This window comes from Eubalaena glacialis, chromosome 6, assembly GCF_028564815.1.
Source record: "Eubalaena glacialis isolate mEubGla1 chromosome 6, mEubGla1.1.hap2.+ XY, whole genome shotgun sequence".
NCBI classification, from domain to species: domain Eukaryota; kingdom Metazoa; phylum Chordata; class Mammalia; order Artiodactyla; family Balaenidae; genus Eubalaena; species Eubalaena glacialis.
The window spans coordinates 17,847,757-17,919,845 of NC_083721.1; positions in this window are offsets into that span (position 1 = coordinate 17,847,757).

Here is a 72,089-nt window from a genome sequence, read left to right on the forward strand (position 1 = left end):
CACAAAACATTAAAATAGCCTGTACATATTGTACACTTACATACAACATCCTCTCATGCCAAAAGGCCTCAGGAGTCATACTGTAGTCAGTGTGTGTAGTCGTCCCTGTCTTAAAGTTTCATAACTTCTAAATATACTCTGTTATAGAATGAAGGCTATAATTAGGATTATTGATGGAACTGAATAATGGATGTGCCAATCTAAAATGCATCATCAAATGCATCTGAGCAGAAAGATGCTTGTTAATAGAAAGAAAAGTGGTACAACTTCTTTCTTACTGAATCCTAATGAAACACGTAAGACACACGGTATTTTTGGAGGATTTATTATAAGTTAATTAGAATATGTTGAGTAGGAATTAATAAGTAACTGAAAGGGATTTGTAGTCACAGCTCTGAGACTAGCTGTGAATATTAAAGTTCAGCAACACCAATCCCAAATGAGACAGTAGCAGAAGGAATATAAATTATCACTATGATGAAATAGAATAGTTGCAATTGCAGATGGATTGTTAACTAATATTGACTCTTGCTCTAAAAGCTGTCAGAGCTTTGCTATGCAGCATGGAAACAGCTGGGAATGTTCTGTCAAGAAGGCACTGGGAGAAACGTTTTACTTGGGTTGAAATACAAAAGTTAGATATCTGCTAAAAACATAAGAGCCATATGTTTGCTCGTGAGTCAGACAAAACCAAAAGTCTTTTTTTTAGTGTATTCTAAAATGTGTGTTTCTTTTATTCATCAAACATCAATTAAGCAATTGCAAAGTGACAAACTCTACAGGTTCTAGCGCATAAGCGACATGCCAATCCTGCTGTTATAGAAATTGAAATCCAGAAAACACTGAATTGATCATTTAAATTTTTCTATAAGTATGGCCAAAAAAAAAAAAAAAAGAGGCCTCATTGGTTAAGGGAAGCTAACTGCTGTAAAAAGAGTCTAAAGTGATAGGGACTCACCTTAATGGAAGTTTAGATCCCATTCATATTTCCATTTTGGGCAAGGTGTCTGGATTGAGGGATTTGCTTTTATACATGCTGCAGTTCACGTACCTAGGCCCATTTTATTCTGTTATTCCACCTTCTCATAGGGTCTCATTGTCATCAAGAAGTAACAAGAAGAAGGGGATAGACCACACAGAAGGCACATTCATGTCTTGAAAGCCTTGGTCCCAAAGTGGCACATACCACTTCTACTCAAATTCAATTCGGTGATGACTAGTACGATGGCTCCTACAGGGAGTAATAAAGGCATGCGTAGGCTTCCCTGGTGGCGCAGTGGTTGAGAATCTGCCTGCCAATGCAGGGGACACGGGTTCGAGTCCTGGTCTGGGAAGATCCCACATGCCACGGAGCAACTAGGCCCGTGAGCCACAATTACTGAGCCTGCGCGTCTGGAGCCTGTGCTCCGCAACAAGAGAGGCCGCGATAGTGAGAGGCCCGCGCACCGCGATGAAGAGTGGCCCCCGCTTGCCGCAACTAGAGAAAGCCCTCGCACAGAAACGAAGACCCAACACAGCCAAAAATAAATAAATAAATGAACAAAAATATTGTTAAGTGTTTCATATAGCAAATTCTCTTCCAACCAGGTTTTGACATATACACACTACTGTATATAAAATAGATAACTAATAAGGACCTACTGTATAGTACAAGGAACTCTTCTCAATACTCTGTAATGAACTATATGGGAAAATAATCTAAAAAAGAGTGGATATATGTATATGTATAACTGATTCACTTTGCTATACAGCAGAAATTAGCACAACATTGTAAATCAACTATACTCCAAAAAAAATTTTTTTTTAAATAGACGTCATAAAGAATATTTTCTTTGGTAAATATCTCATTTGGAAATTGAGGTAATAAGTTGCCTTCTTCGGAGGTAATTTCAGCATTGGAATAACTGACTATTTTCAAGAAATGAATTTTGAAATGACATTAAATTATTGTATTAACATGAGCAGAAATCAAGCAATTATAAAAATTTGCAATGCCAATCTTAATCTTTATTGTAATTTTAGAATTCTCTAATTTGTTGAAGGCAAGAGTATGTTTAAAATCACAAGTACTTGGTATTAGATGTCTCTAGATTATCATTGTCATACTGTATTGTACAAATGAACTTATTTACAAAACAGAAACAGACTCACAGACATAGAAAACAAACATGGTTACCAAATGGCACAGCAGGGCGGGGACGGGGGGGATAAGTTATGAGTTTGGGATTAACATATACACACTACTATGTATAAATAAGTAAACAACAAGGACCTACTGTATAGCATGGGGAACTATATTCAATATCTTACAATAAATCATAATAGAAAGAATCTGAAAAAGAATATACATGTATATGTGTGTGTATATATATATGTATGTATGTATAACTGAATCACTTTGCTGTACACCTGAAACTAACACAGCATTGAAAATTAACTATACTTCAATTTAAAAAAATGGTTAGAAAATCAAAAGTACTTGGTATTAGATGTCCCTAGATTATCATTGTCATACTACATTTTAGTCCAATGATAAAAAAAAACAACAAAACTGTGAGATAAGTGTGTAAAATGCTTGGGAAGACCAAATTACAGAGGGTAGATAATACATCTGGAATTATGTCATAGTTGACTTACTCCAAGTTCCCTGAAGCCTATAGTAAATGCACCTCTTTGGCATCCCATCTTCTCTTTTGAACTTACACACCTTTTTAAATTACATTCTTCTTCATAAATATAGCTAGCCAAACTATCATAGAAGAGCTAGAAGTCTACATGAAATGAATGTATGTATAAGTAGTAAAATAAATTAAATCTCTATTTTGGTAGACACTGCTATCATTCCATTTCATAAGTGCTAATACAACACTATTTTTTTCAAGGACAAAATGCCCCTAGACTGATTAACTTAAAAATTGAAAAGACAAAAATCATAATAGATTGGCTATCATCCCCTGCCCTCTCTTCAGCTGCCCCTCATTTGCAGCTTGGAGTGATCACTTAACCTTATCCTGGACAATAAGACTTGAGTAGAAGTCACCTGGGAGTTTTCTAGAACAGTACTTTCTTGATAAAAACACAGGTACAGCTAGAAAAAACCAAGAGTACTCCACTTTTTCCTATCTTTTAGCTTTGTATATATACCAGTTTGCTAGGGCTGCCATAACAAAATACCACAAACAGTGTGGCTTGAGCAATAGAAATTGTCTCACAGTTCTGATTGCTTGGAATTCGAGTAGTCACAGAATGGGTTTTCTCTGAAGTTCATGAGGGAAGGATTTGTTCCAAGCCTCTCTCCTTGGCTTGTAGATAGCTGTCTTCTCCTTGTGTCTTTTCTCATTATCTTCCCTCCATGCATATCTGTCTGCGTGTCCAAATTGCCCTTTAGTATAAGAATATCAGTTGCATTGGATTAGTCCCTAATCTGTAAAGACCCTGTCTCCAAAATGTCACATTCAGAAGTGGTCGGGGTTAGGAACATACATATTTTTGGAGGACACAATTCAACCCCTGAAAGAACTCAAACATGATGTGGAGGTAAAGTAACCATCTTGCCACCAGTATGAGAATGAAATCCTACAACACAATAAGATATTAATGGTGGACAGAAAAAGCAAGACTCACTGATGGCATTAGAAATTAACAGACTCCCTTCTGCTTACTTCAGAATAACGGTTTCTCTAAATTGTATTTCCAAAGTGAGAAAACAAACCAATACTTTTTTAATAATTTAAAAATTCAGTATTTATTTCACAAATTGTTGAAAGATTTAAAAGAATCTAAGACAAGTGTTTTAAGGTATGTTTTACCTTATGTTTATTATATGTAAGTATGCTAATCTGAAAATGAATGAATCTTCTTATACTTGATTATAAGTGATTTACATTTACCTAGTTCCAAAAATGCTTTATAAAAGAAACCATTATTTGAAGGCATTTGTAAGTTTTTTTTTTTTTTTTTTTTTTAAACCAGGGCTTCTCAACCTTGGCTGCACTCTAGAATCACCTGGGGAGTTTATATTTTTTATTTTTGGCTGTGTTGGGTCTTCGTCTCTGCGTGTGGGCTTTCTCCAGCCGCGGCAAGTGGGGGCCACTCTTCATCGCGATGCGCGGGCCTCTCACTATTGCGGCCTCTCTCGTTGCGGAGCATAGGCTCCAGACGCGCAGGCTCAGTAGTTGTGGCTCACAGGCCTAGTTGCTCCGCGCCATGTGGGATCCTCCCAGACCAGGGCTCGAACCCGTGTCCCCTGCATTGGCAGGCAGACTCTCAACCACTGCGCCACCAGGGAAGCCCTGTCAGTTTTATTTGACTGCTGAAGAATCTGAACAAAGCATACAGAACAGCAATAGGTACCCTAATTTCTTTATTTACAAGTGAAACAAAAATATTTTGCATTTACATAATTGACTCTGGAAATATGACTCCCAGTGGTTTGTAAAGAATTTAATTTGACACATCAGATTAGAGTATGTCTCCAAGTGCTTTCACTCCTATTTATAGTTTTCAATGTTCTACTCCTTGATGATCTTATTTATTTTTCTCCACATCAGTATTTAGCTTGGTCCACGTAACCATGATAGACAAAACAATGTTACAGCCCAGTGATGTTGGGGTAAAAGATTTTAATTTCCACAGCCTGTCTAATGTTTTGACGTTGTTATTTATGACATTTGTGATGCTTGTATTGTAATTGCTGGTGTTAATACTTTGCATTAAACCCCCGCAATATACACTCAATAATCTGTTCCATCAGTTCTAAGACAGAACACTTGCTGTCTGTTGTTTGAATTTCCAGCTGTGTGCAGGCAACTGACCACATTCTTTTCCTGTTCGTATAAACAGACTATTACAATTATGTAAACAGCTTAACTTTTAAATGCTCATTATATTCCATTAGATCTATTTACTAGACTCACATAATCTTAAAGACATCAAAATTTGAAAGAAAGAATATTAGATTAGGGAACTATTCTAAGACTGGCCAAAAATGTATAGGCCTAGTTTTATACAAGGAAAGGAAACACAAATCATTTTTCAATAAGGAAAACCTGAGGAAGTGTAGAGATGAAAGGTTACATTTACAGTTGGAGTCATGTTTTGATAGATCAAATGAAAATTGATATAAACTAAGGTAAATGTTTAAGGACTCATGATAGAATTTACATGAATGTATCAGTTGTCTGATTTTCCAAGTTTAAACAATATCTAAACAAAGCAGTAAGAGGACATTTAGATCTTTTACTTTGGGAAGAAGTAGAAAATTCCTCTTCGTTCTCACTCTTGGCTTTGTTTTACAAAGGAACAGTGCTTTCTTTACTCATTCACTTGACTAAATTTGGGATTGATATGAAAATAATGGGATGTTTGCGAGAGAGAACAGTCAGTCAAATGAATGGAATCAAGGTGAAAGTGCTTTAGAGGAAGCAAAAGGTTGTACTAACTTTCTATTAGTTATTAGTAATGTGTGCTCAAATTTGTGATGCAGGAATAATACCTTAGAATAAGTCCTTTTTAATTCAAATGGTTAATCTATGTTATGTATATTTAATTGTATTCAAATACTTCGAAATCATCATATATTTACAGTATAAAAAATGCAAATAAGAAATTCTCTCACAATAATCGTATAATCATACTACCATATGGTTGGAAAGAATATTAGATACCATGCAAACACCTTTTCCCTCAACTCGGGGATCTATTATGTTGTGTCTTCAATACGGTATCATGCAGGTCCCTTTCAATACTCCATCCAGGAAGGATTTCATTGTGATCACAAGGTGACAAAATCTATTTCTGAACAATTCTGTTTGCAGTATAGATTTACTTAATGAAATCTGCTCTTCCTCAATTATCACTAGATTTACCTTGTTGTATCTTCCAAGAGTTTACAGAATAAATTTAATCAATCTAAAAAAATAGAGCATGTTTTTATCACCTACCTAATGCCTTCATTCCTTATTTGACTATGTCCCTGGAGGACAGAACCACTGCTTATTTACTTTTCTATTGCTATGACCAAGCAGATGATGAATTTTCAATTATTTGCAGAATTAAAATGAAACCTAGGTCTTTACATATACTCTAAAGTTATCATAACCACATAACTACATACTGTCATAATGCATGAGAGCCATTCATTGTCATTAACTGTGTTTTTCAAAATTCTGTTTTGAAGTTAGATTAAACCTCCCTCTCCTGTTCTCTCCTTTTAATTTGATGCCATTAATCTTATTTGTATTAATTTGTCTTTCTTGTTGCAAAACTATTTAAAATATTTTAGAAGTTCTTAATTTTATCTTTTATTTAACTAAAATTAAATTATCTTTGAGAAATAGAGCCGAATTCAATGTCGATAGGCGTGCTGGCTGATAGAGTAACCACTAGACACGTGGGAATACTGAGCATTTGAAATGCAGTTATTTCAAGTTGATATGTGTTGTAGGAATAAAATGCACACCAATTGTGAAGACTTAGAACACACACACACAAATGCATAATATCTCAGTAATAATTTTTACATCGACTACATGTTCAAAATAAAAATTTCTTGGATATATTATATAAATTAAGTATATTATTGAAATTATTTGCTTTTTTACTTTTTTAATGTGTTATTTAGAAAAGATAAAATTAAATATTACAAGGCTTCCCTGGTGGCACAGTGGTTGAGAAGCTGCCTGCCAATGCAGGGGACACAGGTTCGAGCCCTGGTCTGGGAAGATCCCACATGCCACGGAGCAACTAGGGCCGTGAGCCACAATTACTGAGCCTGCGTGTCTGGAGCCTGTGCTCCCAACAAGAGAGGCCACGATAGTGAGAGGCCCGCGCACCGCGATGAAGAGTAGCCCCCGCTTGCCGCAACTAGAAGAAGCCCTCGCACAGAAGCGAAGACCCAACACAGCCAAAAATAAATAAAATTAATTAATTTTTAAAAAAATTAAATATTACATTTTAATTAGATAATCCTATTCTGGAAGAATTATTGACAACGCTTTACACAAAGAAATGGTCATGATTTGCATACATGATTTTTGTTGGCTTACTATAAATAACACTGTTAAGAAATATTAGAGAACTTCCATTATACGTTAACTCAAAGAGTCTCTTTCCTCTGATAATTTAAGGTGGCTCACCAGTAGTGCTAGGATCTCTGTTAATCTTTTTTGTTGAATACTGGGCTTTCCAATTTCCTCACGGATTTTAAGCAGTCTGTTATTAAAGAAGTAGATAGCCTTTTGCAAGCCTCTTTTTCCTTCTGTTGCATTCAGCATTTTCATCAATCATTTGTTTCTCTGAGTGATATTCATGGCTACATTATCTGATAACATTGCTTTTTAAATACAAAATGCATTGCCCCTAGCATATGTCTTAATTTCTTAATTTCATAATGTGAGTATAATAAGTATCTTTTATTAGGACATGATCAGTAGGAAATAAAATATTGCCACTAGGAAGAAAATGAACATCTTTCCTGTTTTAATAGTTGCCATTTCAAGAACTATGTTGAAGGTCAATATTAAATCTGTTATTAATATAAGGGCAATGTGAAAACAGAATGTACTAATTTTCCAATATTCTGTCAGGGTTCTATTAAATGTGATTTTAAATGACTTCGCTGTGTCAACCATTTCCAGAAAATAGGCAGAAAATTTTTAATGCATTTAATATTTAGCTTCCAACTATCATTTTAAAAGTACCATATCCTCAGTTCTGAGTTTTCTGGCTCCCAAGTTAAGGGAGAGTAATAAAATATTGCTGCTAAACTGAATTCTTTCAAATTTCAACAACAGAACAAGCATTTTCTTTTAGGGAATCATGATCTGCAAGAATAAGCAAAGCCCTAAGACTTGACTCAATCATGCAATTACTGCCTGGGACAGAATTACGCTTTTGGCTAATTCATGGAGTTCTTTCTAACTCAACATAAACTATTAGATAAATACCTTCAGCAAAAATTTAAACAAAATATATTGTGAACATGTACCAAGACTATATTTATTCTAGCAAGAAACTATAATAGTTGTCAATATATTCCCCTTTAATAATGAGAACTTAGTAAATTCAGATCAAAGAAAAAGTCTTCATGTGATGACATTTTAGGACATACAATCAACATACAACATTAGCAAAGTTGAGACATATCAGATGTTTGTAGAAAAGGTTGTTTATACTTGGTGCTAACAGCAGTAGACCCTTTAAATAAGATTTCTCTCTTTTTCTCTCTTTATTCTTACTCTTTCCAAAGTAAATTTTTATTTTATTAATTATTGTGTGTCCTGGTTATTTCTCATTCCCATTACTCTTTTACTTTAGTTGAATTTTTAAAAGATTTAACTTTCAATAAGTCAAGGCTACCCCATTATTTCCCTTCACACTTAATTTACCTATTGGTGTCCACCACATTCACACACTTTTATTCCTATAATGTTTTTCTTTTCCTAGAAATCAGTATATAATTTCATATAACTTGAAAATATTGCTACAGGACTCTAAAATATAGCAGCTGAAAACAATGAAGCTTAAAAATATTGCCAGAAACCACATAGTAAAAAAATGTGGTTATATATTTATACACACACACACACAAAGCCACTGAGCACCCTTTCAATCTCTTTTCTACCAAATGTGAGATGTACAGATTTGGGGGTAAACAAGGTTATGAAAATATGGAGTGATTTACATGAATAGATGAATTTTCAAAATTGAAAATATAGCAATAGTGGAACAAGTATTATGTGAACATTCATAGGGAAGTTCAACTTTAAATATATCTCTCCTACATAATAGTATCAATTTCAATATGGGAATCAACTTCTTAAAAAGAAAAAAAAGAAAAAACCTAAGACTACTAGAGCTCATCAATGAATTCAGTAAAGTTGTAAGATACAAAATTAATACACAGAAACCTATTGCTTTCTATACACTAACAATGAACTATCAGAAAGAGAAATCAAGGAAACAATTCTATTTATAATCACATAAAAAAGATTAAAATACTCAGGAATAAACGTACCTATGGAGATTAAAAAACCTGTACTCAAAACTATAAGACATTGACGAAAGAAAGTGAAAATAACACAAACAGATGGAAAGATACACTGTGTTCTTGGATTGGAAGAATTAATATTTTTAAAATGACCGTCCTACTCAAGTCAATCTACAGATTCAATGCAATTCCTATCAAAATACCAATGGCATTTTTCACAGAAGCAGAAAAATAATTTTAAAATTTGCATGGAAATGCAAAATACACCAAATAGCCAAAACAATCTTGAAAAAGAAGAACAGAGCTGGAGGAATCACACTTCCTGACTTCAGACTATACTACAAAGTTACAGTAATCAAAACAGTATGGTACTGGAACAAAAGCACACACATAGATCAATGCAACAGAATAGAGAGCCCAGAAATAAACCCACATACTTATGGTCAATTAATCTGACAAAGGAGGCAAGACTATACATTGGAGAAAAGACAGTCTCTTCAATAAGTGGTGCTGGGAAAACAGGGCATCTACATCTAAAAGAATAAAATTAGAACATTCTCTAACACTATATACAAAAATAAACTCAAAATGGATTGAAGACTTAAATGTAAGACCGAATACTACAAAACCCCCAGAGAAAAACATAGACAGAACACTTTTTAACATAAATTGCAGCAATACTTTTTTTTGGATCTGCCTCCTCAGGCAAGGAAAACAGAAGCAAAAATAAACAAATGGGACCTAATCAAACTTAAAAGCTTTTGCACAGCATAGGAAACCAATGACAAAACAAAAAGACAACCTACTAAATGGGAGAAAATATTTGCATATGAAATGACTGACAAGGGGTTAATATCCAAAATTTATAAACAGCTCATATGACTAAAAAAAAGAACCCCTCCCCCATACACAAAACAAACAACCTGATTAAAAAATAGGCAGAAGACCTGAATAGACATTTTCCCAAAGAAGACATACAGATGGCCAATAGGCACAGGATAAGATGCTCAACATCATTAATCAGAGAAACACAGTTTAAAACTACAATGAGATATTACCTCACACCTGTCAGAATGGCTATTTTAAAAAAAAACACAGACAACAAACATTGGCAAGAACGTGGAGAAAAGGGAACCCTTGTACACTGTTGGTGGGAGTGTAAATTGGTACAGCCACTGTGGAAAACATTATGGCAGTTTCTCAAAAAAAATAAATAAATAAAAATAGAACTACCATATGACCCAGCAATTCCACTCCTGGGTATAGATCCAGGGGAAAAAAAAAAAAAAGAAAACACTAATTCAAAAAAATACATGCACCCAATGTTCATAGCAGCATTATTTACAATTGCCACCATATGAAAGCAACCTAAGTTTCCATCAACAGATGAATGGATAAAGAAGATGTGGTATATATATATATATATACACACAATGGAATATTACCCAACCATAAGAAGAATGAAATTTTGTCATTTACAACAACAAGGATGGACTTGGAGGGCATTATGCTAACTGAAGTGAGTCAGACAGAGAAGGACAAATATCATATGATATCATTTATATTAGGAATCGAAAAAATAAAACAAACTAGGGAATATTAAAAAAAAAAAAAAAAGAAGCAGACTCACAGATATAGAGAACAAACCAGTGGTTACCAGTGAGGAGAGGAAAGGGGTGGGGGGGGGGGCAAGATAGGAGTAAGGGTTTGAGAGATACAAACTATTACTATGTAGAAAATAAACTACAATGGCATATTGTACAACACAGGGAGTATGGCCAATATTTCATAATAACTATAAATGGAATATAACCTTTAAAAATTGTGAATCACTTTGTTGTATATCTGAAACATACATCATTGTACATCAACTATACCTCAATTAAAAAACTAAAACTTATGTATATTGTCCTCAAGATAACCATTTCATGCGTCTGCCAGAAGTATAGTTGCCTATGTCTTGGATGTTTCTCCATGATGTCCATATAACAGTTTTTGGTCAAACTTTCTAGCATTATGTGTGAAAAATAACTTTTACTTGTTTTAATTGTCCAACAAGCTATTGCATTATTCCAATGTTGTTTTGTTATGTTTAGAGAGCTAAAATGCAACAAAACATTTCTAAACTTTCCCCCTTAATCTCATGTTTGACTTTCCACCACCCCATTGTTTTATAAATGCTTTTCACCACACTATGAGTTGCATTTCATATCATTATCTTATAAATGCAGATGAGCAAAAAGAAAAAATCCACCATGCTGTAAGTTCTGTTTATAACTACAAATGAAAAGCAGAAGTGACTTTCTTCCAAGCCCAAAAGGCAAGCTCTTGTAAAAACTAGAGCCTTGCCCTAGGGAAAGTAGGTCACCTGCATGAAAGAATATTTTTGGGACCTGAGGATTCGACATCATTTTTTGATGCTTCCTTCATTAAAGACAACTTTAGTAGCATGGAATGTTATCCTCTAATCTTTAATTATTTTATGGGCTTCAGACATGCATTTGCAAACCATTATATAAGCGCTATTAGATATATCTAATCAAAGATGGATTCTCTAATGGAAAAGAACTTTGGTTTATATTTTTCCTGAGTTTCAACTTCTCGAGGAATTTTAGATTTTTTTTTTTTTTTTTTTTTGGTAGACAGTGGCTTTTTCTAATATGGAAGATATTCTGTCACTGGGCATGGCTTTTTAAAAATTTGTCTAGCCTTTGCATTAAATGAGGTTTCCAGTAGCTACTATATTTAACAAAGTTTTCCCCAATTTAAATCAATTACTAAGAAAGAAATAAGAAAGGCACATCCAGTATCTTTTTATTAACAGAGACTTTCTTTCTGGAAACAAGAAAATGCTACTATATTGTAAATTAGGATGAAAAATCAGGATAGACAGATAGATAGATAGGTAGAAAAATATATGTGAAACAGATATTTTTAAAATTTTATTCTTAAGGAATTCTCTCAGGATATAAGTAACAATTATACTGAAGGTAAACAGCAATCACATCAACTTACAACTAGCATATTTTGTAAAAGATTGGAATTTAGATGAGTCAAAAGAGAAAAACAGGACTTCTTTTAGTTCACTAATTGAGTTCTTAACTCATAGCCAATACTCAATCAACATTTACTAAATTGAATTAATAATAAGTGAAACTGGGCTTCCCTGGTGGCTCAGTGGTTGAGAGTCTGCCTGCCAATGCAGGGGACACGGGTTCGAGTCCTGGTCTGGGAAGATCCCACATGCCGCAGAGCAGCTGGGCCCGTGAGCCACAGTTACTGAGCCTGCGCGTCTGGAGCCGGTGGTCCTCAACAAGTGAAGCCGCGGTGGTGAGAGGCCCGCGCACCGCGATGAAGAGTGGCCCCCACTTGCCACAACTAGAGAAAGCCCTCACACAGAAACGAGGACCCAACACAGCCATAAATAAATAAATTAAATTAATTTTTTAAAAATAATGATAATAATAAGTGAAACTATGTCATGTGAAATCTAGAAAGAGGTCTTTCTTTCCTTTGTGAAATCAGTCTTATTTCCACTACAACATCACGATCTCTTTCTCTTTCTTCTTCTAAAAAGAACATCTGGATTGTTTGTTTGAATCAGAAACACACCAAAATTTTTTTTAAGTAACAGCCTACAATACATCTGACACAATGTTACAGACTGAATGTTTGTGTCCTCCCAAAATTCATATGGTGAAACCTAATTCCTAACATGATGGTATTCAAAGGTGGGGACTTGGGGAAGTCATAAGGTCATGAGGGCAGAGCCCTCACAGATGGGACTAGTGCCTTTATAGAGGAGACGCCAAAGAGCTCCCTCCACCCCGTTCCTCCAGAAATGTGAGAAACAAACTTCTGTTGCTTATAAGTCATGCAGTTTATGGTAGTTTCTTATAGCAGCAGGAATTGACTAAGACATACAATGTTGGCACAATACTTTCACATGGACGCCAGGATCTTATTGCTAATAGAGAGCAAACCCTCAAACCAAAGTTAATTGCGTTTGGCTTGTTCACTGGAATTGGACTGTTGGAGAAGATTTTAGCAACAGAAATAATTCGACTTTGGCTTTATCTTGCTTTAGTTTTCTCTTTCTGCAACATGTGGTTTTATAAAGTAAATACATTTTCTACAATAAACATGTTTTATGTTTATAAAAATATTTTTTAAACTAGACTAAATGGTTGATTATATTTAAAGTTAAGCATTATCAAGAGAGGCAGCAGTAGAGTAGAAATACATTTCAGTTCCTCTGAGAAATAATTAGGGAAGGATAAATAAATGAGATCTTAAATCTGTAACTAATTATTTCCTAATGCACTTCCATTAATTTAACATGTTGAAATGATTAAATTTAAAAAGTATTATATTGAAAAATCTATTCCTAAACTTGAATACAAATTGATCCTATATTTTTCCAATTTTTTTTTCTTAAAATTGAGGTTTTCAGTTTTCATTGTACTTATATATGCTTACTTGGTCAAATTACTTCCTTTTACTAACATATTCCTCTAATCTACCATCTAGCTGATCCAAACATCCATTCATCATTCCTTCATTCCTTCATTTATTAATTTGTTTGGTTGTCGGGGCAACTAATATTTATTGGGCTCTCAATGTGTGCCATACTATGTACTGTTGTATATCAGGTACTTGAGATAAAGCTTCTTACCCAGTTACCTCTTCCTAAACCCAGCTGTCTTTATCTTTCTAAAAAAATTGAATGGCCACTATTTTAATCAATATCCAAATCTTTCATGACTGACCATTGTAAATGGCAAGCCCTAGATTTGTATGGGTCCATCTTACACAGCATCTGGCTAACCAGGATCCTCAAGGTATTATAGACATGCTTCACTACAGCTGTAAGAAACCATACAATAAGTTATCCATCTTTTCCCACTTACTAGGGCCTGTTTCACTTGTTTGTTTTCTATTATATTAGAGACTGGTTTCAATTCTCTCTCCGCTATGTTGGAGAGAGATCCTGCAAGTGGGGGAGCTTATCTCTTACCAACTACTCCCCTTTCCAGACACAATCACTTCTGCAAAACTTTATGCTTCCCAGGTAATCTGCCTTCTTTGGTCAAAGTTGAATTTTGCCCTCTAGGATGCATTTGCATTTTTTTTAGAGACCTCTTCACCAATTTGTTGGTTTTTCACAAAGAAATGAAGTTGTTGGCAAAATTCACAAAGAAGCACAAGTTGATATGTATTTTTACGGGAAAATACATGAAAACTTAATAAAACAATTATACAGACCAGGTGGCAACATGACATGCTCTCTCCTGATAGAAGTATGCCTCAACCTTGCCCCAATTTCCAAGACTCACTCATTATGTAAAACCCTTGATGAACCTACCTCCGGTAAGGATTTGAGTAGAGTTAGAAACAGTTCTTCCATTCTAAGTTCCTCACCTCCTACCCCACTGTGCAAATATTTTGGTTACTCTGGTTCTGAATTAACCTGTTGGTTAAGTTTAAGAACTTGTGTTTAGAACTGTTCTGTATGTATCCTGATTGATTTTTATTCCAGATCTTTAGCCAGTGCCTCTCAGGATACAAAAGTTTACAAAATTGCTTCTTGTGTGTTTAACTTATTGCACTGTGAATACTTCACAAGTTGCTAAGTCAAAAATTATAATCTTTTCCCCCAAACAAGTTTCTTCTCATTTGTATAGAAGATGAATCTCTTACTCACAAGGCTCAAAACATACTAGCTTTTACTCTTCAAACCCTTGCTTCTTGTTAACTGACACTATAGGTAAAATGGTAAAGTTCTTTTTTATTCGTTGATCACACTTTTTATTCCATTACCAGGCTCTCATTTCTTTGACCTTGAAAGATTTTATAATTGTGGTTAAATGTATATGCTGTAGAGCTAGGCTCCTTGGTTTTGAACCCAAGGAGTCTGTTTGTGATCTTGGTCTAATCTTTTAATCTCTCTGCACCTATGTCGATGTCTCTAAAATGCTGATGGTAATAGTACCAATATCATATGTTTCTTGGGAGGATTAAATATGTTAATATATAAATAAATCTTTTAAAGCAATGCACGAAGTAGAGTAAGACTCAAAAAACTTAGTTATAGTGGCATCTTAAGAGATTTTCTCAATTTTAGTTTTATGTTTGTTGTTCATTTTGAATGCAACACAAATTTTTCCAAATCAAATTCCTAAAACATTTCTCCAATTATATATATTTTCTTTAAAAATTTTTCACAATTTTCACATTGACTACTGATATGACTACAAACTCCTTAATCTGAGTTTCCAAGGATTAGCCATACTCATCCTTACAAGTCTCCTGGGGTCAAGTATATATGGCAGATGTAAAATAAGTATTTGCTTAATAAATTAATATATCATTGTAAGTTTCTCTGTGTTTTTAATGATATGGTTCATAAATAAATTAACTCATACATATATGCATACACACTTTTAAATTGTAGTGATCAAAAATGCCTTCCTGAATGTAAATTTAAAGTATTTTAGAAGAAAATAACAATGACTGGTTAATTCAAGAAGCCAATAACAATAACAATTTAAAACTTACATAGCTCTTTGTAGTTTTCATTGTAATTGCATACATTGAAGACAATTGCTTACAACAAATGAAAGTATATTTGGTCGATTTTTATACCACCATGAATGGATGGTCTCCATCTAACTGTGGTGGCTTTGGTGATATAAACAAATATATGCAAATGAAGCCTCTGTAAATCATAGAATTAATGTATAAGTGATTATAGATTATATATTATTAATTTTATAGAATTAGCTAAGAAAAAAAATTTATGACAATTCTGTAAAAGCTTGTGTCATCAAAATTAACCAAATATTATTAATATTTTAAAAGTTTTAACATTATGTGCATGCTGAAGCATTTAGGGGTAAAGTATGGCTCCCCTTTTTTTCTTTTCTTTTGCTTTTTGATTTATTATTTATTTATTTATTTAATTTATTTATTTTTGGCTGCATTGGGTCTTAGTTGCAGCATGTGGGATTTTTGTTTAGGCATGTGGGATCTTTTGTTGCAGCACACGGGCTCTTCATTGCAGTGCGCGGGCTTCCCTCTAGTTGTGGCATGCAGGTTTTCTCTTCTCTAGTTGTGGCACTTGGGTTCCAGAGCACGTGGGCTCTGTAGTTTGTGGCACACGGGCTCTAGTTGAGGTGCCTGAGCTCAGTAGTTGTGGCGCATGGGCTTAGTTGCCCTGCGGCATGTCGGATCTTAGTTCCCTGAACAGAGATCGAACCCACGTCCCCTGCATTGGAAGGCAGATTCTTAACCACTGGACCACCAGGGAAATCCTCCCTTTTTTTCTTTATGCATTTCAAAGTAAGACAGTTTGATGGATATAAAGAAAGATGGATGCGTGAATAATTATACAATAAAGCAAATACAGTAAAATGTTAATTGTAGGATCTAAGTTATGTACTGTTACCTGTGAGTTTACAACAAATTTCTTCCAACTTTTCTACATTTGAACATTTTCATAATAAGATGTTAGAAAAAGCAGTACTTCTGTTATCTCTAGAACATATGAATGATTGTAATTCAGTTGTTTCAAAGAAAGAAAAACCTTCATATACACAAGAATCCATGAGACAGAAAATTTTTAGAAAAAGTTGGGTTTATATGAAATTTATCTGAATCTGGCTGTGAGTTTTAAATCTTCATCATCAAGAACAATAATGTGAGTTCTGTCTGTAGGTTTTTGGACCAGGACTGCACCCTTTAACTCCGGAATAGTCAATTCATAGGCCAGTCATGAAGTTTGGATGACGATGGAAGAGAAGAGGTAGCAGTCCGCCTCTCTCTGGTGAACTTCATTGGAAACCACAACAAAACAGCAGAAGAGAATGGCTTAGCATGTGGTAGATTTAAGGTAAAGAAAAGGCCAAAGACAATCTATGGCAGTGAACAGCCAGCCCCACCATGCGGAGCTTGCAGTTTCAACGTGGAAGGTGAATCATTAAACATACTAACAAACTATAAATATAACAACAGGTAGTGTTCAGTGAGATGAGGGAAAATTGCAGGTTTTATATGAGAGTAAAATAAGGAACATCAAATTAGATTGGGACTTCAAAAGAGGTCTCAATATGAAAATGATTTGCCCCTAGACTCTGATAGTGGGTAATTTAGGGCATTGAATTTCTACAGCTGCTCTTTTGTGCCAAAAGCAGTGGACAATTCCAAGCCTCTTCTTCTCCGCCTCCTTATCACCACCTTGTATTTTTCTCACTGGACAAAGTTTTCAACAACTAGTCCAAGTCTTCGAGTTACTTAAACATGTGCTGTACAATAAATTTACAAAGCAACTAGGCACAAAACTATTTAACAAATTGCTTTTTCCAATGCAGCCAAGAGTTTTCAACCCTTTCTGCATACAAGTTTTGCTTAAGTTCCTGTGTCCACATAGTATAAATTAATAAGAATATTGAGAAAGAAGTGTTTGTTAAAGGTAAGGAATGGAGCTGAAGAATTTTTCTGTTGACAAAGTTTTTAAAAGTTCCAAACATCTAACTACCTAAATGATACAACTTTAAGTGTTTGAAATGTTTTCTTTTGAGGAGTGGACATTCATCACAGATGCTGAGATTGAGACCTTTGCATTTGCATAATGTGCTCAAAAAAACACTCCTAAAACCACATTCACCCAAACATCATGTAATACATGCTTTGTACACAACTTTTTACAGACACATTTAATTTTTGTTACACCCTTTGGGGAGTTAACTGAAAAAGCGTTCCTGTAACACTCTCAGATGTTTGGGATGCATTTTTTAGAAATTAATATCCTATTGGCATATGTGTTCTATTACCTCATATGCTTTTTTGCCTAAAACTTCATGACATTTTCGGGGAAAAAAACAAGAAAGAGTAGCCTATCAGCTATGTAATATCAAACTGCTTAGTGTTATGAATCTAGGCAAGAACTCTCACACATATCTTAAGAGTGAATTACATGCCAAAGGAACAAAATACTTGCAGGATTCAATCAAACAAACTTGGGGGGGGGGGAGGGCGGATTGGTGGATAAAAACCAATGATTTTGTCATATTGCAAACATTGAATAAAAGTCAGAAATATAAAGACAATAAGGCGAAGGGTTTCTTGAGCTCTTTCTGTCCGTGAAATTTATGCATTCCAACTTTTTTTTTTCTGACAGCAAATATTTTTGCACTACATGTTACAGAGCCAGAGTAGAAGATAACTAACGCTTTATATCTGCAAATTCCTAAAACATGGACCAAGTCCAGTCCTTCTTTGTGAGGCTTTTGTTATCATGAAAGGATTTCAACTCACTTGTATTCCTCTTGCAACAAAAGTCACTTTGTCAACTCTCTTTCCTCTCCTCTGGAGGAATGTGCACAGTTTGGTACATCTTGCAAAATCACATGTGTGTATTGATAGATATATTTCCCTTTAAATTTGATGTATGTTCATAGCTTGCTCCCTTGGCATCAAATAAAAATAAAAACAGATTTCAATCTCAACTTCAGTATAGTTGGCTAAAAAACTGAAGAACAACTGAATTTAATTAAGCACAAAGGCAATGATTGGAAGACATTTTAGACATGGAGTTTGAATAAATCCAACTATTTTATAATTGTCAGCTCATGTGAACAATATCTATTACAATTTCAATTAATAGCTGTAAACTCAGGGACATGAATGATTCATGTTACTTTCTCTAAACATACAGTGCATGGAACCAAAATTTAGCAGTTGGAATTTTAGCAATCTCTGATGGGTAATTGATTGTTAGCAAAAGACAGACAAAACAGGGATCTAGACTTTCACAAAGACAATCAAAGAGAATCGAGACTACAGAAAAAGAATAAAAATTAATGATGCTCTTCCCATTTCCTGTTTACAAAGTATTTTTACAAGCAGAGTCTCAATTTGGGAGTGGGAATAAGAATTCATATAGTTCACTATTCCGAGTACTAAAATAGGATAGTTGTTAAATGTGTCAAGAGGTAAACAGCAAGTTCACTCTCAGATGCTGAACTTCACCAAGTCTTGGAGACTGGATCTGGTAACAATTCCCATGGCAGGATGGAGACAGGGGCCCCCAAATGAAACCAGCATTATGATTTTTACTATATGATGTTTCAACTCTGGGAGGAAAGTGGGGCTATTAGTTAGGATGCCCTAGTTTTTATGTCCAAGGGCATATTTATGTAGATTCTTTATTCCAAATGGAGTCAGAAAAACAGAGAGAAACAGGAGGGACGTGGCAATGGCTTTTGACAGTGGTCAGCCACTGACGACTTCCTGACTTGGAATGAAGGACAGCTTATAATCCTGGGACCACTCTTAGGACCCCTGCCCAGGCCAGTGATATGTTCTAACAGTCTCAAATGGTTTATGAAAGTTGGTTGTTAAACGTTGAGGAATTTTTCAAGTCGGTAGATTGAAATAAGCCATGGTAGGTGTATTTATACCATAGAAATTGTGAAATGTTACAAATCAGGGTCTTTTTTCTTTTCAGAGATCCAGTTTTGTTAGCACACCACTGCCTGTGCTTGAAGAGTAGTCTGGGCACCTCCATTATTAATTCAGGGCTAAACTATAAAAATCTACTTTTTGTGATGAGGGTGAAACTTTCCAGCAATGGCTAGTGAGCACCCCCACTGGGTTGTCAGTCACTGTTTAAGAACTCTACATAATCAATCAGCAATGAGGTTGGTTGGAAGAAACATGTTTCATACAGATGATGGGGTATTCATTTAAGATTAATTTCTCAAAAGTGGGGGGATGGAAAACTACAAGGGTAAGAGCTCACCTAGGTAGGTAGTCATCCTAGGGATAAAGGGTGGTTTGTTTACCCTTACTTGACAAAGTTCAGTTCCTAGAGCTTTGGTTGCTTGCTGCTGGTTTAAAAGGAAAGATAATCTTGTCAAAATATGCATTTCCTTTAAATCTCATAATTCAAAGAATTCATTCTAAGAAAATGATCAAATACTTGACAAAGAGAAACCTTCACAAGCATTCATTCCAGGGAAAGTAAAACAGGAATCTCTTAAACAAATTATGATACTTTTTAAAAGGGAATATTATACAGATATTGAAATGCGGATGCACATTTATTTTCCTTTGACATAGAAAGTTCTTAACACAATTTAGATGAGTTAAAAAAAAAAGGTAAAAAAATGACATTTTTATACTATGATCCTTTAAAAAATACATATATAATTAAGAAAAGTTCTAGGAAAATATACACCAAAATGTTAGCAGTGGTTATTGCAGAGTGATGAAAATTTGATTAAGTTTTGTTTTTAAATTTAGATTTCTATTTTTCATGTGTTTTCTCAACTTCTTCTGGAGTGATTATATACATATTTTATACATATATAAAACACTTTTAATACATAAATAGAAGCATATTTTGAAAATATTAAATCAATCAAACTTTCATTTCTCCCTCTGAAACTTGTTGGCCTATAGCAAGTTTTTTAGTATGGTCACAGGGAAGAGAGACTGATTTAAACACCAGAAGGAGAAGGACATGACAAAAATTTCCTGTTAGACAAGAGAGAAAGGAAAAGAAAGTCCTTGTAATTCACAGCAGATTCTATAAGTGGGAGAAAAGTAGAAAGATGGGAAGAAAGTTCCCTTAATTCATATATACCCATCCCATGCTCAGATCCAAATCCCTAACTGTTAAAGGTTATTGTATAGTGGCTGTTGCCCTATTTCCTGTTTTGGACCATGACTACATCATTGCAAAACACAAAGGCATGTGATGTCTGTCTAACGTCAATACCAGACACACATGCTGGTCTCAGGGCTAATCCTGCATGAAGTTATCTTTCCTTATTTCTGTGCTTGTTTTATGATGGGTATTCTTGGCGTTCTTTGTTTTAAATTTATCTTATCTAGTTGTAAGTGGAATCATTCTAAGGCAATGACTTATATTTTATGCCTTGTTGAAGCTGAAATAATCATCTAAGTTATATAGCTTGGGATTTTTCTTTAATTAAAGAGAAAATCTACTATGTGTCACTCCAGATATTAACCTTCAGCCTTAGAGGCAAACTATTGCCTCTAATAATGATAATACATAAAATTTTTCATACAATGATAGAGAATGTGACACAATTTAATTAATCAATTCATTAGTTAAAGGATAATTTAATATGGGGTTTGAGAGCCTTTTAAAAAAGAATTAATTGCTTTAGCTTGACTTTCATCTCTTTATAGAGTGCAATTCTTTCTAATGGGAATAAAAACAATCTATATCATGCTTTACGCACCTAGTTAGAGCTACTTAGGGCTGAGAAAAATATGGTTTAGCCATTAAAAAAATATTCACAAGCAATGGATTTTCAAAGCAATCTCCTTCCCGGAAGTTTGGAATTATTTGGTGATTACTATGGAAGTCCTGTAGAGATGGGAATTTTTTTTTTACAAATTAAATGAATGTGTTCAGGGAAATATGGGGAAAAAATAAGTTACATGAGAAGGCAGTGGACAAAAATCAGATCACTGTCACTATGCATGTAAAAGTGTCTGATATGATAGCATTATAGTGACATAGTTTATTTGACATTAAATTCAATGAAAGATTGAGTGTGAGCTTAGTTTTTCTATTTAATTCTATCAGCAAATGATACTTCAGGAATGTTATTTAGATTTAAAGATGTAGACATGAGTTTTCATTTAATTATTTCCGTATTAATCAGGATAGATCAGGCTATGCTTTAACCACAAAATCTCAGTGGCTCAAAATACACAGTTTTATTTCTCATGTTTGTAAATTCCACCGTGGGTTTGGGTGACTTATCTACTTAATACACCAGGCTGCTTCACCTTTTTGATACTGTCACCTTAACAATGGCCTCTACATTTAGTATCTTGGAGGATATGGTAGACAGAAGAATTGCTACCTGGGATTATCACTGCTGCAGCCCAGGAGTGATACACATCACTTCTTCCACTTTTTCTGGCCATCATCCTATGGCCTGCTAGGAGATGTAATTGCTCACATTCCCCTGAAAGAAAGGATAATCAGACATCGTTGAGTACTATTATTCTCTATCACTCTACTCAATAAATGCTTCTTTCCCCCCTGTGCTCACATCTCCTCATTGAGTTTTACAATATTTTTCTTATTTAGTATTCAAAAGTTTTTGGTATAGAACATTATCAGTAATCCGGGCATTGCATTGTCAAGTTCCCATACTTATGGCAGAAACGGTAACTAACTACTTTACTCCTTGTTTCTTAGGTAAGTTTTCTTCATATTGGATTGTAGCTATCTTTACAAAACAAACGGAGTTGGAAAGTGAACTAAAACTGATGAGTTATGCCTTTTGGCAAAATAATCCCATTTTGAGGTAAGAAGAGAACATTATTAAGAGTTAAGTAACCTGATTGATGATCACACATGTAGTAAATGGTAGTTCTAAAACACAAAATCCGAGCCGCGTGAATGTAAATTTAAATCATTTCCAGAAAAGCTCATGAGAAGTCTTGCCTTATGGATTTTGACAAATCCATACCAAAAATGCTTTAACGGTACATTTAGATTTGCAATGTGAAACACTGACTTCTAAAATATTGAATTTTGATAAATGTCCCCATGGACATCAATAGTCATTCAGGTTCATGCTATCCTTGCTACATTGTAATCTGAATAAACGTTATTCAGTGAATGAGTTTGATGTGATATGACTTATTTTATTCAAAAGCAACATTTTCAACTTGTAAGATATGTTATTCCTAAACCTTACCTTTTTGCCTTGACCCCATTATCCCCAAATCAGTGGCACAGTTTACATGGAAATAACTTTTATGAGCCTGAAGTCCAATCTCTAGCTTAAAAAGTTACATGGGAAAATACTTAGTTATTGAGGTTTGACTCATTTGGGAAGTCTTGGTTTTCTCACACTAAAATCTACTGAGAAAAAAATTGATAGCTTCCTACAACTTCTGGATGAAGAATGTATTAAGTTTCTCACGCTGCTGAAACTCTCTTGGCACAGACAGCTTTTTGTTCCCTACACTGCTTGATGCATGGAAGCCAGTGCTCAAAGCCAAACGATTTCTAAGACAAAGCTCAGCATTTTTTTTTAATAAACTGGGAGGTAGTACCTGGCATCACTGCTATAGACTGTTCAATTCAGCCTTTACTGGAGCTTCATTTTGATATATTCCTCTCTCTCTGCATACACTTCTTGCCCTGAAGTTATAGGTAGTTACATTTTTAAAGATAAAAAGGGGGGTAAAGTTATGGTACATAAAGAGCATTATTAATGTTTCCCAACATTGGAAGGGACTTTTAGGCTTATCTAGTTTTTGAGTAACATGCATCAAGGCCCTTACTTACCTGGGTGTAAATTATGAATTTATCAAACTTGTAGTCTTTTTTTTTCAACTACAAAGGAGATAGGGTCCTAGAAATATATATATTGGTATAAATAAATTTTGGTTCAATTGTTCTGTTAATGCTATCATAGTAATAGCCTTACTTTGCTTAGGAAATGCAGTTGAGACTGTGAAACTCTGCATATATGAATCAAGAAAATATCAAAGCTAAGCCAATGAAACCAAACACATAGGTTAGAAAGATCTGTGAATGAAAGACACAGGAGGCAGGAGGCACACCTAAAAGTATGGGGAAAGAAAAGAATAAGACAGAATCAGAAAGTACATCATGATGAAGTGAGATTGCCACACATCTAGAAGTTTGGGAAAGGCCTCTTATCCATTTCTTAGCTGGAAAATACAAACCCCTTCTCACAAAGAGGAGGGTTAATGAGTTAATTTTTGTATCCAATAGCCAAAGACACTGGATGGCTATTTCCTTTCCTCACTGAGTTTTGCTCTTTTGCTTTTTGTATATTCTGCATTCAGACTAGAGCAGATCTGTAAAATCCAACCCCAATGAGCTTAATAGGTAAGTAGAAGCCGCAGGATTTGATATTTCTGTTGTAGTCATAATTGTAAATAAATTTTCAGTTTTGAAGTGACTTAGAGGTCTCTGATTATTCTTTGCCAATACAGTGGTGGGTTCAATTAGCATATCTTAAGCTAATTTACTGGGAAGTTCCTTGTAGTCCTTGCAACCACTGGGTACACTAACATATGGAAATAGTGTGAGTGGAATCAACGATGCCACCCAGAAGAGGAAAACAAACCCAGTGCCAGATGTTGGAAGAAGAATAGAGCATGTAAGATGCAGAGATGCCAGGGAAATTTAAAAAAAGAAAGAAAAAGAAAAGCAAATGCAAATAGACCATGGCCAAAACAGAATTCCAATACTGAAAAGTGAAGAAAGGGGGATATGTCACACCCACAGTGCCCTTCCAAAAGTTTCAAACCCAGAATCTTGCTGAGGAAATTGGAAAAAGCTGATATCACATTTCTAAGCCCCACAACTCATCGGTAATTGGGCCAGGGATGAACTGAACATCTAATCTAGAACTGACAGACTCTGAGTAGATCAGAATTCTGTGAGACAGATTGATATGAAAGCTTGTTCTCACAAGTTAGATGAGCCTGACTGAATTTCATCAAATTTTTCACAAAGATTTTAAATGTCAGATACTGAGATTCCTAGCAGTTCGTAGGAGAACTCAATAAACAAGTAAAAGGTGACAGAAATAATACATGAGCAGAAACAATGACTAAACAGACATCAGGAAGCAAATAAAGATGGAATAGAATGCAAGAGTGAGTCCCTTCCGAAATATCAGATGTTGAGACTGGGAGGATATGGACACCATATTTGGGGAGCAGAGAAGTTCACATGACCAGCTCCTTCCACTCAGACGTATAAAGTCTATGCCTTAGATCAGGCAGAAAAATATGTGTTAGGTTAGGTTTTCTTTCTGTAGAAAACAAACTCTGATACACAGATTTAACTACAGTTAGATTTAACTACAGTTAGTTTGCAGTTAGTATACTGTGATCTTTGAAACAGCTCCTTCGGAGGAGTCAAGGTAATGGGATTAAATGAAGGGAAGGGTTGAAATTTGCTTTAGTCACAGCAGTCCCAACACAATTTCTGGAACCACGTGAACATTTCAAAGTTGTCCCTCCTCGACACGAGAGGCTAATCTTTTGGTTCGAGCCAAGACGGAATATCCACAGTACATTCAAATTTCTCCTTCTTACAACTTAAAAATCTTGGAAGTAAAACAACAAACAAGCATAAGAAGAGTCCTAAAGATTAAGAAGTAGGTGGACTGCCTAGGGACCTTGGGACTCACACCATGGCTGTGAGTTCCCTGGGTTTTATTATTACCTCACGTATATCCCAGAGAGGGTGCTGCAGGAGCCTCTGTTGGAACAACCAAACACCTCCGACTCAAAAAAAAAAAGCTCAAAGAAAAGTCTATTTCCCTTAGCCAAAAGAAAAGGGTAGCCTAATAACAGAAAAACATTTTGGCAATTGCTGCCCTACTCCTGCCAAATACCAACAGAAAAAACTGCAGCATACCCTCTTCCCACCCACATGTTAAGCAGGCCTAAGTGAGGAGCTGACGTAAATCCCACCTTCCTATCTTGCAAAAGCAGGTAGCAGGGCTCCAATTTTCCCATTCATTGGTGTCAGCAGGACCGAGCAACGGCTAATCTTCCATTCCTGGCTTTGTAGAAACAGGAGAAATTCCATATCCCAGCTGGATGTTATCAATGGGGCAGAGCAGGGAGCTGATCTTTCAACCCTTTCCTGATAGAAGCACATGAGAGCAATCTGATTCACCCACTGGCAAAGAGTAAGAGGGACCAAACAAGACACTGAAAAATAAATACAAAGTACAAAATAATGTATACAGAATTTTCCAAGGAACTGATGTCCGATTATCTTATCTGCAATTTACTGACATTAAGAAATCAAAGGGCCAGGACTATTAATGACTGTGTTCTAATAGATATTTGGAAAAGGCATGGAAAATATAACCTTACTTAATGGATTTGTTTGCTTATTCGAAAACTGTTTTACCACTTGCTACTTGTCCAAAAACTATCTCACCACTAAATCAATGACATTTGTCAAATGTCAGGAGAGTCAGTTAGCAATAGATTTTTATATTTGATTTTAGAGGCTTGGCAAAATGCAAGATTTCAGTGCATTGTGTAACTGTGTAAAAAAGATACTCATTTAGTTCCTTGTATAATAAGCTTAACATATGTTTCTTCATTGATATTACAGTTGTAGAAAATATGACATCTACATTTATCAAATACTTTTTCAGTACTTAGTAAGTTATAATATACATCTAGGTACATATTGTAAGTGTATAGTATATATCCATATACATATTGCAAATGTTCAGCTGTTTGAATTTTCACAGACTAAGCACATCCTTGTAACCAACATGCAGAGCAAAATCAGAGCATCACCAGCCAGCTCCACCCCTCCCACCCCTGATGAGTTCCATTGTGCTTTGCCTCTTCCCAGTATTTCACTGCTATCCTGGATTCTAACCACAAAGATTAGTTTTGCCTGTTTCTCTAATTTATGTAAATCATACAATATCTCTCTTCTTCTTCTAACTTCTTTTAGCTCACCATTATGTTTGTGGGATTCCGCCATATCATCATGTGCATTTCCTTCAACAAATCTTAACTGACCACTTACTAGGTGCCTGGTATAACTCTAGCCGCTCATCATTCACCTGTGACCTATGTCCCCATTAACTAATGATCTTTAATGACTATTCATAATTCATAGGAAATGAAAAATTGAAAACCAGTAAGAAAAGTTGATAAGATCCCTGGAATAATACAATTTGGTAAATAAACTTATATTTTGGCTGATCACTTCAGCCAGAGCTCATTTTACACTTGGCTACATTTGAATCTGTATTCACCACGAAATGGAGAACAATTCACGTGGAGTCTGCCAAGCTGAAAACAGCAAATATATACTATTTTTTTAATGGTAAAGAAAATCTTCCTTCCAGAAAATAGCTACTAGCAAGATTTATTGTGAAAGTCAACAGACTTTGGAAACTCTAACACAATGCCTGCTGACTCTTGAAGACAGTGCTGAGATTCAACAAAACAGGGAATTGTACTATGGAACACAAAACCGTGCATAAATTCATACCATCCCAATAGCCATTTGAAATAGGTAGCCAATCAAAGTGGTTGTTTATAGGGTTGTTTATAGGGAAAAGTTTTCAGTAGGTACCATAACTACAGTATCTATTAAAAACAGTGTATTTATCAAGTTTTTCAGTACTTTAAAAATTATTTAGCATGCAAGTTACTAGGGAGACTATATCAGCTTAAGTAAAGGAAAGGGTAAAGAAATGGGGTAGCTCGTTCTCCTACAAAACAAAAGTGTCTCACTGCACCCTGCAAGGGGTACATGTGTGAAGAATCCCCTGTAACCTGCATTCAATTATATTTCACCAAGATAGAGACTGGTGGGAAGCAGGGGAGACTAGGGGGTGGACCAAAACGCAAAGTGATTAAATATGAGGAGGCAATTAGATGATGTCATCTCTTCAAAATCACTTTGTAGAAACAATAAGCCAAGTAGTGATTTACATGGGTACAGAAGGACACCTACTCTAGGACTTCTAGGGATATAATGGAAATTTCAGAGGTGCAGGGAAGTGATTAACTGGAGAGCTGAAAGAAGTCAGAAAGACAGTGTTGGGAATGTAAGAATGGTAGAGATAGCTTTCTAGAAAATGTGACCTCAGTATTGGAAATCCTTGTGGTAGAAAGCCCACAATCTGAATAAAGGCCAATGTGACTAAAGTATAGACAACACTGAGAAAAGTGAAATGAGGTTGATCTGGTAGGCAGGGAAAAATACTGCAGTAACTTATGGGCCATGTAAATGACAGGCTTTGATCTTGAGAGTAATGGGAACCCAAAGACCGGCTGTAAACAGCAGTTACATGATCAGATTTGCATTGTTAAAGACTGAATACAGAGACTAGATTGAAAAAAGACAAGAGACAAACTAAAGTAGACATACTTGCTGTGCCTCCATGAAGTGGTGAAACTGTGGTAGAATATAGAAGAAATGCTAAATAGGAATTGTGAGATATGGGTTCCAGGCTTTTCTCTCTAGTGAATATTTCCATAGGCATTGAAAATTAATTTATCTGCGATTTAGGTTCTTCAAATGTAAAATGATAATAGTACCAATAATAAATAAAACTTTAAAAAAATCACACAAGTAAATGGAATGATATGAAGACCTTAATAAAAACCAAAGAACATGTATAGTTGTTATTTAATGATTATAAATTTAAACAAGTAAAATGAATAAAAACTTTCTAAGAATATGCAAGTTTACCATGAAGAGTACAGCTATAGTTAGATCAGAAAATTAATTAAAGACTGTCAATTTTCCTAAAGAAATATTTCAGCAATTCATTTAAAAATAATCAAGGAAAGTTAGCTTAAGCCTGAAAATGCCTATAGCTCATTAATTGGTGACACATGACAAGAACTGCACACTAATATACACACACACTCACACACACATACACTTTCCAGGTGTTAGAAGAGTTTAAGGTTTTGTTCTGTTATTTTCAAAGTAATAAATTAATTTACCACATTTAGGAATACTTCACATTTTCTTCAACCATAGCATAGATAATGGATGGCGTGTAGTTTGTCACATTGACTGGATGCTTAAAGAATCATGTCAAAGAAAAAAAAATCCAAATTCCATTAGGTTCAAGCAATGACAGCACCTCATTTTAGCCATTTTCTTTGGATAAAAAAAAATCTCTCAAGCATAAGTGTTGGCATTCCATGGAGTAAAATATGTTATTTGAACAGAATCTTAAGAAAATTATTTTCCTCTTAGGATGAAATGGTGATTAATCAGTGAGAACAGAAGAGAAAGTCAAAAAAAAAAAAGAAAAAAACTGTTGCTCAAATTTTTTTTTTTTTTTTTTTTTTAATAGGATGACTAGGGCACTACTGATCTAGCAGAACAAGTGTAGTTTTAGATCCTTTCAAAAAGGGGAATATTTTCCTACTGTTGTCCTGTAGAAAAAGATGTTAGGTATATTTAAATAACAAAGGAATATTTTGGTTGTTGTCAGAGATGTGTATTTGTTCATTTAAAGTGTAAACCAAAACCAGCCTTTGATTGCATAGAAGGATATGTTTATTAACACTATATTTTTAAAAGACTGAATGAATGAATGGAAGAGAAAGGCAGAGGAGGGGAAATAGGAAGGTAGAAGAGAAAGAAAGAAGAAATGAAGGATGAAGGAAGGGAGGGAGGAAGGAAGGAAGACAAGCAGGAAAGATGGAAGGAAGGAGAAAAGAAACAAAATTTTTAAAAAACCACATAAACAGGGATCATATTTCACAACTCTAGTTTTCAGTTCATGAGTTATAAGGATAACCTGGGTTTTCTGCTTTGATTCAAATGAATAAATGAACGCATAAGAGATATATACTAAAAAAAATTATAATTACCTATACTATTGTCCACTGCTATTTAGTCACTTAGGGGTAACCTAAGTAAAACTCAAAAATCTAAATATATCTGTACACCTTTTAAAGCAGAGTTGTGTTATTTTTTTGTTTTGTTTTTATTTTGAAAGTAATATATAAAGGTTCACTGAATATTTTAATTTTCTTTACAACAGATTTTTGGGGATTATCTCTGTATCTATATATGTTGATAAAATATTGAAATGCTATATAAGACAGCAGTCACCCACTGCAAAAATCTAGATACCAATACCACTGTAGTCTCAATTCTTTTTTTTTTAAATTGAGGTATAATTGACATACAACATTATATTAGTTTCAGGTGTATGACATAATGATTCAATAATTGTATATATTGCAAAATAATCACCACAATAGAACTAGTTAACATCTGTCCCCACACATAGTCTTTTAGCCTCAATTCTTCATAAATATCATTCAATTTATAATTTTGTTATAGAGGGGAAAAATTCATATTTCAGACATGCATATAAAGCAATTTCTCATGTAATTAGAGTTTGCAAGAAAGTTAAAGTATTTCTCTTAAAGTTTACCATTGTTAGTAGCTATGATAGCAAGAATACATGTTTTCCAATAATGCATTGCAGCATCTTAGTGGCAGACAAGGAAATTCCTAAAATAGTTTTTACTGTAACATAACTTGAGGCATATATAACACCTTATATATAGTGTTTGAGCCCAGCCCAAACAGATAAAATAAGAATAGGAGCACTGACAGTTTTGTTTCAAAATTGGCTTAACTTGTACTTTTAGGACATTGTAGTACTTTATGAAGCTGACTTCTGGATTCACTGTCTCTTGTGGAATTCTGCAAGATTGGTATTCTTGCAAAGATTGATTCAGACAGATCAGAGAGGTGTCAGGATTTGAAAAGTCCTCCAGGGAGATGTAAGTTATGTCACGTGATATTACCCTTAATTACAAAGAAATGGAAAATAAAATAAAAATGACAACTGAGACTCTTCCATCACCTTACAAATGTGATGAAACACAAATTCCCAAAGGTATTAAAAGTAGAGTTGAGCAATATTAAACTGGTAGGAATAAATCCCTTTATTTTATGAGAGGTAGCAAAAATATAAAAGTAATCATGAGGAACAAGTAGTTTTAGCCAGACATGGTCCTTTAAAGTATATTTCCATTAGTTATATTAGCAGGGAAACAGCAAACTACAATGTATTTCTTAACATTATTTTCAGCCTGTTCATTCTGATTTTTATACAACTGGGCTTTTTCCTGCTAGAATTACCCACATATAGCCCCTTAAGTTTCTTCACTCAGAGTTACATCATTACTCATAACAATTCCAAAACAAAAATTGAGCCACATAATTAAATTATTGTTATGTTTTAGGTAATTTTTTTACATGTGGTCTGATATTATGGATAATATCTTTTTGAAATAAAGTGAACATTCACTCCACTTTCTCTGAGCATGCTAAAGGGGCTATGTCACAGGGTAAATATATTTTGATGAATTTTTATAAAAATTCTACTTCCAATACGATACAATAAGAATATGTACATTTATGATATGAAAACAATTCTTTATCAACTGTTGAAATGTGATTTTGGAACTTGTAGCAGCATTAAGTTGTGTAAAGTTGATCTTTTCTCATCACTTAGCTCAATTATTAACAATCTAAGAGTTAAGTTAAAAACAAAGTACTGCAAACCTTCAATCATAAAACAATTAGTCCACTCACCTAAAAGTCTGTAGGCACCTTGGGACTATCAAACATATTTGTCCTGGATTCGGGAAACGTTGTAACAATTAATATTGAATATCCATAAAAATTAGATAGCAAAAATGTGAAAGAAAAGTTTAAATATATGATATAAAATATAACCAAGTAGGAGTCCTTGGTTTACTTTTAAGTGGAAGAGAAAATCAGGAAAGGGATGAAAGCTCAGCTGGAAGGTGAAAGAAATAAACACAGGTCATTCATACCCCCCAAAAACACACATGTGCACATACAATGGAGAGAGAATAGGAAAAGGAAGAGAATAGACATTTGTTGAGCATGCATAGTATGCCTATGGACATATATATGCTACATATTTTATTTTTCAAGAACCTTCATAAACTGGTTATTTTTAATGCCCATTTTCAGATAAGGAAATGTAAATCAGAAAGGTTAACTAATTTGCCCATGATCATATAATTAGTAAGCAAATTCAGGTATATCTGACTCAAAATGAGATAATTCTTCTACTACATGAGTCTCTGATTGATATACCTCCCTTCTTAAAGTCTCTGAATTTTTTTTTTTTACTTTATTTGACTTGGTATAGAGAGGGCATGTGGTTAATTCCACATGCATAATATTTTATCAGAAAATGGCTATAGTCTTTGACAACTAGATAAGCAATTGTTTAGTGAAGAATCAAAACAATACTGATAACTCCATTTCTCTTCCTTCCTTTCTTTCTCCCTTCCTTCCTTCCTTCTTTTACTTTCTTTTTTCTTTTGTTTTTTAGACTTCAAAATAGATAGAATATCCCAATAATGACTTTTCAGTGAATTCTTATAATTGAATACTAGTCTCCTTTTTTAACTTAAAAAAAAAAAAGTGAACTCTAATTGTGATTTCTTTTTCCAGTTGATGTACACATACATTGGTCCCTATGAACTCTGAAACAAACTTAAATAAGCAAACCAATCTGGATGTATTCTCTCTGCAAACCTGGTAATCTGGCTTGGGGAAATAGAGACATAAGGAAAGTGTCTCTATTCTGGGGGTGGAGAATAGAGAGAACAGATGTAGAAATGTGGAGTGGAGAGGCTGGTACCATTTTGCTAGATGTTTTTCACCTCTTCTAAACCATTCCAATACATATTTTGAAGGACTGTAGAAACTCAGTTCAAATTTGGCTCTGCTTTCCTAAAAGCATCTGCAGGCTGGTATAAAATTAGCCCTGCCTCTGGTTTGCTGGAGGGAGACTTCTGGCTGGCTCAATTGGTAGAATACATGCCCATGGTTTGCATCTTGGCTTGGGCTGTATCCAGGATGGACATTATGTCTAGCCTGGCAGGTTGATAAAATGTTCCATTATTGGCATAAGTCTGCTCTACTGGCCACAAACTGGAAGAAAAATACTTTGTCACAACTAGGAAAATCAAAGAACAAGGACAAGTTTGCAGGAAAATAGACTATCAAAAGCAAAGAGGAATTCCATGTGAATCCAGCACTCTCAAAGCCAATATGGCCCAGATAAACATTATTACAAGAAGATGGGCAGCCAGTAAGAGAGAAGTACAGGCTACAGCAATTATAAACCTGTGACTCTGTCAGGAGTGAATTATGAGTTCAGGCTGCAAAAGAGAAGATTCAAATTGAGTGATGGTAGGAACATGGCGTTAAGTGAACATGGAATTATTGAACTAGAATTGTTTGCTTACAGGAATTGTTTGATTTTTGTTTGTTTGTATATTTGACAGTGTAGGTACTTAAATGAGAATCTAATACATGTCTAGCTTACCCTCTTGCACAGAGAGCAATGTTGCGAAAATAAACATTATTTCTCTACTACTTGTCACAGCCTCCTATTACTTTTTTTCATTAGTCCCTTCAAATTACTTCAGTTATAGTTAATCTCCAAGTAGTCAAGTTTATCCTTTCAACTCAAAGACACATTCAATTTTAAAGGGTAGCCTTGGAATCTTTCTAAAATACATTGCACATTGCATATTGTTCTTCATGGTTTGGGATACTACAATGGACATCAATTATTACTTTTTTAAGCCTATAGTTATGACATTAGAGGTATTAGTCAGGACAATTTGCTCCTTTCCAAAATAACTGCAGTTAATAGAGCTTTCTGAGTTTTCAGATTTAATTTGGTTGCTTTTCTTTGTCCCCTTCTTCCTTCTAAGCTATATCCTACACACTCAATATACCTCCATCTTTTAGTCCTCTTACTATCTGATTTCCTACTGTAAGAATTACTATCATCAAGATAGTGTGTAGTTAAAGAGTTGTAAAGGCACTGAGTGCCTAGTAACTCTCAAATAATAACATGGTTTAATTGCTAATTAAAGAAGGCCCTTGACAAGCAGGACATTTAAAAGCATACACTTTAGAGTAAGACAGCTCCAAGTTCAAGTCCCAGCTCTGTCATTTCTAACCATGTGGCTTTAGGCAGGTTATTAAACTTCCTAAGATTTGCCCTACTCGCATGTAAAACAGGGATAATAACAGGGTTTAACTCATGGGATTAGTGGGAGGTTTAAACAAAACAATGCACATAGAGCTCTGAGTAAAATATCTGACAGAATAAGTCCCCCAAAATAATTCTAGTCCTGGAAGTAGTGGCATATAATGAGGACATGTGATTTTTTAAATCCTCTTTAATGTGAAGATGTTATCTAATTACAAGTATACTGAAGTCTGATTATTTTACTAACCATGGAAATCGCGTTGGGGTAACTGCTCTATAATTATTTTCCCTTTTAGTATTTAAATAATTAAATCAAGGTAAATGTATCCATGACAATTTTACTTAATATTGACTTTCAGTATATTCGAATAGTTGTAGAGCAATCCCTATCCCATTTATTCTATTTTGAAGTTCTTTTACGTACTCCATATAAAGACAAATACTTCTTAAATATATTGACAAATATATTTAAATGTAGCATATTGAAATGTAAACAATTTAAACCAATGTATTGCTTAACAATGATATAACTATGAAAACCTACATATGTTTTATACATTTATTCAAATAATATATGAAGATTGAGAACCTACATTGTACTGGGGTTTGGGAATGCAAAGGAGGAAAAACTGGTGAAAAACTCCTTCATGGAGCTTAGCATTTAGAAAAGAAAACAAAATCATAATAGAACAGATAATAAATAACCAGACATTGTTTAAATTTTGAAGAAAAAAAATAAAAGCAAGGATTTCTTTTGAGGTAGAACCTAATGTAAATAACATTTTCAGAGAAAACTTTTTAGAAGAGGTGAAATGTAAGCTTATATCTGAAGAATAAGAATGAGCAAAAGGGAAGTAAGAGTAGAAGTGTTCTGGGCAAAGAGGGCAGTCTGTGCAAAGGCCCTGTGATGAGAGAGCTTGGCAAGTACAAGGACTGAAAGAAGGACCTTGCAAAGAGGAGATAATTCTGAAAGGAAGGCAGGAGCTCAGTCATATTAGACTACAGAAAGAACGTCTTAGCTTTTAAAACAAGTGTATTGAAAAGGCATGGGAGAATTTTAGTAAGGAAACTAACGTGATCCGATATTCAAGTTCTATTTGATTATTCTGTCTGCTAATGAACAATTGACTGGACAGGTTTTGTTGAGAGTGAAATGCTGAGCCTAGTTGACAGTCTCTACTATCATCATCCAAGTAAGAGAAGAGAGTTGCTCAGGTTAGATTGGAAATATATTTTGAAGACAGTATTTAGAGGACATGATCACAAGTAACTGTGAAAATAAAAAAGACCAGCAATACCAAATTGGCAAACAATGTGAATCAATGGGAATTCACATATACTCCTGATTAGAATGCAAATTGTCACCATTACTATGGAAATTAATTTGATATCATCTTGCAAAATTGTATAAGCTCAGACTTTTGATTTAGGGATTCCTCTTTTGTGTTGTTCCCTGAAGAAACTCTTACATATGAGTTTGAAGAGATATATACATTTTTAACAGTGTGGTTATAATAGAAAAAATAAATAACTAAAATAAAATAAGCAATCCAAATTTCTACCAAGAGAATAATACATAACAATTTTGTGCTATATTTATATAATGGAAAATCACACAGAAGTGAAAAATAAATGAAGCTAAGCAACATGCATTAATATGGATTGATTGTATAGCTATAATAATATGAGGTAAAAAGTCAAATTATAGATGAATCATAGAGTCAGAAACCATTTATATAAAAAAGCAGTTCTTTAAAGTGTGATCCAAGTATATAAAATATATTTTTATGGTAATACCAAGATAGAAGGGAAAATCAGAGAGATTCAAAGTATAAAAGGAATTAGACCCATGTTGCTAAGGGCATTAGCTGGATTGCATGAGAAGGAATGATGGCAACCTCTAGAAGCAAAGGCTGGTCCCCAGCTGACAGCAAGTAAAGTAGGAAACTCAGTCCTACAACCACAAGGAACTGAATTTGGTCATCAAACTGAACGAGTTTAGAAGCAGATTCTTTCCCATAGCCTACAGTAAGGAATGCAACCCTACCAACAACTTGATTTTGTCTTGGAAGACCTTAAGCAGAAGACCCAGTCAAGCCTACCCAGGGTTCTGGACTATAGAATCTATGAGGCAATTCATTTTTGTTGTTTTAACCTGCTATGCTTGTGGTAACTTGTCATGATTATACTAGAAAAGTAACAGACTTATCTGTATTTAATTATTAATATAATTCAGTCCTCTACAGGTTATTGATAAACCCCTTAAGTATGCAAGTATGGTCCTGAAGGTCTTCAATGATTTACACTGAAACAAATTAAAATGTGATATTTAATGAGTCCTCTACCTAAAATTTGGTTATTTGGGAGAATATTTATTCTGAAGAATGTAGCCCACAGACAGATCAAAATTTCCAAGTTTTGCCTGATAGCCACAACCAATGCTAATTTTTCTCGGTCTCCAAGATTTAGGTTCATTCATTTTTGTGAAAGAGAAGGAAAATAAAGCTATGAGACATGATACAAAAGTAAAAATGTATTATAACTCCCAGATGTCAGCCCTAGGGTTACCACAACAATGGGGATGTCTAGCTGCCATACCCAAGGTGCTTATCCAAAGATTCTCCAAGGATACTGTAAAATGAGACTGTTACACAAGTCTTCTTTTGTTGAAGGTTCTTATACTCATTTTAATGTATATATATATAATAAATTCCTCCACATTGAAATGCCACTTTTTACTCTGAAAGATGAAAAAGAGGATTGTTACATCTAGCCAAATAGTTTGCAGAAAGATGTCAGGAATGCAGGCATTTTTTTTTTTTTTTTTTTTGCTGTTTTTTTTTTGCAGGGGTGGGAGATGGTACTGGCTTCTATAGCACCAACTTATCACCAAGACTTCAATTACTCTGAAACCATTTCTGAGTAGTAATATTTATAATTATTTAGATACAAAAACTGTTTAAATTTTGAGCATTATATATTTGAGGCATTGTTCTGAAGGAAGGTGAAAATATTGATTTACTTTAGATTGTTAAGAAAGCATGTTAAAATGTCAGTAACCTCTTAAAATTAAGGAAAAAACATGTTTCACTTTCAAACAAAGCCAGGAAAAAAGGTAATTTAAAACAGGGCAAAATAAATAGAAATCACAAAATATGCAGGTGGGAATAAATACAATTATGTCATTGATTAAAATAAAGTAGAATAAGCTCACCAGTTATATGACAGAGGAAGTCAGATCAGTAGAAAACTTTATACTATTCAATAAATGGTGCTGGGACAGTGTTTCATGCAATAAATTAAGCTGGATACATACCTTCAAGATACATGCACAAAAATCTAATTCAAAACACGTTAAACCTAAAAGTGTATATAAAAACTTTAAAACATTTTTATAAGAAAAACTATTAGATTTAAAAATTGTTATTAGTGAGATAACAAAGTACACTTGTATTTTCATATACCAACAATAAACAATAAAAAAAAAGATTTTAAGACTTTTAAAATAATGTGTAAAAGAATAACTCTGCTATCTTGGGGAAGGGAAACGTTTATTAAACAAGATATAAACAGATAAAACAAGAGAGATGGAGATAAAAATATTAGACATGTTTAAAATGTTCGCTTATAAAAACAGACAATATGTAAGTAAAAACGAAAGACAAATCCTGGAAAAAAATATATATGTAAAACATAATATGCAAGAGTTCCTATCCAAAATTTGTAAAGAACTCCTGTGAATCAATAAGATGAAAAATAAGCTATCACAAAGAGAGGTAAAGGTTTTGTACAGACAATTCCTAAAGGAGGGAATCCAAATGGTGCACATGTGTCTGTGTATTTATTTGAAAACATGTACAACTTTATCAAAAATCAGAGACAGGTAAATAAAAACCATCATAAGAAGAAATCATTTCATACCACCTTAAAATTGGCCAAGTTAAAAATCCTCCCTCCCCCCCACAACACACATACACACATTGTTAAGTGTGGCTGACAACAGAGAACAACAGACTATCTTAGGCATGCCTGATGAGAAAGCAACTTGGTGCATCACACACAATTGGAAATGTGCATACTCTTTGGAATTCTACTCTCTCTACACACACTCAAATCAAAATACAGGAAAAAAAGTGTTTGTTGCAGCCTTGATATAAGAGCAAAATATCCAATAAAAGATGAAGGAATAAATACACTGTAGAAGATCATGTTGAGCCCATAATTGTTTCCATGACGTTTTCTTCCTTGAGATGGGTACTGAGTGTGGGGCTGCTCACTGTATGTTCTTTATCCCTTCTAGACTATTTATAATCATTTAAAAAAATGAAAACCAGAATATTAGTGTAAGATAAAAAGGAACAGAAGTTTTAAATTTGAATCCCTTTCCCCAACTTGGAGCTGATAGGAACTTGACAAAAATCACCTAACTTCTGTATGCCTGTCTTTTCCCATTGATATACTTTGATAATACTCACACCTGTTCTACCTATTCACAGAATTTTCAACAAGATCAATGAAATAATGCATGTAAAATCCTCTGTAAGTTGGAAAAAAATCAAACAAATGTTACTTTTCTTATAATCATAGTGTTGCTATTATGATTGCAATAAAAATAATTACTCTTATAACTTGGACAAATAATTTACACTGCCTGGTATCTTTGAAAATGAGAGTTTGAAGCAAAATACTTTTAAGGAACCTCCACACCTAACATTCTAAATTGATTTATGGCTAGAATTAAATATAGAGAAAGAAGAATTATGTTTACTAGTTTGGGTAATGCAACAATAAGTGACGATCATAATAGTTTTGAGTTACAATGAAAGTTGAAACAAGTAAAAGTAATACATTTAATACTCTGTTGGGATAAAAGCATTTATTTCAATAGCTATTGTTATGAGTTTAAATCACTTCATGCTGAAAAATGAATCCAGAAAGCTTGGAATGAACTGGTCAAGTGCTTTGAAGTGAATATGAGAGAAGATATTTACAGATAATACTAAATGATATGTAAGAAGATGAACAGATTCTAACAGAACTGCTTATTTACTGATGCCAGAACTTCTGGGACTATTAAGTCACTGGGTGAGATAGTATCCTGTATCCCACTGTTAATAACTGAAAAATTAACTAGATTTTCTGTCATGATCAGAAATGGAAAATATCAGCACAGAGAAGAAAGCTTTTGACCCACTCGTGAGAAACAGTGTTCACCTTCAATGAGTTCTGGATCCTACATATAAAAGTCAATGGAAATGTGATATCTCTGAGCAATCCATCAAAGCTACTCTATAAGAAAGCCCTGCTTTGCCAAATTTGTTCAAAGCTGCCCAACTGTGGTTCTATTCACTTATGTATGATAATCATGAAATTCAAACACAACAAACAAGGAATCATAGACAAAGTGCTTAAAAGCAAGGGCTCTGGAGTAAGCCCGTCTGGATTCAAATCCTGTCTCCACCACTTCCTGGCTGTATGACTTCAGTTACTTCGTGAATGCATGTAATGTGCTTGGACATAGTACCTCTTCAACCTCTCAGGAATGTTTAACTGCTATAATCGTGTTAGAAAAATGTGTGTGGGTATCTGAGAATTGTACTATTAATGACCTTAAAAAGTCAGAATTTTCTATTATCCGTTTACATACCTTAAACTTGCCTTCTGAGGACTTTGAATCACAGAGGTTATGGGTTATAAAATCTGGCAGGTTTATTAGCTAGCTGTCTCTCTGGCCTAAAATCACAGTAACTTTGTCTTAGAATATTTGACTACAATTCATAAGTGACCTATTCTTTCTTTTTACTTTTATGTTCCTATATCCAATAATATTTTCCAGAACTTTTTCTATGATCTGGTTTGGATTATTAATTTTGTTCTTTAGATGCACAAGATTTTATTTATCTTTCTTGAACAACCAAGAGAGATGTTTCTTCTCCTAATTTCAAAGTCCTTTAGCTAATTTCTCAGTGCTTATGCCAGCATTTTTAAAGTATCATTTATTAGTAATGTTTATGTTCACAAATAAATTATGTTTTCCCTATTAAGATGTTAATGAAAATGAAACACTCTGATACAGTGTGGGAGAGGCCAAATGTAACATTATCCAACCACACCCAACCAAATTCCCCGAATTTTTGTTTATCAACATCATATGATTTCAGAGTCAGAGGCTTTAAAACTCAAAGGGACCATAGCAGTCATTTACTGCAACCTCCTCATTTTTTACATAAAAATTTCAAAGCCGGCATTCATTAGATAAATTAAAAAGTGAACTGGAATTATACACCAAATCCATTGACTGCATCTTGAGTCATTTTCTGGTAAAACACACCAGTAATTTAATCACGTGAGTAAAATGCGGCAAATAATTTAATAAATAGGAAACAGTTTAATATCAAACATATAACACATTATTCTACAGGTTTAATATTTCTAATGTTTTGGTAAGAGTTTACAAATCAGGTTGAATTTTGGACTGACAAACATGTAGAGAAGGTAAGCTGCTTCAATTATTTACTAAATGCAAAGTTGAGAGATGTTTTAGAGTCATGTTTCTAGATGAGGAAAATAAGAAATGAAAAATTCTAAAGGGAAAAAAATATTCTGAAGTCCTAATGAAGAAGCATCTTACTGGTGGCATAAATTTTCCTTTAGAGGATCAAAGACATCAATATCAGATTCCAAGATTTTAATCTCTCCTTTTCAATGTTAATAATTCATTGATACAGCGTTTGAAATATCTTGCCATTCATTTCTCAAAAAAAGTCCCCCAAAACCAGATTGTTTGAAAGTCTATGAATAGTGACAATTACTGTAATGAATAAAAGTTCCTAGCTATTTTTTTTTATTTCAACACTCTTCATATTCCTCAGGTTAGATCATTTTATTAAAAAATTCAATATGACCTTAAATATTTCTTTGTTCTATCTATTCATGCATTTTTTTACCTACGTATTATATGTGTTTATACTTAAATTTTAAAAAATAATATTAAAAAGTTTATTTTCAAATAACCTTAGATCCGATTTAGACCAAAGTTTTTTATATAGCACCAACTAAAACTCTGATCTGAAAGCCGTACACAACTCATCTGTGAGAGCTGACATGCACAAGTCACAAACAAGATAATAAATAATCATTTCTATCAGAAATCTTTGTCTTGGCTCTAAGATCTCTGGTTACAATTTAGCTTTTTTGTTTACATTTAACTGCAGGAAAAAATTCTGGTCATGGTGATATGCTCTGAGCATAACACAAATATTCCCATAAAACTTTGGCATATTGGTCATGTAGGTCATTCTCTCTGAGCTGAAAACAAAAGTCTATATTTGAATGTGGGAACGTATGTATATGTATGACTGATTCACTTTGTTATGAAGAAGAAACTAACACACCATTGTAAAGCAATTATTCTCCAATAAAGATGTTTAAAAAAAAAAAAGTCTATATTTGAGAACCTGTGAAGTTGGAACATGGTTTCTGTATTTCCATGACCTTCCAGGAGTAAGTAGTAGTTCCCCTCTCTACCTATTTCCATGTTTAATAGCACCATGAAACTAATTTTCTTAATAGAAGGTTCAGGTCGACCTTAGCCTATGTCTGATTCTCTCCCTGCTCGATATTCCCTCGGGCTGAAGGTGACTTTCATTCACCTACCCCTTTTCTTTCCAGATTTCTTTGGTTACTCTGGGTTCAATAGTTCTTACTTTGCTTGGCTTGACAACATATTGTCTATTTTCACTTCTTTCATTTTATAATTCTCTGACTTTCCATTGTACCTTTGTACATCTTACATTGATGAGAATGACAATCACCTTAGTTTCTATTTTATTTTAGTATAAAGTTTGCATTCTGGCAGACAAGCAACCAAGAAGGACCCCTCATTTAGAAATTTAAAAATGAGCTGGAAAAATACATTGTAAGCTAATATGAAGGTTATCTGCTCAAATTGTCACAAATCAGTAGTATGATCATAACATGAGCTCCACTCTCTCTTACTAGAAATTCAAATATCCACCAGGCAAAATGTAACAAGTCTGGTTTGAACTTGGAACATGGCTATACTCTATCTAAAGGACATACTATATCCTGGCTACATTCTACAATATAGACCTGGATAACACATCAACAGGAATGCCTTGTTTTACAGACAAGTCTTAGGAGCTTGATTAGGGAAAAACAAACAAACAAGCAAACATTTACTTTGCTGAGTAAGGAATTTTGGAAAAAAATACAAAAGAATTCTTTTTCAAACTCTTATGCAGATTCCATAAATGCTAATCTCACATTTTGCTTATAAATGGCGCTTGAACTATGCTACCAGACACAAAGAGAGCCAATGTTCCTGCAAGATTAGTTCATAAGTCTCATGACATTAAAGGGATATGTTTTCCTAGGAGAGGTAGTGCGGTGTAAAAGAAAGTGCCAAGTTTGTGATTGGAAATCAGACATTCTTGGGTTCCCAGTTTGTGTCTGTTACTGTCTAACCATGCAGTCTTGGGCATATTATGTAACCACTGTAGAATTTTTTTAGCTACAAATGGAGACAAAAGAGTTGATGTTCACGTGAAAGAGGAATAAAAGGTGGGAGATACATAATAGAACTCAAAAAGTGGTAATATTTTTAAGATTATACCCCCTGTAGTTGAAAAACATGATGGTGTTAAAATATCATGACAGCTGTTGAAGAGGTGGATTGACTTTAACAACCTAACATGCATTTTAGAGTTTTAACTTCTATTTCAGGCTATTAACTGATAAGTCTTAGCATGACAGAGGGACACGTCAGTGTAATACGTTGGCTCATGTCAATTCTGTCCTGGACGGAGGCATCTCTATTACCTCTTGGGAAGCCCTTGATCAGCAAATCAAATTAAAATCTCCCTTTTAACTTTGCCCATGACCACATGGATGGTGTTTCTAGAACTCTGAGGAGATTAGATAGAAGTAGAACAGTACAAGTGGATAATACCTTGTAGTGTAAACACTGACAGGTTTTTTTTTTTTTTTTCCTTTTTATAATTTAAGTGCCTGACTTGAGCTTTGACTGCGGAGGCATCCACTTCAAAGATGGTTATCTCGAATAAACATATTTCCAGGCACTTGACTAGATAAAGAGCCAGCCTGCCCCACTCCCACCCACCACCCAACCCTCCTCCACTGAGGTTTTGTTTTACAGATCTAGGTTGATTTCAGTAACTGACCGTTTGGGCTACTTGCTTTTTCCTCTTCCTGCATTTTATTCCAGCTCTTATGTTCTAAATTCACCAATAAAGAGTGAGCTTGAGAAAGTCTAAGGACCCCACTTTCGACCCCCCCAAAAAGCAGAACCTCTTTTTTCTCTACCCAGGACCTCCTTTTGTGACGCCAGGTGTGCTGTGTAATTTCCTGGTCCTGTGAGTAATAAAACTTTATCTTTTCAAAGTTTCCGGATGGTTATCGCTGAAAGGGGTTCTGCCATCATAATAAGAACCACAAGACCAGTCCAGCCACAACACTGGTTATTGATAAGCTGCAACTGGCACAAAACATATCTGCCCTTCATCTTAGTTTACTTTTTTGCCTGGCGCATTGTGATGTGATTTATGTCCAATCATTTCTCTCCCTAGCAAAGGGAAAAAAGTGCTATTAATAGAGAAAAAGACTAATAGGCCAAATTCACACGTTTTTGCTTTGCATGGTTTCATTAGCCTTCAAATAATAATGGGACGTGTCTCATCAATGGAAAATAAGTACATTTCTATGTAGTTTGTTTCATCTGCCGGAGCCACTAGGCAGGATTCCGCATATGCCTCCTACCATAACATTCGTGTGCTTTACAGGGATTGATTGTGCAAAAGTCTTTCTTCCCTTCTAGGCAGTGACTTCCACAAAGTTCTCAGCACTTATACAATACCGGATATGATAATCAATTCATAATAAAGCCAGGGATTAACAAATAAATGAACAGATACACAGCAGTGGGAGGTTGGACAGGATCATCCACATTTTCACGTTTTGAAGGCTTACTAGTGAAAGCAAGAGTATCATAAACCCTGAGAGCAGAAGAGAATCTCTAGCTGAAATACCATTGCAATAGAGGTAACACAGTTGAACATAGCTCTGGAAGGATGAATATGCTGTGGGAAAGTACATTTAACGGAAAGGATGCTCATGAAGAAGGATTCTGTGAAGAAATGTCCCTAGATGAAGTCAGCCATCAGGTGGATGGAAAGTCAGCAGCCCCAAGAAACTGGAGTTCAAGGGACACAAGGGAAAGAGAAGAAAGTGAAAAAGTCTGGAAAAGTGTATTAGTGAAAGGAGAGGACCCTGCTGCACATTCAAAAATTTGCCTAAGAAAAGAAAAAAATCACAAAAAGATGTTTCACTCCAGAGAAAATATAATTTATAAACAAACTAGAAAATGGCTTAAATTTCCAAGAACCCACATGAGTGCTAGTGGAGGAAGCAAGTTTTTAAAATTAATGTTTTGTTTCAAAACTTAAAAAAAATCTTTCCATGCTACTGACAGATTTATATTGATATTTTTTCATAGTTTCAAAGAGAAAATTGGGCTTATTTGATAAAAGAACATATAAAATGTAGAGATGTGCAGTGGGAACAGTAATGAAAAGACAGACAAGGGGGTAAGTGGTAAATTTAAAAAGCAATTAGCAGGGTTTGAGGCTATTAAACACAGGCAAAAGTAAACTGTTTTGCATCACTGTTATATTTGAGCTTCACCTATAAAAGTATTTGCAGGGACTTCCCTGGTGGCGCAGTGGTTAAGAATCCGCCTGCCAATGCAGGGGACACAGGTCCAAGCCCTGGTCTGGGAAGATGCCATATGCCGCAGAGCAATTAAACCCCTGCACCACAGCTACTGAGCCTGCACTCTAGAGCCCGTGAGCCGCAACTACTGAGCCCGCGTGCCTAGAGCCCGTGCTCTGAAACAGGAGAAGCCACTGCAATGAGAAGTCCGCGCACCACAAGGAAGAGTAGCCCCTGCTCGCCACAACAAGAGAAAGCCTGCGTGCAGCAATGGCGACCCAACACAGCCAAAAGTAAATAAATAAATTTATTTTTTAAAAAGTATTTGCAAATCTAGGAGAACCACACTTTAAGAATTTTTTAAATTTGTTGGCGTCCATAATGCAGTTGCCAGTAGACGAAAGACAGCTTGAGGCAGCAAGGCTTCAGTTAGGTTGCCGAGTATATTATTCATCACAAATAGCAAATTTTTCCCCTATTTAAAAAGGGACCCACTTTATAATAAACTCTGCCATTTTTTCCACTGTAAAAATCATGATTTCTTGCTTGTCACCACTTGCTGTAAAGCAGCTGCTTTTCTAAGTAGTGATAAAACTCCCTTTGGAATGGAGACATTGTAAATTGTGATGTACCATTGCTGACAGGAGAGATTTTTATAAAGCCCAGTCATTGTACATACACAAAACAATATCAGGGCATGAGAGAGACTTGTAAGCTCAAAGCTCTATTCATTTCCATGGGATCTGTGTCATATTTATGCTAATTAAAAATTCTTTCCATTTGGAGAGGAAAAAAATAACTCAAGGAATGTGCTTTCTGAACAAAGAATGAAAATAAAAATAATTACTGCCACAGTTTATCAATTTCTTTTCTCTGTTGATAAATGATTCACTGTCTGTTACTTTTAGCAAGCATTTAAAAGTGAATCAAGGCTTGAGTTGTCTGAAAAGGAAAATTCCACAACCTTAGACAAAGCTAAGTAATAAAAATAAGAGACCGTGAACTTGCCTGACAAATGAAGAGTCTAAAGCAAAAGCAAGACAAAAGCAAGATGGCAACAAATCTTCCTCTGTACCACCCATCACAAGAACTATTTCACTGGCCAGTTAAAATGAATCCTTAGTAAAGGAAAAAAAAATTCATAGAATAGCCCAAGACTCATCACTGAATAATCAGAAAGGGCTATGGTGCAGGTAGGAAGCAGAATGCTAGAGGAATTTTCAGATGTTATTATTTTTGTTGTTTTCAAAGCATTGTTAAAACAATATTTCAGTTGTAGCTTTCATGACGCACACAAAAATCTATTTTCAAAAAGTAGCATTTCAAAGTTCTTACTATGTAAATGAAACTTGGTGTGATGCTATATGAAAATAAGCTTACAAAGTTAAACTTCATAAGAAGAATCAAAATCCAACAGACTTTCATTTTGAGGGGCTTGAACTTTTAAAAGATAGATTTAAACCCAGGTAGGAGAGAATTACTTTTATTGTAGAATCAGAATATATGACAAAAGTCTTAGTACGGAAAGAGACTATAGCTTGCATAGCTCAACTGTCTACTCAGTGCAGGAATGTCCTCTAATGCTTTAACGTACACAGCAGTCATCTGAGGATGTTGTCAAAATGTACATAGTGAAAATTCAGGTTTGGGGTGGGGCCTGAGAGTCTGCAATTCTAATAAGCTCCCAGGCCATACCAATTATGCTCTTCTGTGGACCTCAGTATATGCATGAATTGTCTAGTCCATTGTGAATATGTTCCATAGCATGGACTGATTACTTCAAGAAGAAGCAATTTCCATTTGGGGACCCTCAAACTTTTTTACCTTTCATTAAGTTAAGATTTGACTTTCAATATCTGCCATCCATTGACCCTGGTTCCAGCCACCAGAATCACAATTACTAAATCTAATTTCTCTTTTACATGAAGATTAAACTCAAGAAATATATCCCCCTGGAGTCTTTTCTTTCTACAATATTACATCTCCGATACAATAATGGTTTTGAGTCCTTTCTGGCATTTTGTTTGCTCTATACTGGATATGTTTCAAGGTATCACGTGCATCTAAAATTGAGGTCCCAAGCCACCACCACAAGACTGCAGTCCATATTGGAGTGGTGGTCATTATGCTTCTATTTATGATCTTATGTTTCCATAAGACATATTGACTATGTCTACATTTCTATAAAACTCGTGGTCTCTGCCCAAAACTGACACTGCACGTGGTTAATAATTCCCCACAAAACAGCCCCCACTTAAATGAACATAATGAAATAGCTAACCTAATAATTAAATAACTAACCTCCTCTTTTTCTTTTTGGCATGGTGACTTCTCATGAAATTTTTTCACTGGCTTCATCACCTGGTTCACAGCATCATTCTCTCCCTTTCCCTGTCATCACTCATCCTGTGGCTTCACATGTCTTAAAACTATTGAACTCCAGTGACCTCCATCTCCACTCCAACACAACCATTTATTGGCATGTCCACACCCTAGTTGTGTCATCCCTTTAATTGTTTCTCTTCCAGTTTTCAGATTCTGACCACTGCTTTAATCCGAATACCACATGCTCCCCTAATGCACACAGAACCTAATTTATATCTGTATTGTGATCCTCATACCTTTGATCTCTCCATGCTGTAGTAGTTCATCATGCCCCTCTGATTTCACTTTTCTTTCAACCCAGTTTGCAACTTCTTGTTAAAACAATTTGAGAAGGTTCTTGCAATGTTATCTGCAATGCTTCCTGCAGGCTCCACACTTATTTTTCCCTGATCCTAGCCTTGGGAAATCCTCATTATCTGTTTTCTTCACTCCTGTGTGTACAAAAGTGTCTGGCTAAGGGGAAAATAACGTCTTTCAACTTACTGATTTCATTAGAAATGCAAGTGATTCAAACTGCTTTTGACTCTGTATTTCACTCCCTATAGCAACAGATCCAAACCTCTTCAACTTCTTGAAGTCCCCAGCCCTCCTTGGAATCATAAATTTTAACAGATGAACAGATGATCTCACTGACAATTCACTGAAATTATCAAGACCACCTGGCATATGATCTCTCAACTTCCTTGCTCTCCTAAGAGTGTCTTTATACTTTTGCATGCCTTTCCTTCCTTCACTCTAACTTCCTCAGAGGAAGACTCTCCCTTTTATAAATGCTGAGGTTAAAATAACTACACATTTCTATTTAACACTTTCCTGCCTAGAACAATGTGTTGTTTTATCAGTTATACGTTCTGCCAGTCTCCCTGCTGGATTTATACTCTACCTATTGACATGCTCAAATTTTCATATCCTTCTTCTAACTAGCTTTCTCTTAAGCCTTACATCTTTTTCACTTTCACATATAACCTTCGTGAAATAAACCAGTACTCCCTGCTTCAACTTGAACCAAATCCTCTCTTTGTAAGCCCTTGTAATTTGATTCTCCTTTACCATATTTCTCACTACCATCTCACCCACTGAAAGTAATGAATTGAAAGTCACCTCCCATCAAGTTTAATAACATTTTCTCAGTTATAGTTCTTTTTGCCCTCTCTATAGCATTTTATGTTACTGATCTCCTGTTCTTTCTTAAAACTTTATTTTTTTTCTGAATTCCATTATACTGTATGATTCTGGCCTTCCTATCCTTCTGCCCATGAGCCCAATTAATTAAAAAACGTACCACATAGCAGATTTTTTTTTTCCTATCTCTGCTACTTCTTATTTAGGGCTACATTTCCAGCCATCTTCTCTCTATGATTGTCCATTAGTGACCTACTACCCAGGTGATATATGATGACAACCACATTTATATTTTTAGCCTGTATTTCTCTCTATAATTTCAGAGACATAAAGGAATAAATCCACTACAATAATTCTACGTGAAAATTCTACAGGTACCTCAACATATCCAAATTTTTTTCTAATAGACTTTCTCCTTGAATCTACCTTTCCTCTTATATTTTCTATCTTGATTGTGAACATCACCATCAATTTAGTACCCTAAATCATCTTAGATGTGACTTAGATATGACACATAATCCTTGTTATTCTAGTTCCTCACTGTCTTTCAAATCCATTATTCTATTTACTCTCCACTTCTCTTTTCACTGCTTTAGTCCAGGTTTATTATCAGTTCTTGGAAGGTATATCACAATAAGCTCTTAACAGACTTCTGACCTTCCATCCTTTGATCCATCTTTAACATTGCTATCACTGTTATCTTCCTGAAATCCATCTCATTCCCAGATAGATTCTACAGCACTGCATGTGGCACACTTGATGTTTCCTGGCCTGACACCTACCATTCAAACAGTTTCTTATCTAACATTAATTGACTTTCCAAATACTATAGGTTTCAATTCACACTCTTCTCTTTGACTAAAAGTATTCCCTCCTTCATTTTTGTTGAAATAGTACATGTTCTTCATTTAGTACCCATCTCAAATTGCAGAGCGTAAAAGACTAATCCTTTTCTGATTTCCACTACTGGGAATAATACCAACTTTCTATAAATACTCATGAGCCCTATTTTGGCACTCAGTTATAGTACTTATTATTACATGTGCTCTTACTTTTTGTCTCCAGTTAGACTGTAATCACCCTGAGAATGATGGTACATCTTTCCATCTTGAATAATGCCAACAGCATGATCTTTCATGCTTGCTTGGTAAATTAAATTGCCTTTTAGTGACATTTTATGCCCTGCATGTAAAAGCCTTAATGTAAAAAATATCCAGAAATAAAAAGTATGATTACCATTCCACTAAAAGAAAGAGAGAAGGAAGGAAAAAAAGAAGGAAGGAAAGTAGAAAGAAAGGAAAGTCCAGATTAAGAGTTTCGCTTGTGAAATTTTCTTCTTTAAATTGTACATTGAGAAACTCCAAATATCAGATATCATACTGATAAATTTTACACAACTAAAATAAGGAAGTTGTAGAATACAGAGTAACTTTAGGTAAGATATAAACAGGCCCAAAGTTGACTTTTTTTTTTAGCTTCTCCTACATAATTTCAAATCAGGCTGCTGTGAATCCCAGAAGAGCTAAAAGAAGCAGCTCTTTTAAAGTGTGATTGTTTTTCTCCAATGCAACATCATGGGAGTTGAGTCAGCTTTTCAGGTGTCACATGGTAGAAATGGTACTGCTTCTACTTTTCACATTGAAACATAACCCTCTCTGACATTTAGGACAATTTCCATGCTTTTTCTTCTAGTGCTATTAAGAGAATAGCCATAAGTTGATATTTTCCTGCTTAGATCACTTTCTATTAGTCTTCTCCATTGGAGGCCTTAAAAATCACACATCTGATGCTGCCCTTATATAATGGAGATGGTAGTTGTCTACTTCTACCCATTTCCCCCTAGAATATGGTGGACACATATTCTGGTGAGCAGAAAATTGCTTAATATTCTAAGAATTTTCTACTTTTATCACATTAAGGGATGTGTGTGTGTGCATGCATGTGCACATGGTTGAATGCATGTCAGTAGGTAGACAGTAATGGGTGAAGTCTAGCCATTTCTGTGTTCACTGAGGTAGAGATGTAGAGCTTTACTACATGCTGAAGAATGCTTACCCTCCTTCTGAACTATTCACCTCGATGGACGCTCAGAAGAAATCAGATAAACTAAGTTATGAATGCTTGATGGACCTTAACCTAACCTAACCTCCGAAGTGACATCTCACCACTTTTGTTACATCTTAATCATTATAAACGAGTCTCTGGGTCCAGTTCACACTCAAGGGGCATAAACACCAGGAGGCAGGGACCACTGAGAGCCCATCTCAGAAGTTGCCTATCACACACATCATCCACTTCCTCACCAGCTCTGTTTCCACAGATTCTATGAACACCTTCGCATCTTTCCTTTGCAGGCTCCCTAAGAAGTCCAATTCAGTGTCATATTTCCCCCAAGAAAGGAACGGTACTAAGTGACCTGACATAGCAAACACATTCTGAATCCCATTCTAATGAGCCCTTTAAAGCTGTGTGTGGACTATTAAGCACTTATTAATTAATAGAACTTTGGCAACAAATTCTCTAGAAAGGCCTATCTTCTGCCTGCCCAGACAGAGGCTCAGGGATATAGACACATGCATTTGTCTGCTCAATATTGCAATGAGAAACTGTAAGTACATTCGTATTTTGGTGGTGTCATCAATAATGAATTATTCTAGAGTTCTAATGAAATAACTCTTTAAGTCCCAACTTCCTCATTGAGGATATTATTCTCAAGTTTATAGGCTGTTATGAAAATACCTTGTGTGTTATGAACTGAAAGTGTGTCCATCCCCGGAATTCATATGTTGAAACCCTACCACCAATGTGATAATATTTGGGGATGAGGTATTTGGGGAGTAATTAGAGTTGGACGTTGGACTTCATGTAATGTAATGTCCTTATAAAGACAGACACTAGAGAACTTGTTCACTCTTTCTCCCCGCGCATGCACACAAAGAAGAGGTCATGTGAGCTTGGTACTGAAATGGAAGCCACCTACAGGTCAAAAGAAGAGGCCTCAGAATGAACTTTGCCTTGCTGGCACCTTTATCTTGGACTTCCCAGCCTCCAGAATGGTGATAAATAAAATTCTGTTGTTTAAGTCACGCAGATTATGGTATTTTGTTATGGTGGCCCAAGATGACTAATAAACAACACGTAAACTGAAACAGAAAACAATGACAGACTTAGTAGGGAGATCTATACCACACCTGTCATCTTGATCTAAACAATCAAGGTAACTGTCAAAAGATTAAAGTTAATTTTTCATAAATATTCCACTATGTACATGTTCAGTTTCACTTATTCAATTTCATTCACATAGCCATTGATATTTTTATTTCAAATGTATGCATTTTTATTTAAAATGGTTTTTTTATTCAAATTATGAGCTATTGAAAATATGTTTATAGTACATATGTTTGACATCTTCTATGTATATCTTAATATAATAAATCCCCCTAAACTAAAAAAGATACAAAAGAGTAATTATATAAGATTAAAAGTAAGATTATTAGAAGTGTAATTATCCTGCCCAGACTAACCCAGCACTCACTGCCCATGCCGCCTTCCTGAATACAAACACAAGGGTGAGCTGCACACAGTAGCTTGAGTTTTAGTGAGAACTGCAGGAAGAAGGATGAAGACAGGAAAGCCCTAAAAGCCCAACACCTCCAGAAGTTAAAATAAACTCCAGAGGGCAGCAATTCCAGTCTGATTTGTTCACCACTGTCTGCCCAGTGCCTAGAATAGTGCCTGGTATGCAGTCGGGGCTCAGTAAATATTCAAGTTGAATTGAAAGGATCCCTCAGCACCTATACTCAGTAGTTAGGCTGGGAGTTAAACCTGAAAGGGAAGCATAACCGTAAACTAACATTTAAGCACACATTATGTTTTAAATACTGATATGCAGAACCAAACTAGATAGAAGTCTAGTCTTAGAAATATGTTTTAACCATAAAACTGTCCAAACATTAGTCTATATAGATATTTATATTTTAACTATCAATATATCTTGGTGAAACCATTGTTTTTAATGTGGCTCATACCAGGATTCATAAAGTGTACCCTTAATAATAGAATGCTTCAGTGAGTGAGCATGTTAAGAAAAAAAGAAAGAAAGAGAGAGAGAAGGAGGGAGAGAGGGAGGAAAGAAGGAAGGAAAGAAAGAAAAAAGAAGGAAAGGAAGAATTTTGAATGACTAGACTTTAATTAACGATCTTTAAGGACTCTTAGATCTACAGATGACACACAAACCTAATCTGTTTATGACTTCTTTTTAAAATTATCTTAATTAAAAATGAGTTTTCTATCCCTTCCTCATTTCCCCACATCAGGTTCATCTCTGCCTGCTGTGGTTATTTTTTCCCTTAGAAAAATTTGATTTTCTGACAAATTGAGGTTTAGATGCTTTCCATAATATAATCTCGAATTCACATGGAATAGCCAAAGCTTCTTTAATAAACCAAGAGTCAACACACAGCTTCAAAGTACCCCTTAGAAGGGGATTTGGAAGGCATTCATTCTGACTGGCCAGTTAACACAGTTTCTGTAGCATGAGGCTATTTAAACACAAAGAGCCAATGACAGGGCAGGAGAGAGAAATGGTGAGCTTTCATCAGACATAATGGAAAAATGGAATTATATAATTTCAAATTATATAGCATTTACTCTGCAGAGACAATAAATGTAAGAAACAAATCCTGGTCAAAGATTGGTTGTATGTGGTCTTCTTCAATTTCCTCCCTTTTAACATTTAGTCCCCATCAATACTTAGAATCAAGATAATTGTTTTGCTGTGGTGCTGGCACTAGATACAATGGGACTATTCAATGAAAATAAAATTGCAAAACACGGCGGCTTATGTTTAGACTTCAGGGTCTTTCCACTGGTCTCTCCACACATTTATTATAAGTTCTCAACTTGTGTAACCCTGACCCAAAGGCCCTGCTCCAAGGAGCCCGGCTACTTTTCCTGTCCCACCCACTGCTATGTTTCCTTGCCTCATGGCCATCCAAACACACTTCCTGGCACTTTATCTGTCATTGGACTCATGATTATTTGCTTATCTCTTTTTGCGTGATCACATCCACTACAGTGGAAGCTCCTTGAAAAAATCATATCTGTTTTCTTCACTACTGTAATTAATAACCTCTACAGTGGTGTCTAGTACACAGTAAATGTTCAAAAACTGTATACATGTAAACAAATAGATTCATGTATTTTTCTGTCAATCAATAATCAAAATAATCAAATAATCAAAATAATTCTCTGGAAACATTTCTATTATCCATCACTTGTAGAGTCCAAAAGCAGTAGATGTTGCTTATGTGACAAAATTTCAGTAAGGTAATATTTGACATTCTAAAAGCATATTTTAAGAATAGGCAACTAAAAATAATTTTATTCTTAAGTAACCAGTATGTCAAATTTTGTTTTAGAGGTTTCACATCTTTTCCAGATAGAAACAGAACTTAGTGAATGGGACCTACGCATAGAATTCTCTACTCCCTGGCCTCTTGAATCATCTAAATACCTTTTAACAGGCTTTTGTTTTTACTTTTTTTTTTTTTCATATCACATATCAAAAACTGTTTTAAAAGCACTTTGGCTAGAAGTCAACGAATTAAACTATTGGCTTAGCACTTAAGAACTTAAAATTGTAATATTTTAAAATTGAAATTTTTATTGGCATAGAAAGCAATTTTTTTGCTCAATTTGTTTTTATTCAATGTAAAAAATAGTCTTCTCTCTAAATAAAATACTTGTCAATGAGTTCATGTCAATCCTACATACTGTTGATCAGGCAAACATTTTTAATAATTCAATAAAAAGACACTGATAAATTAGTCAACTTTCTAAAAACTGTCTAGTTCACAGAAAGACTTATCCAAAAGCGGAAACATGATATGCATAATTTTGTTGCTATCATATGTATGAAAGTAGCAACATTGTATTGTAAAACTTAAAAATTGCCACTTAAAACAGCCCTCTGAATGTTCTTATTTTCAAATATACACTTTAAGTACAGAGATTTTTGCCTGGAAAAATAAGAGTATTTGCAATAAAATTCCTTGAATCTAAACTTGAATTGTTGAGGTAAAATGTACAAAATAGATTAATTATTTACAGCCAAAAGAGTCTTTCTTTTTCCCCCTGAAGAATTGCTAAAGATCAGAACTGTTCTATTTTCTACATAAGCACTTCCCTTGAACACCGCCAGCATTGGTCCCTCACCCATTTTCAGCCACCCTCTTTAATATAACTTAAGTCTCTATCTTCTAAAATGGGTATGTTTCTAAAGCACACAGGTAAAATCCTCACTTTTTATTAAATATAGCTCTTGGAAAGGAATTTAAGAATCAGAGGTTGAGATCATACCATTTCAGGCCTTTTATTAGTTTCCTGAGGCTGCTGTAGCAAATTACCCCAAACTAAGTGGATTAAAACCACAGAAATTTAACTTTAGCAGTTCTGGAGGCCATAAGTCTAAAATCAAGGTGTTGACAGGGACATAAGCCCTCTGGGGGGCTATAGGGAAGCCTGTTTCAAATTCCAGCTGCTGACTTTCCTGGACTCATGACCACATCACTCCAAGTTATACTCTTTTCTTCACATCTACTCCTCTGTGTGTGTGTCTTCTCTATATGTCTCTTATAAGGATTCTTGTCATTGAATTTAGGGTCCATCCAGATAATGCAGGATAATCTCATATCAAAATCCTTAACTTAATTACATCCGCCAACCCTCCTTTTCCAAACGAGGTAACTGTCACAAGTTCCAGGGATTGGGATGTGGATATGTAAGCAGCTTTTGGCAGGAAAGACCTCTTTGCAGGAAAGAGTTCTCTGCAGGAGGCCTCTTTTCTCTTGACACTAACCTTAAGCCAGGCAACCCCATGCTCTACACATCTCTGGCCCTAGCACACCTTTCAAATCTTTTGATCACACAATACTTGGCCTAACTTGTTGGTTCTTTCCATAGATCAAAGAAGTAGAAATGAAGTATAGTAATTAACAGATGACCAGATCTCTTCCCTAGCTTCCCCTTTAGTAATCTCATGAACAAAGTGTGTGAACAAGAGAGCATCTAAAAAAACCCACAAGAAGTCGACAAGCCTACACACAAGCCTGCACACAGTGGGGGATGGCAATGACTCTGACCCCTTATCTTAATCATTAACTGAGATTACTTCCCTGTTTCCCTTTAAAAGCTTTCATAGCCAAGCAGAATCTTGAATTCAGCTTCAGCATTTACTCATAGGGGGCCCTTGGACAAGTCAGTCAAACCCTCAGATCCTCATTTCCTAACCTGAAAATTGGGAGGAACTAAATCAAGAGAAAATGATGCTTGCAGCCTTTAAAAGAGGATGTGGATCTTAGGGTGCCCTCCACCTAGGTTTTATGTTCTTTTGGACAGAAAACACTTTATTTAATATGATTTTCTCATTCAGAACTAGATGTTTTCCCCCATTTCTAACATAAGAGGGTGTATTTTAAATATGTACATAATGATATTTATAATAAATACTTGCTCATACTCTGAACATTTTCCTCCCCCCAACCCCATCTTCACCCTTCCCCATAAGACTCCTTTTCAAACAAGAACACAGAAGAGGGACTTCCCTGGTAGTGCAGTGGTTAGGAATCCTCCTGCCAATGCAGAGGACACTGGTTCGAGCCCTGGTCCGGGAAGATCCCACTTGCCGCAGAACAACTAAGCTGCTGCGCCACAACTACTGAGCCCATGTGCCTAGAGCCTGTGCTCCGCAACAAGAGAAGCCACTGCAATGAGAAGCCCATGCACCGCAGTGAAGGGAAGTCCCCACTCGCTGCAACTAGAGAAAGCCCGTGCACAGCAATGAAGACCCAATGCAGCCAAAACATAAATAAAAATAAGTAAATACATTTAAACAAACAAACAAAAAGAATCTACAGCATCAGGAGCAAAAAGGTTGACTTCACCTGTGAGTTATAAAAAAAAAAAAGAAGAAAAAGAACACACAAGAAAAGTAATTTTGGACAATGTTCTTTGGAACCAAGGAATGGCTAACAATACTGTCCTTAGGACACAGCAAAGGTGTTCTTCACCCTAGAGTAAATGCCCCTTCCAAATCAAGAGTAACCAGACCTATGCCAAAATCACTTCCATAAAAATCTCCTGCCTCAACACAACACAACGCCCCATGCACTGGGGAAAGCCAAGTCTCTGCAAACAATTCTCTACCATTAACAAGGACTGCCAAGACCTGTTCTCAAAGGTTCTGTTGAGTGTGCATGTTGTCCTGCAGTTATTGTGTGTTTGGAAAGAACCCTTAAGAACTAAGACTTTTCATATCCAAGTGCCCCCTCCCAGAAAAAGCAAAAAAAAAAAAAACAAAAAAAAACAAAGATTTTATGATGTCTAAAGAGAGAACCCACTTAACTAGTTGTCTTTTGTTGAATACTTCAGGAACAAATGTTTAAAATTTTTCAGTTGGTTTGCTGTTAATGTATTTTGCAAGTGGAAAGAAAGGGGAAAAGTAACTCATGATAATGGCAGAGTGCAAAACTGTGAGGAAGTCTCCCAGAAGACCCAACAAAGGTCAGCAGGAGAGCTTTATTTCACATAATGTCTTCACCCATGACCATGAAAGGGGAACAAACAGCTCACTAATTACCCTCATCAGGGGCATGATGCAAACACCACTAGGGAGATGATAAAGAGGGGAATATAAGTGCTCAAATCCCAGATGAAAAATATAGTGAAATGGACCTAAGTATATATGAGCTAATAAATCTAGAGAAAAAAAAAAAATTCAAGCTCAAATATGTGTGAAAAATCAGAGTCTGGAAAGTAGGGAAAAAATGATCTTAACATTAAGTGATTGTGTGACCGAAAGGAAAAAAGAGTATTCATGGTTTTAAGTCAGAGCTAAAAGTAGTGCGATAAAACTGTACAAGAAAACTTTGGTCAGACTATCAGAAAAACATTTCCTAGCAGCAAAATTTATTAAGGCCTGAAATAATTTCCCCAGAGAATAGAAGTCCCTTCATCTGTTTATTTTAAAATTAGACTAGACAAACCACTGGGAAACAACTGGTTCGAGGTTTACTCCATCCTGAGATGTCTGGGAAAAGCAGGCGAGATGACCTAATACTTTGATCCACTGCATAGCCCTAAACTGGTATTAAACGTGACTAACCACTTGATTTGTTCATATCCCTGTTTGCCTCCCAGAAACTGAAACTGGAAAATGTAAATTTGTAAAACTATTTAACACATGGAATGTGTTAAGTCTGTGCTCCAGGAAGAGCACTTTATCAGGCACTGAGGCACAGACATCTTCCCCCTGTCATGGCAAAGACAACTAAATAATAAAAGATGTAGCAAAGGAAAGCCAGAATTCCCTCCTACAACCACTGTCATAGCTCTTTGAGTCAGGTCCAAACACCTTAACGCAGTTAACAGAGGTGCTGCATTGGCTAAAGTTCACATACTTCAAAAGCTCCCACCTCCACTTTTCTTTGACATTTACCATTGACATTCTCTTCTTTTTTTTTAGCCTCTCAAGTATTCAGTGCCCGCTGATCGCTCATCCTGTTAATTTTGCTTGGAGTACATTTCACTTCTCCATACACTTTTTGCAAAACAAACTTCTACTGTCTACATAGTCAGCACTTCCTATGGAGAGTTTACACCAAATCCCCAAGTATCAATGAGGCGCCAGTCTCATGTGTTCCCACAGCACCAATCTCTTATCAAAACACTTCCCATTTTAGATTGCAATTATCCATTTACTTGTCTCACCCTGTAGATTCTAGTTTATAAGATCATGTATCACTGTTCTCTTGTCTACTATTTTATCACCTTCTAGCTCAGGATCTGACATATGAGTCCTAAATGCATTTCCTGAATGCATGTAGATAAGCCATCTATTGCCACAATAATGCCATGTAACAAACTATCCTAAAAATTAGTGACTTGCAACAATCATGTACCCACACTGTTGTGCCTTCTGGTCAGCTGGAAGTTGGCTGACTAAGCAGCTGGATGTGGTTAAACTTGGAACCAAGCTGCAGATTGGAACTCTGTCCCATGTGTTTCTAATTCTCCTTGGATCAATGGGTCAGCCAGGGTATGTTCTTCTAATTGCAATGGCAGAAATGAAAGAGGAGGCATAAATGTGTAATGCTGCTAAAGCCTAGATTTGGAACAGCTGCAGTCATTTTTACTCATATTCCATTAACCAAAGCAAATCACAGGGCAGAATCCAACATAACGGGGCAGAGAAATATATGCCACCACTCTTGAGAGGAAGTGTGAGGTCACATGGCAAAGAGAATTATAGTGGGAAGACTGAAGGATTGGAAACAACAGTCAGATCTTCTACAGTATGAATACATAGCTGTCGTACAATGAAAATTCTAATTATAATCTTGGTTGAATAGCAGCTTCTTCTTCTTGACTTTAATAAACAAGAGTGTTTGCCCAATAAAAATATAAATATTGTCTGATATATTTTATGAATATCAATAGATTTATTATCTATATGTAGTAAATGGCTAATAATTGTTACCTATAGTGCAAGATAGTTTTAAGTGCTAATAATGTGATAAAAATCAATTAATAATCATTGCATGGTTTTAGTTCTTTTGTGGCATAAAACTCACCTGTCGTTTGAATTATACTTTTGCAGAGGCCACGTTATATCTCAGGATTTGTTTTTATATCATCCAGAGGAATAGAAAAAGAAATAAATTTAGCTAATCACTTTACTTTTTTTAGAAAGTTGAACCACTAATTACCAAATTGAATACTTATAATGTATTTGTTAATAGGGTGATTCTGGGGCTTTATAAGGTAACACTAAAAAAAATCTGGAGATTATGTTCAAGATTGCTCTGCAGAAGAGACTAGATGGGAATATGGTTCAATGGAAAGACCACTGGTTCTCACTGGATTCATTCTAGAATAAAGTTACATCTTGAATTAGAGTTGCCAGAATAGCATAGAGGTTAAATGCATGGTTTTTGAAGATACACCCTTAAGATCATCTTCTACTTACTAAGTGTGTAGCCAAGGTCAAGTTATTCAACCTCTCTAAGTCTCGTAAGATAATATCACAATCAACCTCTTATCATAGTGAGGGTTTAATGATAATCAATGAGAGCAAAGAGGAAGGCTCATGTCCTCCTCTGCATCATTTCTCTTCCTGCACTTAGTAGAGTACTTGGATAACAGTATACCCTTAGCTAATAGTATAAGGATGGATGACTACAGAGTCAGCAATTTTCCAGATTTATGGAGAGCTTAGACTTGACTATTTTCCTCAGATTTATGTTAAAGATCCATTGAAGTTTCCAATTAGGTTGATCTCATAATTTATCTTCTAAATAAGGACATTTTTTAGACCAAAAGAGGACATGATTAATAATTACAATGGGACAATAGTCATAAGCAGACCATTCCAGGCAATCAAACCACTTTGGAAACCCTAGTTCTAGGAAATATAGAGTATTTTCTGTAAGCTGTAGTTATTTCATTCTCAGGTGTCGACTCTTGAATTCAAATTTTGCTTGTTCTGCCCTCTTAAAATGTTTTATAATAAACTTGTATCTTTATCATTCACATATTAATTTTATTATTCCAAGGCTTAAATCCTAGAAACTTCTACAGAAACATTATAATTTTCTGTATAACATGATTGTTATGGACTGAATCATGTCCTCTCAATATTCATATGTGAAGTCCTAATTCCCAGTACCTCAGAATGTATCTATATTTGGAGATGGAACCTTTAAAGAGGTAACTGATGTACTATAAAGTCTTATGTGTGGGCCCTAATGCAACATGACTGGTCTTCTTGTAAGAGGAAATTAGGACACAGACACACAGAGGGAAGGCCATGTGAAGACAGAGGGAGAAGACAGCCATCTACAAACCAAGGTAAGGGACCTCAGAAGAAACCAATCCTGCAGACACCTTAATCTTGGACTTCTAGCCTCCAGAACTACGACAAAATAAATTTTGTTTAAGCCACTCAGTCTGCAGTACTTCACTATGGCAGCCCTGACAAATTAATATAATGATACATATTCATTTTATGTCTATATTTCTTTCCCAGACACAAAACGATGGCTACAACAGATCATCCTTCATTACTACAAAACTTTTTCAATAGTCTTACTTAATTGTTTTCTTTTCTATGATACATGCCTTATAATATCCCACTTTATTCTTTCCAAAAACACTCCACACCACCACCCCTGAAATAACTTCCCCAAGATCAACTTTGAATTCTTCAGGCAAAACTTCAAAGATTCTGGTAGCCAATCCAATTTTACATACTCAACAGCATTCTTTATTATGCTTTATGATACAGTATTTATGTCATTTAGCACAACCGTGCATATCATGCTTGGACCACTTGTATTTTCTGGCTCTGTCACTTACTTCTGGTACACCTACTTAGCATTTCATTTTACCCATTTTCTTCGAATATTTTGGTATTCTGTACCATATACTGTAAAAGTATGAAAAAAGGGGCTTGATTGGGGAAAAAAATAGTACTCGTATTATCATTGCCTCAAAAAGAAGAAATGTGCCAATAACTTTTGTTACCTATAGTTACCTAGAGTAACTTTCAGAATGTTTAGTAAGAGGAACCTTATATGAGAGTCAGAAATTAAGGGCTGGGAATTCTTCTAGAAATGTTTGCTAAATGGTGTTCAGGGGATTATAAGATGTCAGTTTAAAATTTCTTCTGGAAGCCCAAAGTAATTTGGATTGTATGTAAAAGTATATGAAATTCCTCATAAAATCAGAGCAATATTGAGACAGATATATTTAGCCCATAGTTTTTCTGGCCTGGTATAAGCAAGGTTTAATGGCCCGTGATAAAGATGCAAAACATTAGTGGGAAAATAAAGAGATAACTTGTTACTCTTCTTAGATATTATTGTATGTAGAAAATCCATAAAACTATCATAAATTGTTAGAATTATTGAGTTTATTAAATTCTGTAGATACAAAGTTAATATACCAAAGTTGAATGCATCCCTACACATCAATACTAATGTATTACCAGAATTTTAAAGTTCCATTAATAATAACATGAATACAAAGTGCTTAGAAATGAATCAAATAAAAGATGTACAATACATTTATGGAGGAAATGAAAGAATTAATTAGACTATGATAAAATAAATCTAAATAAATGGAGAGTTAGACTGTTCATGAAAGAAAAATCCACTATTGCAATCAATGGATTCAATGGCATGCCAAAGTGCAAGAGCTAGAAGGGGCTGTTCTTAGAAATTAACTTGAAATTTATATTGAAGGAAAAAGGGTCAAGAATAGCAAAGGCTTTTGAAGAAGTGTGAATTGAGAAAGCTTAATACACCAGATAGATAAATGAACAGGTATAGAAAAATGGAAAGTAGAGTAGAGATTCCAGAAATAACTCATGTGTGTAGAATATTTTAATTTGTGACAGAGGAGGCAGTTTATATCACAGGGGAATGGGTAAACTTTTCTACAGATGATGTTTGGACAACTGTCTATGTGGAAAAAATGTCTATGTATATCTGTCTATAGATATTCATATCTAAATCTATACTTATGTTTGATCCCTCCCCCATGACATACACTAAAATCAATTCCAAGTTTATGAAAGGCTTATATATATATATATAAGACAAGAAAGAAAGTCTTAAGGGAAATTATAGCAAAGTCACTTTTTGATCTAAGAACAGAGGCATTTCTAAACAAGGCACAGAAAGCATACCATAAAATAAAAGACTAACTAATTCAACTACATACATTTTATCAACAGTTACCATAAAAAGTGAAAGACAAGTTAAAAGGGAAAGGAGTTATTTGCAAAACATAACAATTGAGAGCACATAAAGAATATATAAAGAATAAAATGTATATAGTGTCCCTAAGAGAACAAGAGGAATATTTAAAATGACTGAAAGGAAAGCTAGCAAAAGACGTGAACAGATAGTTAACAGACGAAGAAATGGAATTGGCCCAGAAACATATGAAAAGACAATCAAATTCACTTGTGATGAGGTGAATACAAATTAATATCACAATGAGTTAGGATTTCATACTTACCAGACACTAAATATTTTGCCAAAGTAAGTATGTATGACAATGTGGCGAAACCAGTATAATTATAAACTTCTGATGGGAAAGTAAATCAGTACAATCATCTGGAAAACAATTTAGTACTGTTAAGTAATGTTGAGGAAACACATACCCTCTGTGGCAAAGATAGTGGCAGTCACCAAATATTCTTTGGCACCACCAAATTTCCTGCTAGTTTTTTCTAGTGAACTGTGGGCAAAAGAAACATAAATCATAGAAAACACATAACCCATTATCTCTCTCTTCTCTTGGGAGAGGTCTTGGCAAGTCTAGGTCTTTGCCTAAGTGGACCTGAACACTATTACTTTCCTACAACAGAGTTTACATGAGTGAGATGTAAAACTTACTAGTGTTGACTCTGATATGTTGGGGTAATAGTTTTACCACAGGATAAATCCACTTGACCTTGCCTAAAATATCCTAAGCTTACTAATTTCACTCCTCAATATACCTTAGAGCTTGAAACTGAAGGTTGCAATTTGGTATATGGTCAAAGATCTATTGGGTCAAAATGAGCATTGTTTTTAAATTAAAGAGAATAGAAGTAGAAGATATAGAATAGATTTTTTTAAAGTTACATTTTATGATTTTTTGTTTTAGTTTTACAAACACAATCATAAATGCAAGCTCATATACACTACAAGATATGTTTATATAGTATTGCTGAATCAAACACAATTTCTAGAGGCAAAAATATGAAAACCAAAATCCTGGAGAATCTCTACCCCTGTGCACCAAAAAACATGTATGAAATCTTTATAACATTGTTTGTAAAAGTAAAATCTTGAGGAAGAAACCCACAAATACATCCACAATACAGTGGATAAATATCTTGATGCATATGGATGGAATGGAATATAATTCAAGCCTGAAAAATTAATGAAGTATATGCAAAATTACATCAGTGAATCACAGGATCATAATGCTAAAAAAAAAAAACCCCACAGAATAATACATATAAAGTACTACCTATATAAAGTACAAATCTTTGAAAACCTAAATAATATGTAGTTTGAGGAATCTAAGATATGTGATCAAAGCAAATACAAAGGGAAAGAAATGACAAACAAAAGAAATGACAAACACAGTATTTAGAATTATGTTTACCTCTGAAATTTTCTGAATAAAGTGGAAAGAGAATGGGATAAGGCAGGGGCCTCCAGAGGGTTTCCAGATTAACGGTAATCAATTATAGTATACTCAATGTGTCCTTTGTAAACACTCAATATGTAATAACTATAATTTTTAAAAGAATACAAATGGTTTGAATCCCAGTTTTAAAACTTATAACCATAGAAATTTAATTCTCTTTGCCTTAATTTCTTCAACTGTATAATGGAATTAATATTATCAACATTACATTGAGTTTTATAAAATAACTAGCATACAGTACCTTTTAAGTATATGAAAGAACAGATGTTATATTCATTGTTTGATAGTAAAATAAACCCACATTTTATTAAAGAATTTTCGAGAAGTTTGTGTCTTCCCATCAGTTAAGCATTTTGGGGGTGCTGGCACGGTGTTGTTTCTATGATGGTGCCTGAGAAGTGGTCAGAAGAAATGAATAAGGAAAGAAGAAATCTCAATCCTAAACATTCCTTGAAGGGCAAAACACACAATATCACAGATTAAATGGAACTACAAATTAGGTCTTCTGGTTTATAAAAGTTTATAAACTAAAGTGCAAAAGTCAAAAGACTATGCAGATAAATTTGCCACATTATACAACACTAAATTGAAAAAAGGAAATATTAAACTGCAATAAATACTATTTCTTTTAAATAAAGAATTAATGAATGTGAAGAACACTATCTTCTGATTTGAAACCTACATAAATTTCTATAGCCCACAAGGATTTTTTTTTTTTTTAATTTATTTGACTGTGCCAGGTCTTAGTTGTGGCACACGGGATCTTTGTTGCAGCACCCGGGATCTTCGTTGCGGTGTGGGAGATCTTTTTAGTTGTGGCATGCAAACTCTTAGTTGTGGCCTGTGGGATCTAGTTTCCTGACCAGGGATTGAACCCGGGCCCCCTGCCTTGGGACCACAGGGTCTTAGCCACTGGACCACCAGGGAAGTCCCCACAAGGATGTTTCTAATAACTTTCAGAACTCAGGATTTTTCTAACAATCTTCAGAACTCAGTTTTATTTCAGTCAGGCAGGATTCCTTTTCTTTGACAACTGAAGTTTGTTTTCTGCAGCTCTCTTATCAGACTGGCTCATGCAGCAGAGAACAATATTTGAACCACAAAACATAACTATATTTATCCATTCTAAAATGCAAGGTTACTTTTTCATGGTGGAGGTAGGGGTAGACATCATTATATATCTTCACATTCTTATTTGTTACATGAAATTCAAACCCTAAGTGAGCACTAGATTTTGGCATATTATCAAAATGTTGTGAAACTACTCATTAAGACATTTAATATTTTATTGCCAACTCTATAAACAATGCTTCCACCCTCAGTATTCATATACAGATTGATATATAAACAAACAACCTGCCCAGATATCACAAATGATTGGTCATTTGTTTTCAAAAAGCGACTGTCTCCACTATTGAAAATCACTTTTTCCAGCACTTTTTTTTCCTTTGGGATGAGCAGAGATTCCCCAAAACACAATGTTTCCAAATTTTATATGCCAAATACTATTCTAAATATGATAGATATTTAGATATTGTATCTTTGCCCAGGATTCTTGTCCATGTTTAAAGAATACGTAGGGTGCCATCTTTTAATATTTTTATCTTTTATCTTTTAGAGCAGTTTAACAGTTTAGAGAAGTTTTAGAGCAGTTTAAGATTTACTTTAAGCAGTTTAAGATTTTACAACAAAATTAAGCAGAAGGTACAGAGATTTCCTATGTACCTCTATCCCCAACACAGGTACCGCCTCATCAGCATCCCCCACCAGAGTGGTACATTTGTTACAATTGATGAAGCTACATTGACACATTGTAATCACTAGAAGTCCATAATATACATTAGGGTTCACTCTTGGTGTTGTACAGTCTATGGGTTTGGACAAATGTATAATATAATAACATGTATCCATCATTGTGATATCAGTATGATTTATTGCAGTAGGTAGGGGTGGAAAAGAAGAACACATAAATACAATTAGTGAAGTAAAATTTCAATATTACTTCATCAGTGTATGTTTCTCATTTCCCTAAGAATCTTTCAGCTTCTGGTCCAGCAATGATCTTTTATATCTTACAAAAAGGCAATTAATTATTCTCTGATGAGATCCTCTGACTACTAGGTATTTCTTACTTCAATATTCCTTACATAGCTCCTCCTATCAGCAGGAGGGACATTTCAATATGTGTTCTGGAAATAAAGGAATTCCAATTTCCTTTCTTTTTCAAGGTACAGTATTAAAGTAGCCAATTAGTGTAAGGAGAATAATATTACCTCTTTTAAAATAAAAATGGAAAATATAGCAATAAAAAATAACTCATATTGTTTAGTCTTGAGATTAAAAAGTCCTCCTTCCCCAGTTTTAGATTGAGTGTAAATATATCCAACTTGGCTGAGATAAGAGTGGTCTTGGAATACAACTGTCCATACAGTTCCTTTCCTACTAATAATAAATAAATGAAATTAACGAAAAGACTAACTCAGGGATGGATGAGGAGAAACCCACTTTGGAGTCAAAAAGAGAATGTGATACTCTGACAGAAAAGATATGAATTTGTAGGAAAAGGAAACAGTAATGAGAGTTGGGGGTTCAGAAATCATATGATGAGGAATCTGGGTGAGAGTCCCAGCCACAGTGCGGTGTATGGTTTGATATGAATTCCTACCTCCAAATGTCAGTGCTCCTTAAGGTTAAGTCTCTGTTTACTTGCTCTTCTCTGAATCTACCTGGGAAATTCAAATCACTTTCAAGCTTTTTGAGAATAAGGTTTATTAGTTTTATTTTAGAGACTCATTCATCAACATTGTCCAAGGCTAATCAGACCACAATTTTGTTTCCTCCATCTTTTTGTTGGATTTTGCTATTTTGATATTCTTCTACTAAGTGCATCTCAACTAATTATTTACTGATTTGTTCTTCTTATCTGGCCTTTCCTCTGAAGATTTTGACTTAGGCAAACTAGGAGGGTAAGGCGCAGGGAGCTGTTTATTTTTAAAAGCTCTCCATTTAAGACATCTCTTTTATATAATCTGTGATACACACCACCACATATGGATCTACCTTCTTTGTCCTATTATATTTCTATTGTTCATAAATATTTAATAGTCTCTCTTTCTGCAGGATAGGACAGAATCAGGGTTTCACCCACAGCACTCTGTCCTTTACCTCCCTTTTCATCTTACATTTTATTACACTTAGAACATTCTTTATTTCAGTCTTCCTGATCATAAACATTCCTTACACAGTCTAGCATCCACACTTTATTCACATTTATCACCAGCCCTGAAATGTCCTCCTCCTACTTCTCCAATTACCTAAATTTTATCCAGTCTTTGGATTTTAGATAAAACCTATCCTCTCTGATAAATCATTCTCAGACAGTCATAGACCTCACTGATTCCTTCCTCCCTTCTCTGAACTCTTAATGTTCCTGTATATTCTACTTCTAATTTGTCACTTTCCATACATTGAGATGGCTTGTCTGTTTTTTATTCCCCAAAGCATGTCTTTGATCTACTGAAATGACCTGTAAGAAAATGCTTTTGTATTTCTCCAAATGCCTTGTATAGCACTTTGCACATAATACATTTCTAATAAGAAGATGTCCATCTGTATATCTAGTCCTAAATATGAAGCAATTGGTGTCCCAGAAAACTATAAATAAGAGAATCACCAAGCTGTCCTGGGTGTCAGAAAATGTCCTTTTTGCCTTTAAGTTGCCGGTGAGTTGATCCTACCAACTTTCACGGGCGTTAGTTTCTGGGAGTTAGTTTCTGCCTTTACAGAACTGCAATATTCCCCACCAAAAGCTTAGACTGCCCATGCTCCTTAATTTAATTCTCTTGTCCACCTCTCATGGTCATAGACTCCTGGTTCTGGATTCTTTGTTGAATTTCTAGCTCTTTCTTAATTCTTTGGTAATGTGCTCTTCTGATTCTCATACGCCAGTATGGTTTTAACCAGTGGCTTAGAACTGCCATCTTAGGAGGGCAAGAGGTAGTGTTTGAGGTGGGGAAAGATTCTACATTCAAAAAAAATTTGGAAATTGCTGGTATAAACAAATTAAAGGAGTGTCCATTAACCCAGTGTCTTTAATAGAGGAATTGCACATCTTGTAGAAGAGAATAAAGATGGTAACATTTCTCAGAATTCTGCACAGCATCTCGTAAACACTTGCTGATTATCATCTTAGAAAAATCCCAATCCTGGCCACTTCTTGCCTTCCCAACAGAGTAACTGATGATAAAGTGAAAATTCATGTCTCGTCTAAGCTACATCAAATGTGATTCTATAATCTGCTGCTTCCCTACCTACATATAATTGAGCCCTTAAATCACATGGAAGTTTTTTCCATCTAAACAGCTTACTAAGTGTTATAATTGATTCAATGACTCACCATGGAAAATTAGGTCAACATCACATTTTGAGGATCTGCTATGGGAAAAATACTATGAGATGCGCCAGTAATATAAGAGTAAATTGGAATCAATCCTTGCTCTTGAGATGTTCACAAATTGCTTGGAGTAACAATCTGATAAAAAGATGAAAGCATAATACACGTGATTAATGCTGTGACCAAAGCAGTAACAAAAACATGTTACTGTGGGAACCTAACAGTCAAGATCTGGCCTATTGAATATCTCAGTGATGGTCAGTAGATAGAAGAGATGATATATGATGGATTTCTTTTGGGGTTCCTACTCAAACTACGCTTACCTCTAAAAATTGTCCCCGGCCCTGAGGGCTTCATTCCTTCAGCCACATGTACCATGAGATCAAACCTTGTGATGGTTAATGGGGTGAGCATGTGATCTAACTGAGGAAATCAGCTTTGAATAGAGAGCCTGTAGTACTTTATTTGTGAGTAGTAGATCCTTTTAGTTCAGTCATGCTAAATCATCTGTAGATGAACCCAAAATCTGGGTCAAGGAGAACATAATGAAATGTTACTGAGTCATAGAGGGAAGCAGCGCCAAGAGACTAAACAGTCTCGAAGAGTTAAAGACAAACAGGTTGCTGCTATGGACTAACTGTTCATGCCCTCCCAAAGTTCATAAGTTGAAACCCTAATTCTGACTGTGATGGTATCTGAAGGTGAGCCCTTTGGGAGGTAATTAGGTTATAAAGGTGTAGTCCTCATAAATGAGATTAGTGCTCTTATAAAAAGAGACACAAGAAGATAATCGCTTTCTCCACCATGTGAGAATACAGAAAGAAGGGAGTCATCTGCAAACCAGGAAGAGGGCTCTCAGGAAACGTGGAATCTGATGGCACCTTGATCTTGGACTTGCCAGCCTTCAGAACTGTGAGAAATAAATGTTTGTTGTTTAAGTCACCAGTTGATGGCAATGTGTTATTTACCAAACTGACCAATACAGCTGCCCTGAATTGTGATGGCTTTTAAATTCTCAGTACCATTTCTCACGAGCCCTGACAGTACATTCACCACTTAGATGCTATGAAATGCCCCAGAATGAAACTCTCTTTCCTTGAGTATTTCTGTTCTTTGTAATTGAAGAATCATTAACTAAGAAAGGCTATGTTGACTAAAATGCTACAGAACAAAAAGTTAAGATGAATTTGGGTTGCAACGGGGAGAGGGAACAGGAGGGTGGTTCAGGCCAAGAAAGAGTCTAGGATGACACCAATTTGTTAGCTGTTGGATGGACGTGAATTATCATCCTCTTGTCCTTCCCCAATTTCTCCAAGTATCTCCTCCAAAAAGACCTGCCATATAACAATGTGGTACTGAGATAGAAAAATTAAAGAACTCTCATCCCCTATCTGCACTCCCACCCTGAACTAGTAGAGCTCAATATAGTATCATTTGATTCAAAACGATGTATAGGACTAGATGACAATATTGTTCTCTCTTCTGAAGCCCTGTTTTGGTTTTCCCCTTTGCAAACCCAACCATAGCTATACTTATAGGATTGAATACCTCCCTTGTTTTCTTTCTTCTTGGACCTAAACATCTGTCTAGCTCCTTTGGAACATGTGGATTGGAAGTTTTCATTAATTTACCATCTTTTTTCCAAGGATTGGAACCTATTTAACCAGAATTGTGTGCATTCAACCCTATTTCATGTGGTAGAGTATTAAGATACAGTCTCAAACTTCAGAGTAGACCTCAACCCCAACTCCCTATTCTCCTTGTAGTTCCAACATTTTTATTCCTCAGTACATCTTAAAACCCAAGCATTTATTATATTAGGCTCTTTTGATAAAAAGTGAGTTTCTTCTTTTAGCTTTGGGATTAAATAGGTATTTAATAATAGAAAATGATGTAAGATTTTTTTGTAACTCAGTTCCCAAATTGATAAAACCTGTGGGTAACTCATATCATCCAAAGATTGCCTTGACAGTAGATTTTTCTATCCTTATCAATACCAATTATAACAGAATATTCTTTTTCCTTCCTCTCCCAATATTTTTGTCCATTCTACTGAGTATTTCTAATACCATATTTAAAAGCTGGCATTTACTGATCACTTACTGAGAATTAACACTGTTCTAAGCACTAAATATTAAATTATTTAGCTTTGTAATAACCCCTTTATCATCATTATCCACATTTTATCCTAGAGGAAACAGAGGGACAGGGAGATTATATGACTTTCATGGTTGTCACATAGTTAGGAACTAGACAGTCAGAATTCAGATCTTAACTGTTGGGCAGTAGGGTGTGTGTTTCTAGCCATTATATCACACTGCCTCTCACATCAGCTGTTATGTTTCTATCTGATCTGGCTTGCTGCAAAGACGTCACTTGCTAAATTGAAGAATCCTGAGAGAGCAAAGGAAAGTTATGGAAGATTATAGAGGTAGAAAATAAATGCTTGGTTGTGTTACAATTGTGTGTGTGTGTGTGTGTGTAGAGTTTCTCTAATTAATAACAAAACAGTAACAAGTATCTGAAGGTATTCATCACCTTTTCATAAGTTTATTATCTTGATGTATTCACAAGTGTAAAAGTGCACTTTAATGCAACTTCTCACTTACATAGAAAATGTATTGTTGTAATTTTATTCTTTAAATTCTAATTTCATTCTTTTACCCACAAAGTGTAAATAGAAGTGAGATAATAATTCCCCTCCCCAACCTTGTAAGCAAAAATATATTTTTGCAAGCCAAATATTCAGACACCCAAGCTCCACACGTTGTATGCATAATGGGCTTGGAAATGGCATCATCTCCTGGTTGATGTAACTGTACATTTCTGCCTGTATTTGTACATTTCTCTATGTTTACTCAAATAAAAATCAGCTGTTGGAGATTTAAGAAGTCTCTAGTTCTGAAAGGTTAGGTTTCTTAATTTGCTTTGAATGGTACCATATACACATATATATATGATATCATATATATACATGATATACATATATACTAAGTAAATATTATTGGGTTATAATGTTGGTTTAAAACATTTATGTGAAATTGTCAGAAATGAAATTCATATGTAGAAGAGACTTTACAATTGAACTATGGGAAATAGCGAGCTGCTCTTCAAGGTGTATAAATTTGCCTTTATGCAAGATGAAAAAATTTTGGAGATTTACTGTGCTTATAGTTGTACTTATAGTACAGTACTGTACTGTATACTTAAAAATTCTTTAAGAGGGTAAATCTCATGTTATTTTTTAAACACAATTAAAAATATAATGAACTGTGTTACCATTACGTTTTGTAAATTTGGGAACTAAGACCCAGAAAAGTTAAGTGACTTTTCCAATATATTTAATGGATCATGAAGGCAAGATAACAGCACACAATACATTACTAACCTTGCATGATGTAAAGCCTGGGGCATAGTAAGAAAGCAATGCATTATAAGTGCATTATTATTTCCTTGTCGAGTAAATTTCTTTCTGCACTTTTTTCTTAACTAGAAACTAACTCAATCTTTCAAAATAGGGCCAGAAACTGTCTGCATAGAAGCTGGCTAAAAGTCATGTCAAGAACAGATGTGCAGAGGGTGATAAGAATGCAGACAATGTGCTTGACAGATGACATCTTCACTGCAGCAAACAGCTGGATAAAACCTGGATCAAGGAAAAAAACAATTGAGTCAAATGTCCAGATGTTTGATATTGATGCCCAAAAGATTAACGTCTACACAGCCAAAACAATTGAAAAACAATTTTTCAAGTTGTAATCAATTTAGATATTCAAAGAACATGCTAATTAACAAATGATATTTTGTTGATACTATATCATTTTCTTCTCAAAAAAATACTTTATATAACCTTACATAGAAATATGACAATAAATGAGTCCATGAATCAGCTGCTGTATTTACTGGGAAAAAATGTGATTTAGAAGAAACAAATGTCCCAGAGTCCCAATTTTGAAATATGTTGTTTCATTCAGTGGGAGAAAAAGGCATGGAGAACCACCATTTCACATAATTTTGATTACTAATAACCAGGAGAAAATTAGTCATTACCCAAGAGATGGGACCTTTGAAAACAAAATAATTTGAGAGTAGAGTCATCTTAAGAAAACTTAAATTTATACTTTATACCAAATACTTACATAGACCGCTCCATAAAATATCTCGATGAAGGGATTTCTCTAATAAACTAAAAGACATTTTCTTAATCCCTGTGAAAATCAGTATATATAAAAATCAAAATATTATTTTTGATTTTTAAAAACTAAATTTTATTGTTAACATCCAGCAACTGAAAGCAGTCATTCCTTAGTCAACTAGAGGTAATGATAGTATTTCTTTCCTTCAGTAGAATGATATGGTCTTTAGGAACAGCAGTGACTTATACTCTTGATGGTAAATCCAGTGGGAAACTTTGTGCAGCCAGTTAAAGCCTGGCCTTTGGGTGATTTTGGTTAAAACAGCCCTAAATCCAGTAGCACTCATTTGATAATTCCACCAATTAAATTACCAGCCTCTGTAAGCTACAGCCTGCCATTACTGTTCATGTGTTATAGCCTCT